This window comes from Anopheles bellator, chromosome X (genome assembly GCF_943735745.2).
Source record: "Anopheles bellator chromosome X, idAnoBellAS_SP24_06.2, whole genome shotgun sequence".
In the NCBI taxonomy this organism is placed as follows: domain Eukaryota; kingdom Metazoa; phylum Arthropoda; class Insecta; order Diptera; family Culicidae; genus Anopheles; species Anopheles bellator.
In genome coordinates, this window is record NC_071287.1 from 8,979,342 (window position 1) to 9,047,140 (window position 67,799).

The window sequence follows — 67,799 nt, forward strand, 5'->3', positions numbered from 1 at the left end:
TTATTTTATCGCACACAGCAAGTAGCTTACAGATTGCAGACCCTTACTGTGAGGATGCTGTTGCTTGCTACATTGTTTACGTTGGGTTACTTTTCATAGGAGTATTTTTCATAATTGTGTTTAGAATTGTTTATTGTCTCTGGTACACGCCAAGGCGGTTGGCAGGGCGTATAAGAAAATCGAAGTTTGTTTTTGAGGTTTTAAATTGGTTCTTTATTAGATATAAATGCTTGATTGCATAAGAGTACAGAGATGTTCCACATTGGGATTGCAGCTACTTAATAAGTCTAATGCATCAACATGGTTGAAATGAAAATGTTTCAATTTTTTCATAATGATAGTCTCACCTGTTTTTTCAGACTGAGGCTAAGGATTCAATGAGAAATCAATTAGTTTTGCCAAAGAAATAATATCCATGGTTTGGTTTTCCGAAAAAAAAAAATCCAAAGGAGCCAAAAAACGACAAAACGGCTGTTTCACAATGATGACCTCACTTGTAAAAATCAGTCCTACTAACAGTAGTTGAATTGACAAGTAAATGAGTTTTTTAATCTCAGTAGTCTTGCATATTTCCTGTAGTCAATTGGCCATTTTGATCAAAAATGGATTGTGGAACTCAATTAGGAGAAGGCGAAAAAGGGAAAATTGAAGCGTACCATAGTGTTGGGAAGTCGAATCGTGAAATAGCCTCATTACTAAAACGATCTCCAAAGGATATCAATAATTACTTGCAAGATCCATCGGAATATGTAACCCTCGTAAAACTACGTAACCCTCGCGATGATCAAAGAGTAGTTGAAGCTGAAATTTAAATTGAACGGCCAAACGAGCCGATATTATTTTTTAATTCGAACTTTATTCGACCATAATGCTTGACTACATCAGAGTACAGAGATCCAGCAAGGTTTAAGACAAAATTCGTTAGCGTTCTCCAGTGTAAAAGAAAATTAAGGTGAACTATTAACTGCGAACGTAAAATACGAGGGGCGTTGAAAAAGTTTTGACAATTTTATATTTACGCGGGCTACGTATATCCGATTTTCGATTTTTCGGTAATCAGGAAATATTCGTTATGGACTGTTCTATCCTTTGGCAACAACTCATGATGCACCACAACCCTGCAATCGAAGAAAACTGTAAGCTAAACTGTTTACATTCGACCAAACATGGCTTTTCGACGTTCGCATCTTCTAGGCCCTCTGAAAAAAGTTTGAACCATTGATAAGTGCTGCTTTTGATCTTAATAGCATCACCATAAGCTACAGTCAACATTTCAATTTCGTCCGAGCTTTTAATTTCGTTTTTTACACACAATTTGATACAAATTCTTTGCCATCAATTTTTCGGAATAGACAAAAATCGCCGATGGGCCAAGATACGCGCACAGTAAAACACTCAAACACTCAAAATGGCCGAAAGTTTCACCATAAATGAGTGACATAAGTAGCAATCTAACGCAAAAAAAAAAACACTTTGAAGATCGAACATACATAGCCCGAATAAATACAAAATTGTCAGAACTTTTTGAACGCACCCCGTACAGCTACACAGGCAGCTTCTAGGATTCTAGTCCCTTAAAAAGAAGGCTAAATGGCCAAATTCGCCCAGATTTTGAGTGGATAACACATTTTAAGCAGGAACGGTTGAATACGTTGAAGATGCACCAGTACTTCAGACGGCCCGTGACTTTAGCAAGAATTTTGAATTTAACTGTGACAGTGACTGAAATAATTCCAAAACTCCATCGCTCAAGTGTTAAGTCCGGTCCACATGTGCGGATGTCCGGATGTGCCGTAGCTATTTATCGTAGCGATCTATGGAGCGTGCACACGATACGATTTTTCATAACGATTTGCAACCGTAGATCTTAGTATTTTCAAAACAGCCATGGAAGAAACACTGTGTGATTTGCCTTGGCATTGTGCGTTTTGGTTAAAAAGCGAAAAATAGAACGTTCCAAGAAAAATCTTTATGAAATGTTAAATAAAATTGTTTTTTAATAAACTTTAAAACAAACTAATAAAATAAACAGATTACATACTCACACATGTCTATCCACCATCAGCACACGCATACTTGTATGCAAATTGGACAGATATTGATGCTCGTTTGCTAAGATTTTCTAGATCTGCGTCGATTATTCAAAAATGGCAAAAATTGGCGCGCAAAACAAGAGCGACCGTGTCCTCCTCCATCAGGACAACGTGTTTTCTCATAGGGGTCACTCTGCCAAGGTCTCTTTAGTCAAAAACCAGGCTACAATTATGGAACACTCGCCCTATTCGCCAGACTTGGCTCCCTGCGATTTCTGCCTATTCAGCGAAATCGAATTGTGCTTGAAAGGAACCTGCGCCACGTATCATTATAGGACGGGAAACAAAAATCGTCGCTCCTACTCAACAGTCTGTTGAAAAATGGCCTGCAGCACTGCTTTGAACAGTGGACCATTCAGAAGAATATGCAGAATGCAGAATAATAATGATACAGTAACACCCCCCTATTACAGGACTCGTACGGTGGATTCGAGTGAACTTCTCGTTCTCGATTGTCGAACTCGATGGTCGGTATCACGGTTTTCGATTCGAGAAGCTCCGAGTGCTAAATGTGCTAAAATGTGCTAAAAAGCTTAAATGTGAAAGCTTGTCAAGCTCTTCGAGTACGAACTGCCCTGCCATCTGCCATTCTGGTAGATTTTTGTAAACATTGCACACACAGATACACATACACAGATAGCAGTCCGGATGGGCGTACGATTCTTGCTATTATATTTCTGAAATTTTAAGATGATTTCCGCGTATTACGTTTTTGACAGCGACAGTGATAGCGAAGAAACTGAAAATATAACGATTCATCACAAAATATTGCGATGTTAATCCGACCAAGTGAATTTTTTATCACCAGGGTAAGTGTGCCCAAAATCGAAAATGATCAATCGATTTTTCTTTCATGTAATAATGTTGTTGCGGGTTCAAGAAAAATTTTCGCATCTCAAGGGAAATGTTTTTGACCCTACTTTCCGAAATAGAAGCAAACTTACCCGAATCTCTTCGCCCTATTTGCAACTGCTGTAGCAACATGATTAAAAAAAAAAATGACCCGTATCTTCCCGGCCTATTCGGGACTGCGGTAACCACAGGAATAGAAAACACTTACCTACTCTTGCCTTTCTTTCTTCCGAACTAATTAGTTTCTTTACGGGGTAATTAACTACCACATGAATGAAAAAAAACCCACTAGTATCCTTTCGGCCTACCTAGCTATCCCTGCAGAGCATAAACAATACAAACTAATTGATAAAATCAAAGACATCCTAACAGAGCTGCTCTTTCCGCAGAAAAAAGTTGGCGGAAGCCGGATTGTCGAATACGACAATCCGTTCGAGTTTCATAATGCGGTGACAAGTCGATCGTTCGACAAAAGAAGTTCATCAAGTTGAAAGCTCCCGTTACGGAAAGAGTCGATCGACTGCCGCGATAGCAAAATGAACTCGGATGAACGTTCGAGTACTCGATTCGAGTTTCATACCCCCTATTATGAAACTCGAATCGAGAACTCGAACGGTCATTTTGGTTCGTTTTGCTTTAGCTTTCTCTTTCTGCCTTCTCTCTTGTTGTATTCTGCTTTCTCTCTTACTGTGTTCACTCGAACGATCGAGTTCTTGATTCGAGTTTCATAATAGGGGGGATAGTCTGATAAATGAATTAAAACACCTCTTTTAATACAGAAAAACAATAAATAGCTAGGGCAGGTAAGGGATGGCATTATTCGTTAGATAAGTTTGAGAAAATTCCTATTAACTGAAAGCTATCCTAGAACAAAGTCGAAGTCTTTGGACTTCGTTGGGAGAAGCCAAATTCATTAAAATTTCTACTAACGATTACTATCTGGGCTACCACACGGGCCGTAAATAAACGACCTGACATTTCAGATAAATGCCAAACTGTTTGCGCTTATGTCAAAACGTTTATGCCTCACCGGACACCTAAACACCGTTAGCAAACGCTTTGTTTACGAACAGAGTATAATGTAAGTTCTTATTTGCTGATATAGCAACAAATTCTGAAAAAAAAACAGAACAAAATATTCAGAAATCAATTTATTTCTCTTCGATTTCTGTTTTCTTGGACCAAAAACACGAATATAAACACTTTTGACATTTCGGTTGTATATTTTAAACCTGCCACACGAAGCGTAAACGATCTGACGTTTTTACGCTCCGAGTTACGGCTCGTGTGGCGGCTCAGCATGAACTGCATCGCGATGTAAACAAATCGTCATCGCCATTGACGTCATCTGACAGCCACCGTTATTAAAAAATCACACAACATTCAGTTGTGTGGGTGATGACGGAAAGTTGCCGTCGGAAGTTTCTTAACGCAGCAGGCACTCGAAAACAAATGAGTCGGACTTCGTTCCACCGACTTCAGTTTGCTCCATACTGGCTTTTTGAGGTTGCCATGGCAGCAACATGTTTGTAAACAAGAGCCCGAACCAAGTGCCTTGAGCCTAGGCACGATTTTTACTGTACGCGTTGGGTAAAGTGAAATTATATTCTAGCGAAATGGACGAACACGATCATCGGAGTGTGATAATTTTTTACACTCGCGACCGGTACTACCACACGATGCAGCGGGCCGTGTTGGATGCAATGGCGAAGTACACGAGCGATGTTAGTTTCCGGTTTTTCAACGGGCTCGCTTTGGTGCTGGATGGCGCCCGCATCCAGGAAGGCATCCGGGAGCTAACGCAACTGCAGAACGAGTACGATTTTGGGATGGCCGTTACACTCGCCTTAATGTATGCGCACAAGCGGTGCCACACAGTCGACAAGGAGGAGCTGATCCGGCTGGATGCCAAATTGAAGGACGAGCGAAAAAAACTGAACGCCAACTCGGCCTACTACTCCGGGTTGTTTCTGTTCATGAGTGGCAAAATCGAGAAGGCTAAGGAGTATGCGGACAAGGCGTTGCGGCTTGCCCCGGAACACGCCGACGCACTTTCGCTGAAGGGTTGGTCGGAGGTGCACCTAGGCAACACGACCAACCATACGCTCGATCTGTTCAACAAAGCGCTTCGCAGTGGAAAACACCTGGACGCCAGCCTAGGCCAGGTTCGGTACCATCAGCTAAACAACGATTTTGATACCGCTATCGGCGTGCTAAATCGATTGGGGCTACGCTATCCGAATCTAATCATTCCGTTGGTGGAAAAGATGAAGACACATCTGTCGAACTGGCACTGGGACAATGCAACGGAAATGGCAAACCGCATACTGAACGCCGAACCCGCCAACCTTGAGGCATTGAAGGTGAAAATTATGGTGCTGATGGTGAAAGACGGTAACTACGCTGCCGGGGCGAACGCCCTGCAGTATCTGTTCAAATCGGCGAAAAAGATCGAACCGTCGAATGGAAAGTTGTTCCTGCAGCTGGGCCAACTCTACTCGACCATCTGCGGCCGTGACGCCCGTGTACTCGATGAAACGTTCCGGTTCGTGGAACATGCAGTCAAAATCAATGCGTCGGATGCGGAGTATCTCACCGAGCTGGGCTACCAGGCTATCCTGCAGTACCGGTACAAGGACGCGGTGGCGTACTTCAAGAGTGCCACCAAAATCAACGATAGCTCCATCAATGCACTGTGCGGGTTAACATTTTGTCACCTGATGGAAAGCGGCGTTTCGGAGCAGGTGGCACAGCAGCTCGAATTCCTGACCGAAATCCAGGGCCCGGTGGCGAATCCCCTGCTGCAGTTCATGAGCGCCAAGCTGCAGGTCGACAATCACTCGAAAGCGATTGCCCTGCTGTCGGCTGCCTCAGAGGCACATTTCAAAAACCTTAAAGCCCTCTCGTACGGACCCGATTATATGCGGCTGTTCAATCCGGACTTTTTGCTCCAGCTCGTCCACGAACTGCTCTCGCACTCGCCGGTGAAGAGCATTGTTTCGGTCGCGATGGGCGGCCTATCGGGCGGGCCGCACTCGCTGCTACTTCAGTGCGCCAACATACTGGACATGGTGGTCAAGGCGTGTCCGGGCCTGGTGGAAGCCGCCTACCAGTTGGCGTTGGTCCAGTATTTGAGCTACGAGAAGGGTGCTGCCACTTTGACGCTGAACCGTATTCTTACGGACCTAGATCCGTCCAACTCCGAGGCACACTTGTTGCTTGCGCAAATTTACATCGAGCAGAAACAGTACCAGCGGGCGGGTCAAAGTTTAGAGATCTGCCTCAGCCACAGCTTCAAAGTGCGGGAAAATCCCATGTACCACCTGCTGCAGGGAATCATTCAGAAAAATCAGCAACAGTACGAGGATGCGATGAAAAGCTTTATGTTGGCTATGAATCTATGCGGTGTCAGTGCTACTAAAGTTGGCGGATCGTTGGCTGGTAGCAAGTCCCAACCGACGGCAGCCAGCGCTAGTCAGCTCACCTTAGCGGATCGGCTGACATTGTACCTGGAGGTGATTGGCACGCATCAGCAGATGAATCAAAACACCGAAGCGTTCAAGTTGCTCGACGCGGTGACATCCGAGTTCGCGGACACTAGCGAAGAGGGTCGGCTCATGATAGCGATGGCCGACCTCTATCTGCAGCAAGGTAACCACGCGAAGGCGATCGAGCTGCTGAAGAAGATGCTCCCTAGCCATTTGTACTACATGCAGGCAAAGATGAAGATGGCGTACATCTATCTCAACCACCGCAAAGATCGGCTAGCGTTTGCGCAGTGCTTTCGCGAGTTGGTGGCCAACTGTTTGAGTGCATCGAGCTACCTGATGCTTGGCGATGCGATGATGTCAATACAGGAACCGGATGATGCTATCGAAGCATATCGGGAAGCACTTCGCCAGAATCCCTGCGATACGTTGCTGTCCAGCAAGCTCGGCCGAGCGTATGTGCGGGCCCACCAGTACCACAAAGCGATCGCCTACTATCAGGAAGCTATCGAGAGCCCGGAAAACTATCCGTTGCAGCTGGATCTGGCCGAGCTGTATCTCAAGCTCAAGCAGTACCAAAATGCAGAGGACACGCTTTCGAAAGATTTAAATCATACAGGGCTGTGAGTGTACTTACTATCCACGATGAAAGTGTTCAAGTTTTATCACAATTTTGTCCCGTTTTTGCAGCGATGGCGACGACGTAGGCGTACTGCAAATGCGAACGAAGAAACTGCTGCTGCTGGCCCGGGTTCGAGAAAAAGCCGGTCAATTGAACTCTTCCCTGCAAACACTGAAACATGCACGCGATAACCAGCTAAAGGTGGAACAGCGCCTCCTGTTGGGTCAGAAAAGCACGTTGAGTGAGCAGAATAAGATGCTTTCAAAGTAGGATTCATACACACATCTGTGCCCGTCGGAAGTAGTCACTATAAAAAAAATGAAATCTTCGTTTATTTTTCTCTCGTAGAATATGTGTCCTAATGGCGGAACAATCGATGGCGATACGTGACAATGAGCAGATGGTTCACCACTACAAGGAGGCCCTCAAGTACGCGCAAGGGGACACAAAGGTGATGGCCTCGCTGGCCCGCATTTACATGCAACTGAACCAGATGAACGAGTGTCAGGCAATGTGTGCCCAGATTTTCCAGCTTGATCCCAACAATGAGACGGCTCTGGTAATGATGGCCGACCTGTCCTTCCGGCGGATAGATTTCGAAAGCGCGGCCTACCATTTCTCGCAGCTGCTGCTCAATCAACCGACCTACTGGACGGCGCTCGCCCGTATGATCGAGGTGATGCGACGCAGCGGAACCCTGACGGATGCGGCCGCCTTTCTGCAGCGAGCGGAAGACGAAGCAAATCGAAACGATGGTGGAGCGGGCCAAAGCTACTGCAAGGGCCTGTACGAGTGGTACCGAGGGAATCCGAACAGTGCACTTCGGCTGTTCAACTACTGTCGCCGAGACGCCGAGTGGGGCCAGCAAGCTATCTATAATATGATCGAAATTTGCCTCAACCCGGACGGCGATTTGCCCAGCGAGTTGGGCGTCATCGACATCGGGGCGGATGATCTGGAGATAAAAGATTCGCGCGTCATGGCACTGCGAACCGCCGAGCGACTGCTAAGCGAACTGCAGCCTCGACCGGGTGTAATGGACAATGAGACACTCAACCACCGGTTGCTGGAGAACTTCTTGTTGCTGGCTTCGCGCCAGAAAAGCAACGTCGAGAAAGCGCTGCAGAACTTCACCGCCATTGCTTCGCAAGACGAATACCGGGAGCATGTCGGTGCGATTTATGGTATGGCGGCAACGTACGTCGTGCTGAAGCAGAACCAGCGGGCGAAAAACCAACTCAAGCGGGTTGCGAAAAACGCATGGGTGTTTGAGGAAGCCGAGTATCTGGAGAAGTGCTGGCTGCTGTTGGCTGATCTCTACATTACGGCCGGCAAGTATGAGCTAGCGATGGAGCTTCTCAAGCGCGTCCTGCAGCACAACAAATCGTGCACCAAAGCGAACGAACTGTGCGGCATTGCGGCGGAAAAGGAGCCAAACTACCGTGCGGCGGCGGCTAGTTACGACAGTGCCTGGCGCTACTGTGGCAAATCGAAGCCCAACATCGGCTACAAGCTGGCTTTCACATATATGAAGAACAAACGGTACGCCGACGCAATCGATGTTTGTCAGCAGGTTCTCAAATTGCACCCCGACTATCCGTCCATCCGAAAGGAAATCCTGGACAAATGCAGAAACAATCTCAAATCGTAGGTCTGAGATTGCTTCTAATGTCCTAGGTCCTAGGTGTAAAGGAAACACGAAGGACAAACTGTTTGCTGCACAGTACAGTAAGTTAATCTTAGAAACAGAGACTCATGGAGCAAGAAATTTTTGCACATTATAACGCAGATTCTCATTATTGGCGCTATCAAAATATCAAAATAAAATTTCGCATCCGTCCACAATCGGGATATCAATACAGCTCCGTTCGTTTCAAGGTGCTAAAGTAGAGCGAAGAGCTTGCACTTAACGCACTGTCATGGTTCGAACTGGCGTCTTTCGTATAAAAAACGTCAGCATTGCGAAGCATGCTGAGATCGCTAATGATAAATATTTGGAAAATAAAAACGACATATACAAAACTCTAGACTGCAGTTCTTATGCGAATTCGCTAGAACAGGAGTATAATCGCTGCCCAGCAAATCACACGGCTGACCAAAAAGTCGTTGAAATGAATCCCTACAATGTGGATTTAATCCGAAAGGACTAGTACTCGATCCAAGGACGATCCATAACTGTCGTAGACTTCTTCATATATCCCTCCGATTTCCGCAATTGCTTGACGTTTTCCAACATCAGTACGGTGTATCCATTCCTTTTTTTGTATCCGGCACGACAGGCTGCAATTGCTCGCTTACCTCCAATCGATGTACGAGAAGGAAATAAAGTAAGGTAAAGATTGTACATATTTTATTATCTTCTCTTTTGGAGCAACAACGCTACCGAAACACTTCCACACAATTAGGCCTAGCACAGTATTTCTTAACTTGTGGCGCGCTCTATGTATATGAATAAAAAATGTTATCGTTTACCCTCAAAATCGTATTTTAAGATAAAGGTCCCCCAACAGTCACGTAGCTCGGAAGAATGAAAAAGAAAACAAATTAAAAACCTTGTACGTAAAAATTTGCAACCTGTTGCGGAAACTTTATACCAGTGTAATAGCGCCGCCGTGAGTCGCTTGGACTTCACCGTTTAAACCATGGCGTGCCCGTGTGCAAGCCAAGAAACTGAAAACAGTATAATATAGGTAGCACAATTACATCCTTATTTGAAGCTCAACGACCAGAAAATAAAAAAAAACAAATTCAAGTTATAAAATGTTCTAAAATGATACACAACAGAAGTAAAAAAATATCGAGACACGTATTATGCCATACAAAACAGTAAAAACTCCTAATAAAATTACCTGAAAACAACTAATATGAACGGAACGAGTAGCATTCTGAAACTAGGGATGTTTGTCAAGGAAGTCTTTTTTTTATGCAGATTAGAAGCATTGGAATTATTTAAGGCCTAGCGATTAGCTCCACACATCCGCAGAATATCGTTTCTGCGCTTCCATTTTTTTGATGTACTGTTGTGCTTCCGATTCGCTCAATCCGCCCTTAGTACGAATAACTTTCAGTAATATATTGCGCACGTCAGTTGCCATGTTTTTCGCATCACTGTAAAAGAAGAAACGAAAACCATATCAGTACGGTAGTAAATTCGGTAGGAAGAATCACACATTGTTTGTGTGTGTGTGTGTGTATGTGTGCGTGTTTGTCACAGGCAACACTTACCCGCAAATATAGAAGTGCCCCTTATTTTCTCCTATTACATTCCAAATGAGATCTGTATCTTGTTCCAGCAAGTGTGTAACGTAAACTTTCTTCTCCTGATCTCGGGAAAATGCAACACGTAACTTGACGATACCACGAGCCTCGTAATCTTCCAATTCCTGTGTAGTGTAGATAAGGTACAATGGAACCATCATAAATATAGATCATAAAGACGAGAGACACCAAACTAGCTTCTAGCCAGCTTCGAGCCAGTTTCGGTACGTACATTTTCATAAATGTAGTCCTCCGAGCGTTTCCTGCAGCCAAAGTATAGTATAGTTTGTCCGATTTCCTTGCCTTCCTGTTTGTTGAAATCGCGCTCTTGGATAAAACCACGGAACGGCGCTATTCCGGTGCCGGGACCAACCATTATTACCGGTGTTTCCGGCTTCGCGGGTAACCGGAACTGGCTTTTACGGATGAAAATTGGCACTCGTGGTGCATTGTCGCCGTCGCCAGCACGCTTCTCCGAAAGGAATGTGGTTGCTACACCCTTATTCACTCGCCCGGTCTTTGTTTCATATTTCACCAACACGGCAGTAACATGAACGGTCGTTGCGTGGATCTTGGACGATGACGAAATGGAATAGTAGCGTGGCTGCAACCTGGGCAGCAACTCGCACACGTGATCGATAGGAGGGTGGCACGACGGAATATCCTCCAGCACGTGCACAACATTTCTACAGCTGTCCTGAATCCACTCCTGGTACATGGCTTTGCCATCCACTGCCGTAGACGACATGAAGCGCAGAAACTCTTTATCCTTTTCTTCACTGCAGTACTCGGCCAGCTCCTTGAGAATGTGGGTTCGCGGGAGAGCGGTTATTTCCAAGTAGTGCGTAAGGGCGGTACGATAAGTGGTTGGGCAAGGGAATGGGTGCTTCTTGCTGCTGTCGGTGTCGGTGTTGATGAGCGAGAATACAGTATCCAAATTTGCGCTGCACAGTTTACCTAACCGTTCCACCAAATCAAGATCATTCACTGGATACATCGCGAGGTGATCACCCGCCTCGTATCGCATTTTAGACCCATCGATATCAAACTCGATGTGCATGCAGGAGCGCCCGCCCGCTTTGTGCAACTCTCGGTTAACTTTGATTGGAGCGAGGAAGGGATTCTTTGCATCGAACGGTGGCCGTTGCGTCTGGAGCGAGTGTAACCTTGCAACCTCGCCGGTGTAAATACGGTCACCGCTCACGTCCGGTTGCTCCAGTAGCCGATACTGTCGCATTAGCACATCCTCCCCGGTGCTTTCGATTCCAAAGTAATCGCAAACGGTTGGCCAAAACTTTTCCTTCCACGTGATGAAATAGTCCTCAATGCTGCGCGGGAATTAATGGGAACATTTGTTATTTGATATTGTTACACCGGCAGCTGCAGTAGTTCAACTTACTTTGCGTCATCATCTCCCAAACCTAGTTCGAAGACTCTCGTGGCTCCAAGTTCTTCCAGCCGCTTGTCCACATATATTCCCACTTTGTTATAATGCTCATAAGTTTTGTTACCAAGACCAAACACCTACGGAAAGATAAACATGCAGAAATATATTACACTGAAGTCAAGTGTGTCAACAATTAGCATTACATCGTAGCGTTGCGTAACAGTGTACAGTATGTACATTTATGGTTTCCGCGGCCTCTCCCTGCCGATTACCTGCTGATATTCGATTCTGTACTTTCGACCGCAACCCATCAAACTTCCGTGCAGCAACCGCTGCACGTTGGACAGTGGGTGCATTATTGTTAACGAATGGAAAAAAACACATTGCTGTGAAATCCATTGCCAACTGCACAGAGTTCGGACAGAAGGGCACGTCATGTAGGTTTCCCCTTGTGTCACTATCGTATCGCGATACGAAAAGGGATGCTTTCACAATATCGCCCTCCCAGAAAAAGGAACGAAAACGAATGAGCGGTAACAAAGCGTTGAGCAAAACCCAAAATCGAAGCAACACACATCTAATCAGGCACCACACACCACCAATGACGGAAGCTGTACGGCAAATGACAGTGAATCCACTTGTCAGTAGGCCGCGCACACACCTCACTATCGCATACACGCGCACATAAACTAACACAGTCGGGACACAGCGAGCTCAGTGTTGCTCGATTCGTGCAGTAACGGTTCGTTGCGTAACGTTGGGCAGCTCGAATAGCTGACTCACGCCGCTCAGTTTGGAAATTCACTTGATTGTCGGATTAGTGAACTCGACGTTCGAACTTAGAAAAGAAAAAAACGCGGCCCGAAGAAGCGACCACACCACACCACCAATAGCGTGAAAAACATTAACTCCATTAGCGCGAGAGGGGAAGTGAACTGAACGGAAACGAAATGTGATTGAACGCCACCAAACGACGCTGCGAAACCGGACGGCGACGAGGTCTAATCGGAACTGCAGCACCGGGCACTTACCGAGTAGTTTAAGCCAGTAAGGTCTAAGTCGTCATTTTGGATCCAATCGTAAAATTCCATGCAATTATCGGTTGGATCGCCTTCGCCGTACGTCGCTAAGCAGAACACGGCCAAAGATTTCTCGATATCTTTCAGCTGCAACAGCTCTTCCTGCGTGTGCGGAGCATCGCACAAAGAGTGGCAAAGAGTGGACGGGGAACATTACAACATTCTGGCCGCCGGCGCCACCGTCCATCTAGGCCCGCTTTCGTTCGCTTACCATATTACACTCCTCTGGATCGGCCACCATGCCCTTCATCTGATACCGTATGCCTTCCTTCGCCAGGCGCCCAGCAAACTCCTCGGCCGTGCCCGTTTGGGAACCGTAGAAAACTACCAGCCGGCGGCCCGACGATTGCAGTTTCTTGATGAACGAATTTTCCGCCACCGTCATCGTGTTTACCGTCGTCGGTCTAGTCGGGATGAGTAGGTTGTAGAGCAATAGAAACCCCAAGCATATGTGCGGCGCGACTGCCAGCTGTACTACTCACTGAATAGAGTACGATTTGAATTGACTAGCTTGGGTATCCTTCTTCTTCGACCTCAGCAGATACCAAGCGGCTCCAGCAACCAGGCTCACCAGCAGGATGATATCTAACGGCCCGAGGAACGGCTCATCTGTCACCGCTGCCGACGGCATTTCAGCCTCCGTTTGCGAGTCCATCGTCGTCACTAAAGGGGACTAGTGTCCGCGCGCAGGATTTAGCTGGTGCTGGTGCTGGTGCTGGTGGTGCAGCAACTAATTAGGGAGATACAAAAACACGTTTCGTTTGGCATTAGACTATTGGTGGGGATTGTCACACAGAGTTCCATTTATCTAAGTCCCACTTCCCACACGGATATCTAATTTTTATCTTGCTCTACTTTGCTTCAAGTACTTTACGACCACCACAGGCGCCGTATCTGAAAACCTGATGTACCGCGGCTGGCGACAACAGGGGGCAGAGTACTACGCCAGCCAGCCAGAGCGGATAAATAAATTAAAATCATTGGCAGACGACGGACAGATACCGGGTGCGTAGCGACACCATCAGCCTCCTAGCCCCTCCCCTGGTCTAGCTATCTTATTTCGTGCAAGCCGTATCAGAGGCTTAACCGAGCACACACGAGTGAGGCAGAAAGTTTCCTTGGCCGCGGTCTCGCGTCGCCGGAGGTTTCGGGGTCGCCGACGACGCGCACACGGCCAAGTGATCATCACCAATTACTTTGACCTTCGGGGCCAAATTCGGAACCTGCCTTGAACGTGTGGTAAGTACGTGTGTGCGTGCGTGCGTGCGTGCGTGTGTAAAAGTTTGTAATCAACCAAACCGGGAACATGGTGCACGGATGACACGCAAAACTTGATAACGGGCAGTGGCCGATAAGAGGTTGAGTGTCGCTTGCGCTGATGGCTGCTGCTGCTGCGGTGGTTCATATTTCACCGAAAAACCTGCTGCTTCCCTTTTCGGCGGTGAACACGGCACCCACACCACCACCAGCAGGTGCTAGTAGTAGTAGTTGCGACTCTCGTATCGAATACTGCTGCTGCGGTGGGTCGTGATTGCGTTGCCGGGGTGTCGGCTCCAAAATTCGTCCAACTCTACGGTGACCGATTTGTTGCAAATCATCGTGCCCCGCGCTCAGCGTGATTGCGCCTGGCACGCGGCCGGATACTCCAGGGAGTAAGTAGTAGTAAAGTACGCGACACGACGGGGGATATTAACGGCGTGTGACGATGACACTGCATGTTGTTACTACTTCCTGCGGGGCGGAGTCGCGGATTTCGCTAAATCAGGAATTGATTGATGAGTTCGGAGATGCGCTCCCGCCCAGTCACATGGCAGTGATTTGATATTAGGCACGATAAACAAAAAAACAACAAATGAATGAATGAAAGGAACGGGTCACATGATTGCGAAGGCGCCCTTTGGGGCGAATGTTAACGCAAACACTCCGCGGGGTTCACGAACTATATTCACTCACTGTGGCGCGAGAGTGAGCGCGAGGAGCGCAGCACGCAGATCAAGGTAAACCCCCCGACTCACGTTTCCAGGTGGCTTCCGAGTGGCTGACCTTGAGCCCCCAGTAACCGGCTTCCTACCTGATGGTAGGATTCCCAGGGCGGCAGCGGCACGCGCGAAACAATGGTTGCGCGCAGATGATGCCCCGATATGGAGAGCCCGATTGCCCAATGTGCCCACCCCACCAGCAACAACAACAACAACCACAACAGCAGGCTCTCACCCCGTCTGCGTCTGTCGGTCTCGTAACACACCCGCGTCCCTCCGTTTGCTATCGCTGCTGCTGCTGCTGTCGCTGCTGATGCGCCTACGTGCTGAGCCTGCGTACTGAGCGCACCCGCGATGGACGAACACACGAATCGTACTAAATGGTGGCGCGCGGTGCGCACCAGTTGGCACCGCCGTTGCGGCCGCGCCGCGCGTTCCAGCGACCGCGCGGAACACTTGAAACTCGCACCCGTGCGTGCGCCCGCCCCTGTCTGTGTGCGTGCGTGTGGTTGTGTACACCATTGAAGAGTTACACACGTTTTGGCGTGATTTTTAATTCGCGCAGTAATTGCGCCAGCCACCATGTGCCGAACCGGGATACACGGAAGCCGAGGGAGTGAGTGGTGCGGGGTGGTGGGTGGTAGTGTTTTGAACTTTGGAGGGCATTCGCGCACACGATGGGCGAGTGTGTGCGGAGGCGAGTCTACGCGGCCGGCCGCGTCGCGCAGAAAGATGGCGCAATGACGCACACGCTTTTTGATTCAAACGCGCGCAGCCGCCCAGCAGCCCACTCTTTGCGCAAAGACGAACGCCCGGCTCGCCCCCCCTTGGTGGTCCACCGAAAATTCCGAGCACAGACCCACAGCTCAGAGGATATCCAAAGCCCGCGGAGCGCCGCTCTCGAGAAAGCCTCGGCAGCGCCCAACACTGGTGCGTCAATTTTTTGGGCCCATTTTGGTGTGACCACGGGTTTTCCTGTTTAGCGCACTGGGCGCACAATATTTGGTGGCGTATTTATCACACATCGCGATCCTGCGTCAAATACAGGGTGGTCTAGCATGATCCAACTATTTAAATGTTGAACAACTCCGCTATTTTGCTCCGCTCCCGATTTTGACATATTAGCCAGATTCTGAAACTTCAGTTCCGGCCCTGCTTAATTATGGATCAATTTATGGTAAAATAGCGGGCAGAAATTGTAGTGCTCTACATTGAAAATAATCGTTCAATTGTGGAAACTGTGAAACTTGTGCGTGCATATTAATGCCGAATTTTTGCTAACTTCTTTCTGTGGAGTTATTTGAAGAGTAAGGTTTATGCCAACCAACTGAAGACAATGGAAGAAGTGGAATCTAACATTACAGCAGGAATTGCTGCTATTACCGACAGGTTGTTAAATACAATGAAAAATGCCCAAAACAGGCCGCTTTTTGTGTGGCTAATGGAGACGGTCATTTGGCCGATATTGTATTTTGGGTGAACTGGTCATAAAGGGGGTTCTATACCCCCAAATAAATCTTGTTCATTTGTCAAAATCGGCTGACAAATTCGCTATGGCCACAGACCACAAAGACCAGACCAGACTACAAAGTGCGCTTGTAACGGCGCAATTGTTAGCGTTACCCACCAAACGTGCCCCATCATTCACACCGTTAGTCATGGGCAAAGACAATCTCTCCATCACACGTTTGGTGTCCTGTACTGGGAATTTCAGGATTGATATCGAGCGATATCGTTTACTGGGGGACCGTGACCGCGACCGGTGTGTATTGCCTTAAATGGATTTCTGAGAAAGAGAGGGATTGATTTTTTGTTTATTTATATTTTGAAAGCTTACGTTATTCTGGTCCACCCATCATCATCTGGACATTCAGAGATGGTAACACCGCGGACGCCACGGTCGTTTCGGGACTGGAATTATTTGTTTGTTTTATACAACAACAAACGTTCAACAGGTACCAATAAATATGTTTACCTGGTGCGACAAAATGTCGTCAGACTCCTCGGTTCTGTTTATTCTGCCCGTACCGTGAGCGTCAACCGGCTGAATCGGCGCCTCAAGAAATTAAGCAAATTTTCCCCCTTTACCCAATGCGGTGCAAATCTTTTCCCACGTTGCGACGAGATTTGTAATGTGCGCTCAGGTTTCGGCCACATTCAATCGAAATTTCTATTCGCATTTGGCAGCCGCGATTTTTTGTGTTGCTCCAAACACGTGTGCCTGCTGCCAACGGCATTTTCTGTTACTGTTACAACATGCAGTTTGATTGAACGATTTGACGTACCATTCGGGGAAATTCTACTGCGGCGAAACAGATGTTTCGGAACACATTTGGGTCCAATAGATTTGGACCTCTACTTTGATATTTTCTTCGAAAGTAGGTACAACTTTTGTAGTCAAAATGATACGAGGTCTGTTCAAAAAGTATTACATCACAAGTAAAGGGTAATTAAAGAGCGTGCCCTTTTTCATTTGGTAAAAAATAAACGGCTGAATATTTTTCAATGCTTGAACTTGCAATGTTAATTCATCTCATTAATGTATAAAATACAATATTGGTTGCAGAAAATTGGGCAATATGAAAAAAACATTTTCATAGTGGTAGGTCGTCAACTCATTCGTCAAAAGCACATTTCATTGAAGCTCATACGGTGGCTATGTTAATAAGCCGAATTGTGGTTCTGAAAACCCCTCGATCGAATGAGCTACTGCCAAGCCAATCGTGGTGAACATTTGAACAAAAATTTTTTCCACAAAACAAATGAGATGAATTAACCTTTCGAATAAATGTTCAAGCATCGAAAACTATTCAGCCGTTTTTGTTTTATATCCAAAAGAAAAAGTGCACACTTTTTTGACCACACAGTATTACTGCTTGCTTTGATTGCAGGTGCGTGGTGCATCATGAGCTCTTGAGCCACACGGTAGAACGGTCAAAAAGGAGTATTACCTGCACGGTATGCGTAAATTGGGGGAGATGAAGACATGCCGTCGAAGGAGGAACGATTTTTTGAAGGGCTTCGAGGGTTGAAAAAAAAACAATTTTCCACAAGTGTGGCGCCCTCGAAAAATTCTATCCAAATTCTGAGCCGCGGGAGTACGATACGCCGATGGACATCAACCGATGCTGATGCTGATTCCCGCCGGCGGAAAGAAGTTCTACAGCAGCAGCAGCCACAGTTTGTTCGTCCGTTCGCCCTGGAATTGATTTCACCGCGAGATCCAATTCACGCCGCCAACATGTGTTTGATGTGTACTCCATACCCCGTATAGTACCCCGCTGATTGACGCACAATGGCCGCGTAGAGCCAGCAGGCAGAGGCAGGAAATGGTCGCCTTTTTTTTTTTGTTTGGTTTGTCTCATCACCCAAACACTTCAAACTCGGCCCACATGCATGCCCAGCGGACTCGAGAGCGCCTTCTCGACCCGAATCGGGTCGGACGGGTCCGGTTTCTTCCGCCGGCACCGGCCGTCCGTGAGTCAGCAGAATCGTTGTGCAAAATATGCCAAGTAACGCCCGTGACAGTGCTGGCGGCGGCGGACGTGCCAGCAGCATGTGACGATGCTGAAGCTGATATCTAATCATCGTGCCGGAGAGCGCAATAAACTCCCCCGACCTCGCCCATGATAAGGTCCGCGCATGGCCCGCGCGCGTCTGTCCGCGGTGTTGCTGGGGGGAATCTTCCTGCCGCATCATGTTCCTGCCGTCCGCAGTAGTGTCCGTGGCCCTGAATCAAGCGCCCTCAGAGTCAAAAGACTAGAACCCTATCCCGGCCTGCATTCAGCCCAGTTCCGCTCGGACTCTGGCTGGCCGGCGGAGTAATGTGGTATGTAGGGTCTTCCGTAGGGCACACACTGTTGCTACTCGCTACCAGCGCCCTGTCCGAGCGCGTGTATGTACACCGTCGTGCTTCACCTTGCACTGCCCAGAGCGGGTGAGGGGATTCGGTTTCCATTGGGTTCGCCCAACGAAGACGTGCAGCAAGCGCAAGTTCTCGGCGCTCGGCGCTGCGCGGACCCTCGCAATTGATTAACATTCGAGAATATTCAATTTGCTGCACGGAGCCCGGCCACGGAGCGGTCGCGTTGCATTCGGTATGTTCTCTCTCTCTCTCTCTCTCTCTCTCTCTGTTTACCCTTTAGTGTGCCGATCGGGGTTGTGTAGCTGGCCACCCCCACCCCCGGCAGGGCGTTTAGCGAAACTGCTGCGCGAATTAGTTTCAATTTCTTATGCATGATGACCACACAGAGAGTCCATTCAAGGAGGAGCGGGGGATGGTGTGGTGAGGTTTGAGGGGTGGGGGCTCCTGTTTTGCATTTGTGTGTTGTGTTGTAGCTTCCGCGTGTGCCGCCGCCAGGTAGCCCAGCCTTCACCGTTGCAGTCACGTCACGCCAAGACACTTCTGTGGCTGTGGCTGCCAAACGCACGTCACGCGAATCTGTGCCAATTCGATACATGCACTGAACAAAGAACCACCGATCATCGGCGGTCGGTCGACTGACAAAAGAGGATGAGTCCAAAATCATCCCCGACGAACCCCAGACGGACAGACAGGGCACCTCCGAGGTTCGCGTATCCCCCGGAAGGGACACTTGTCCCCGGGGGGGCGCCTGGACAGGCGCTAACAGCCAGTGGGCAGAGCCAGCTCGTGGATCCGCGGCCCAGAAAGAGAGGAGTTTAATGTTGCTGCAGCATTCGTTGCCCCCACACATACAACTGCTGCTGCTGCTGCTGCGGTGAGAGCGTTCTGCCAAGGGCCTGCAAATAAAAAAAGGAAAACATAACCGGCACGCAAGGCACTGGAAACTTTCGTCATCCACGCTGTGCTCCTTGACTTTCGAATGCCTCGCGCCTCTTACGAACCGCGCGCCGCGATTGGTGGCGAAATCGCGAAATAAGAGGACCACCAGGAGAAAGACCTGTAGATAGTGAGAAACAGAGAAAGAAAGAAAGAAAGAGAGAGAGAGAGAGAGAGAGAGAGAGAGAGAGAGAGAGGTGGGGGGGAGTCGCACGCACTCTGGCGGCGACTTGTGTTCAATTCTAAGCCGAACCGGAATCGTGTATGAAGCAACACTCGGCTCGAGATTACGGCGCCACGTGACGTAACGTTTCGAGCACGGTGCAATTCCGTTAACTGTTGCACGGTTGCCTACGTGATTCATGCACGGTGCGTATGCGTGTATGTGTCGCGCGTGTCACACATTTCGCCACTCGCAATGCTGTGGGGAGCCATGGTGGACGGAGCGAGCACCAGCCGCAGGCAGATTTTTACTGGATCAACGCGATTCGATTCGATGGCACCGTTCGCACCGGGCGGCCTTATGATCGTGTGCCAACATGTTCCGGGACGGACCAGCCGGATGCGGTTTTATAGCCCCAGCACCGTGTAGCGTCACGGCCGGGGCGCGACGGCGGCAATGGAAGGTCAAGGGCGATCCTACGCACTACCGCACACCGAGCGCAGAGTATCTCAGTGATACTTTTTCTGGCGCTTTCTACAATACCACTGTTGGTACCGTGGTTGGGTACAGCAACAAGGCTGCGCAGGCTCAAGGTCCACCCCTACCCCAGACCTGCGATCCAAGCCACCCCAGACCATCCCGTTCTCGGCTGAGTCGAAATTCTTCTGGATAGTGTTCCGGTTTGAGGAATACCAGAAGCTTCACTGCCAGCAGCATCAGTCAGCGGTACAGTTTTGCTTTGAATAAGAGCCAACGAAGATTGCCAAATTGCCAAGCACATGGAACGCTCCGCTGCGCAGTAAAAGGAAGTCTAATCAAACGAGTGAGTGACCCACATACTGCGCTGGAGACACAACATGCGTAACGCTGATGACACCGTCCGACTTATGGTTTTGCTGCTTTACATCGACAACATGGGCTGGCTGCTGCGGCTTGTGGAGCTCCCGCTCTCAACGGTTAATCTGCTGCTACTTTCTGCGCCTGCCTTTTTATACGCACCCCATCCATTAAAGCCTTCCGCTCTGCCCGCGGCACCTGAGAGAATGGTACGACATTGCACGGAATAGTTCTTGCACAACACACACGGGGTTGATCACGGTTGGTGGTGCAATTGGAACTTTAGCTTAGCGTTTAAGACAGTACAGCCAACCATTCATTCGATTTGTTTCATTAAAACCTAAATTTAACTACGTAATGGTTACCGTTTAGCTTAGAATCGTATGGTTGTATGGTCGTAATCGTATGGTGAAAATGGTTGGATACCAGTAACATACCGAGGACATCAGCAAATGACAGATTTCAGCAGGGAAAAATGATCAGCAAACGAGGACAGACGAACATTCCCATTGTCCAGTAATCGAATCAGAACGAAACTGACGAGTAACCTGTTGCGCCCCAGTGGAGCGAATTCTAAGGATGCTGCGTCTAAGGTTGAAGGGGAAAAAAAGGATTTCCTAATGTACAGTTGTTCGTGTTATACTACTACATCTCGCATCCGTAGTTCGCTGAATTTGTTGTATCTTTCACATATAACGTTATTAGCGTGCTCCTGGTCCCAAGAACGTCCAAGGATTGTGGATTGTACGTGTGCCAATGTGAATGGACGGTCTACTTCCCCCACTACTTTTAGCCGTATCTACCATTTTCCCAATCATTTGCATCCCAAGCTATGCTTTCCTCGCAGCATACTGAGGTGCGACGTTCGATCAAGGTTCAAGAGATTGTTAATAGACAACCATCACGAGCGTCCGGCAGCAAATGGTATTCATCTCTATCAGCGAAAATGTAAATAGCAGTAGTAGCAGTAGTAGCAGTAGTAGTTGTTGTTGTTATGGCGCTAACTGGTCTGGCTTAAAAGTTAGAAAAAAATGCCCTCACGTTCAATTTGGGTAATATTGATCCGACATACAGGTCATCGGTTCCTAGCATCGAAGTAATAGATTCCTGGTATGGTATGTTCAAGTTTCGGACTTACCTGTTGCAGCGGCAAAATCTGGAGATAAGACTCGAGATCTGTTAACAGCAGTCAACACCGAATTGTGGAGTATCTAGAAGAGTGGCGCAACAAATGAATCACATGCGCAAGATTACTCGCGACTATTGGAGAGGAAAAATTAACATAGTATGGTAGAAATGGTGCGTAGCAAATGGATTTAGCTACTCCGGTCCACTGTATAAAGTTGATTGAAGTAAGAGGCATATAAAACTAGTGAATAATGGTTGAAACATTACAACACTCGAACGAAACTTTCAACGTAAACTCTAGCAGCAAATGAGCCCAACATAAGCCGATTGCACTTACACTAATACAATGGTGGTCATGCAAACCTTCCGCAATATTCCGTACACCAAAGACGGAAGGCGACAATAATCAACACACAATCAGAGCTTTCAACAACTGGCAATGGGGTTAAAACAATTATTTGAACTTCGAAGGACCAACAAAAGCCGAGGCAGACACGCTATCACACAGCCTTAAATACTCTCGGCACACTAGAACTACATTTAAACCAGTGACGAACGCAACATATCACTTTTTGCTGATGTCAAACGCAAAAAATCACCCAACATAGAGATTCCGAGCTAAAGAAGCGTGAACAGGTTCTCTTGTTTTGTGTCTTCTTATTCATTGCCTCTATTTCATGCTCTCTCAACATTGCTCGATTAAATAAAACAAATGGCGCATGATGAAGATGAATAAAATAATTACAGTTGGAAAAATCTCAAATATTAAATCAATTCCGTTTCACCATCAATATAGAAACAATGAGAAACGCTTGATATGACTAAGTGACATGTGAAATAATTGAATAACGATACAACTTGATGTCGTTTTCAAATAGAATTTCATTTCAAGTTTTCAATTTCAAATAGAAATCTTTCGATCGATCACACTTTCGAAAGTAAAAAGGAAGACAAAATTGAATGCAAATTGTCTTTGCTCAATTTTGGCATTCAATTGATGACGCATTCCTTCATCAGACCGTTGAGCTAGTTACAACTTCAACTTGTACACATAAACGCAACGAAGAAGGGTCAATAGCAACCATTAACGACAGTAAACCCTGCCCAACTTATTGACAGTCCAGAGCGTGTACACACAAAATAAAAAGATGGCCACAAGCCACAATCTTAAATTGTCTTCTGAAACAGTAAACAAACCTTCTTTGCCGTTTGGGGTCCGCGTTCTTTGATTCGTTACAGTGAAACGTAAACATCTAAGAAGAGCATACATAACATGTACGAAAAGATGCACAACAAGGAGAAGTCCAAGTTTGTCTAGCTTTCGTAATTTTATCTTCGAGCATCTTCCAAATTTTATTTAACAAAATATTTGCGAGAATGAAATGTTGTCTTACTAGTAACTGTGCGTGCTATATTTAAACATTTCTCAGGTTATTTGCTGTTTAAACTTAATATTCAGGGATAATAAGTTTCACGATGGAGAAAGCTTCTTCAAAAGTTGTGTAGCAGTCCTGTGAAACTAGGACCGTGTTTGACTACAATATTTTAGTAATAAGAATGTACAAAAGAAAGGTTGCTATATACTGTGCGTTGGCATACATTATATGTATGCTGATAATTACCACGAACTCGCGGACCTCTACCCTATGGAAATTAAACTCGGACGAAGGCAAAATCGTCAGCGTGTATGCAAGTCTAGATCGCACCGCAAAGGTACTTGCGCTTTTTTCTGTTAATGATTATATTCATAGATTCTCTCGTTTTGCAGACCATCACCTCCAACCTATATAAAGTACAGTATGCGGAAAGCGAAAACGATTCCGAGGTACACTATGGGTCCTTACAGAAACAATTGCCAACCTACCTGCTTGATGAGGATGAAGAGTCCACATTTCACATAATAACAACGACCGCAAACAATTTTCATCATAATAGATGGAGTCGCCAATCAACCGATAGCTTGCTTGTAGATGTTGCGAAAAAGTACGCAAAACTACTGTCAGATTCATGGATTCAAACGTTTTTAGTAAAACGTTTCTCCATTTTAGTACGGTCATAGTTGAAGAGCATCCTCAATTAAAAACTAGAGCTGCTATGGGAAGCAATATTCTCGATTGTGGTAAACCGGTAAACTTTACCTATTACGACGATATGATTGGTATAGCGCAACGGCATAATCATCCGATCATCCCAGAGCCAGAGGTAGCATGCCTGTTTCTGAAAAAGAAAGGGCCCAAGTCATTCGAAAACTTCAACATCGACGCTTTAGAGCGACAGTTGCGGAAAGCGAAGAAGAGGAAGCCACACTCGGTGAAGTTGTACAGCCAGATCGGTAATTTCTGGCGAATAAAGGGTGACGCTCGTCTTTCGATTGAGTGTTTCCGTTCAGCGTTGGCCATTGATCCAACTAATGCAGAAGTTTTGTTCAATCTCGCAAGAGTTTTGTACAATCTCCAGTATTTAGACGATGCAATTCACCTAACAAAACGGTAAGCATGCCAAGGACGTTTTTGCTACATGATTTTGCTAACGAAAAACATTAAAAACGTTATTATAAAAAACAGGTCGTTGGAGGTGCAGCCCAAAGATCGCAGCGCTTGGCAGCAGTACTTTACGTTGGGGGAAATTTTCAAAGCTTACGGACACTTTCAAGAGTCGGTGAACCATTTACGTCAAGCACTAGAGCTCTACCCGCAGTACGAGCCAATTAAAAGAGCAATAGCAGATGTTGAGAATATCTCGAGATCTTCGCTACATATCTTTACAATCATCATCATTGCTTTCTTGGTAAATAATTAGTTCAATAACAATCATAGCTATATATTTACTCCGTTGACCCATTCTTTGTATATAGGTTCTGTCCGTATTGTACGTGATCATTTCTTCAAATGACAGTAGTCAAAACAACCCGGAATCGGGTCAAAAAAAAAAGCGTCACTTCAATCGCGCAATGGCCATGCGTTCGCTGAAAGGTTACACCCAACGTTCTTCGCAAAATCGCAAGAAAAATATCTGATAATTTTATGAAAATGCTACTGAATAAGTTGACTAGAAACTAATTTTCGTGAAGATCTTCCTGAATGCCACACTACAAGGGGCTTACTTTCTTATGTGTTCCAAAATTTTTTCAACGAAACACTAGCCAAGCAGAGCATTCATGCTGCATGCATCTCTTGGCTCGACCCTAACAAATTGTAATAAGTATATATGTAATTTATGATAATACAAGTTAACAACGTAGAAAGCGATTCAATGTATTTCGTTCGGCATAAAAGCAATACAATCAGTTTCTCTAGTGAAAAATGGCATTGCTTAAGAAATACATAACATACAATTGTGTTATGATTAGGGAAGGACATTTAAAAAATGATCATTAGTCACTATTGTATAAAGAAACCGTGAATCTATGGCAGTAAGGCTGCTACATACGAAAAGACAAACAAACAAGTGATCCGCGTTCATTTGCAACGCGAAATTTTTTAGTGGAATAACTTCAATTACCTGCATTCAATTCTCAGTTTTCCTTTTTTCCAGGGACGGGTTATGCCGTGTTTATTTCATAGTTAGTTGTATTAAACCATTTGCCCAAACCACCATAATGTGATATTGAAATATACCGTTTCAAACAGATTTTCTTGTTTTGTACAATTTCTAACACAACATATTTCATAAGGTTTTCGTTCGTATTCCAGCCCAACCCAATTTTTGGGTGGAATGGGTGGAATGTGCAAAAGCATTAAAAGCGGGGTGGCTTGCAAGTCGAAGCAGACTATCGACTACTCGGGCCCACGGAAGACGCGACAGTCCTGCGGGCATCGGCGGTCGGACTTGGGAGCATCGAGTGATAAATGAAAGCTGCTTGTGCTGCTCCAGCCTTCAGGTTCACAGAAAACGATAGCGCTTGACCGGGTGCAGCATTATCGGGCTGAAAGCATGGCAAGGACTCTCCTGAAGACATCATCAGCGCTTAAGCAGCATCTGTCGTTCCGTAACGCTACAGCAACAGCAGCAAGCTGAAGCTGAAGCTGAGGCCGAATAACTGAATGCGTGTCGGGGACAACAGAACAACCGACATCGCAGGGATCACCTAAGGGCCCAGCATCGGCTCTCTAGGTGCCCTACGACACCTAGCGAGCGGACCAACGTCGAGCGGCTTACCAGCAGTCGCGGATCCGGAACATCGAAGACGGTGGGAGATACACCGTACAATCGCACGGCTGGCCGAGGCAACCAGGCCTAGTGCTGGTCCGTACAAGGAGGTCTGACGGTGTTAGGCCCTCGCCCATCGCCAAGAAGACGTGCGTTCCGCAAGGAAAGTACGCCGTAACGAGAAGCAAAGGATGTGATGAAAGGACGCTGAACAAACGCATTCCTGCCCCTCTGGCCTCACCTCACACACGCGGCGTGTGGCGGTGGCGGTGGCGGTTTGGGACAACAACAGGAGTATATTTCTGTATCGAGAACAACTTAAAAATGAAAAGGCATTTAAAAAATATATATAGAAATCAAATCGCATTACTACTAGTATTCGTTTTCCAAATACTGTTACGCTAGGTTTCATCCCACCTTTGCGCACTTCAGAAGGATTGATCCATGATTCAATTCTATCAACTGAGAATTAAAAATTCATCAATAATTGACAGCGATTTGATTTGAGAATAATTTGTTTTAAATACGATAACCATTTTTTTTTCTTCTGCTTCGAGTTCGAGATTAGGCAATTTTATTCCATTTGCATTGAAAATTCTAATATTAGAAATGAAGTTGCTACTTTGGCATAATTAAATTTTTCTTTAGATGATGACTCTGGCATAAAAGTAGTAAACAAAAATATTTTTTCACAATCGTTAATATTTAAGCATAATTTATTTTATCGACAAGCCAAACACGCAATTATTATCGATAGCGATGATTGGCCTGTTACGTTGTGCCACGTACACACAATTCTGTGTAAAAGAGGTTATACCGAATAGGTTGAACTATTCGCCATGTCGCCGGTCTATGGTCTATACTTCTAATGGTTTTGAAGTCATCCGCACACATTTTCCTTCGGCTAATTCGATTGTGCATATAAAATATTTGGCTCATACCACGATTGACGAGTCCTCTCTTTAGCTGTTTTCTGCAAATTGTCATACTCTTTTGACATAAAAAAACTAGCCTGCATTCTATTTATATCTTGCAGCATTTTACAATAGTAACTAAATGTGTAATGAATCAATTATCCATTTAACACCAAATTCAACATACGCTGCGTGTTGGCGAAGATTGTTGCCTTTATGCCAAGTGCTCGAAATAAGATAAACGAACACTTAGTTTGTAAAATGACAATGTTTACAAAACAAAATAAGACAATGTCTGCGATTCTTTTGGAAAACGAAAATCATGGGAACATACCCGCGAAAAGAAGCGTTTTTTTCAATTGATATACGTGTTTTTATCAAATTTGTGTTTAGTCAAGAATTCACTATTGGAGGCCAACAATAGAGACTAATGCAAATCGAATTCAGAATTGACTCAAATATAAAATGGTACTTTCCTTTCGAGATTTTAACTGGCGTATAAGACGGGTTGCAGAAGCTATGAATTAAGCATTTATACCGACTATCATACCATGTCGTCACAAAAGGTTTCCATACTTAAGAAATGTTCGAGGGAAATGAATAAATGTCGCGTACCGTCTGATTTGGGAATATTTTTTGTCTGTGCGGAAGGCATAAACATTTTATGCTGAGTTATGAATGTTAAGGCGGAAAATGTCATGAGCGCAATAGAAGGACGTTCCGATAGGTTTCAACACGAATGTCTGCGAGTACGCGTGCGGTGGGTCATCGTCACACTGAAAAGTAAAGTTGAAGAAAAAAAAACGTTATGACAATAAAATAGAATCTAAAATTTTTCTGTTTTGGAAAATTAGGTTCTTTAACCATGAAATCGTTTAATCATGAAATGCTTTGTGCTGCTCGAATACGAATGAAAGGTGTACACGTCCTTTTAAAAAGAGGACAGAATAAAATAGTTATTGATGAACAATTAAAATCTTTGTATTGTTTGTATCATTCATTTCTTTGTATCACGCCTGTCGAAATTAAACTACATATGAAACATGACTGTGACTTACTTGTAGTCTTCCTAGAACACTGATCAGCACGCCACCGTCGAACATTGGTTGGGAATCGACGGCTGTCAGCACACGGTTTATGTTTTGGAAGGCGAGACTCTTAAAATAGATACCAACAACATGTGAATCATTCTCCGAAGCGTATGTGCATTATACGAACAGCGTGGCTGAATCTAACGATAGTCGTATTTACCTGTAGTTTTTCTAGAATTTTAGCAGCACCTTGTATTTGTTGCCCTTCAAATGTCATAAAGGACAGTTCTGTCTACAAAGGAAAAGAAAATATTGTAAAGTATTGAAAAGTCTACGTATATGCCCAGTTTATTTCATATGACGTCTGCTACAGTGTAACCAACTATTGCAACTTTTTGAGGTTATAACTGCAGCGGCACCATAATACAGAAACTAACCAACAAGCTTCAATGCATTTCAATAACGCCCGGGGCTGCGACATTTTCGAAACTGATACACTTAATAAAAATAAATGAAAATCAAGAAGCTTCGCGAAACAGTTGAGTGTTTGGTAGGAGGTGCGAGATTCAATAAGCTTAGGCCAAATCAAAATGTGTTTATGTTGTTCGTCACATTCACGTCGTTGGGCACAAATTGCCGAAACCAACATCAATGCGAGATGCTTCAGGTCTTGTGGAATATTAGTCGGACCATACTTACGTTGTACAGATTAACCAAGCTGGATCGGCGAGTTGAGTCATCAAACAAGGCATAGTACTGGGTTACAAATCCTTTACCGATTTCTTCGTATTGTGGATTTAATGCCATTATGATAAAATACCTAAACAAACTATATAACGTCGTACACTTATATACACTGCCCAATTATAGACTTAACGTCAACCAACACCGCTAGTGTTGGCAAATTTGCTTTTCCTGTGCGGTTACCTAGAACAGTAATACCACAGATACATTTAGTCGGAACACAGAGATAAGAGAAAAAGAAGAAAGCCTTCCTAAAATTGCATTCATGCAATGCCAGAGCGATTGTCAAACCCACTGTACGAAAGCCCTCGGTACTAAAGTAAGTTGCTAGCACCGCCGCGCCTTGCCTGCATAAAATCCGGGTGAAATTTACACCTGGCCACCTAGATCGTAAAATCATAAACGTAAACAACACAATATAACCTCACTCGGCTCGGTGTGTTGTATACACACTGTCATTTTGTGGAGTTTTATTAATTTTATAAAAGATGATGATGACAATAATTGCCTTACGTTTGTGATGGCGATGCAAGTTGCTTACATTCTTAACTATTCTATGATTGTTTAGTAACCTTTCTTCAGTGTTGCCAGTACTTTATGTAGCTAAGATGTGGCGGTGCTAGCAACGAACTGTATTCGGTATAAGTCATTGATCGCTTCAAGCATCTCGTTGAAGCATCTGTAATATCCCCATGAAAATTCCACAAACAGCTTGATTTGACTTTCTGTTGATAGAAGCCGTTTAATTGACCACACCCTGGCAAGAGAAAGTCTATGCAATACCTTTTATGGGTTTGCTTCAAGTTTTAAATATTATTTGAAGATGTAGACGCTTGCCTTCTAACATAACTGCATGGCGATGGCTGTCAGCATCAACTTTTATAAAAATAACGGAAGCTCCCCAAATCGACCGTGCGTGTATAACACACCATGCAATTGTGTTGGTGACGGCGAAAGCATTTTTCTACATCTTTAATTATTATTTAATGAATGAAACACTCCAATGCATGGCGTGCCTACATTTTCTGTAGCAAAGGTGCAGTGATGCTAGTAACCAACTGACTTTAATGTTGACAGCTCAGATTGTCATCATGGATCGCTTTGGATGTGAAAATATTCATTGGTTTAGCCTCGTCTGTGAATAAAACTGGGTAAAACAACTCGGACGTGAACTATCTGTCTTTGGTTATTATTACAGCGAAGCTTCTTTGCAGAAATGAATATCCAACAAGTAAAAGAAACAAAGAATTCATCCGGAGCCCGTGCACTTCTGCCACATATTCTATGGATACGTCCGAACACGACGCAGTGAACAATCGCTTCATTAAAAAAGTCCTTGGAACGGCATACTGTTTATCGTGTCATTCTTCGTTTGTAGCATCAATGCCTAATGATATTATTCAACACTACATGGAAACACGACATGAACCGTGTTGCCGCTGCTTGTATTGCAATGGGCCTATGTATCGATACAAGGACTGTAAAAACAATCTGCAGTTTTACCATGACTGCCAACGAACAAAATATCTTTTGGACAATCAATGAAGCTTGTAAAGTTTAATTTACTTTTACCATCTCCAAAGAAACAATAAAGCATCATATCGTTTGCATATTACATTACATACTAGGTAAATTTGATTAAAGATAAAAAAAACTATGCATTCTCACAGCGCAAATATTCGACGAAAACTTTGTCGATTTGCGCGAGAACCGTGCGACAAGCGGCAGTTGTGTTGCGGCCAAAACCGACAGTCATTCTCTTTGGCCTTCATTCGCCGATCAGTCGCTGCTAAATAAATTCGAACAAATGGTGAGAAACTTACAGCTAATAGCAATAACTTAGCTAAGTGCATGCACAAGGACCTACAGCTTGTGGTGATAACGCTTCAGTTAGATCGTTTTTCGATTTCGATCGATTGGTGGCAATCTATAGAAGGCAAAGCGGCCTCTGCCTCTTTCATTTATAGTGTATGTATAAACGATTTCACGAATTGAAGAATATGTTTGATTTCGGCACGAAATTTATTATGAAAACATGCAGTTTATGACACTAGCAAAAGCTATGTTTTTCTTCGCTTCTGAATTGAACTTTTCTGTATGTACAAATGTTGCAGGCACATTTACGCCCGTCGAACAATAACATGAATGCCCGTAGAATATTTATGTTAATGCCTTTGTATTATTGTGGTGTTCTGGCAAGGGCCAGTGCCCGCACTCGCCTTTCATATTCCTGAATATTTGAGCTGAAAATGGAAAAAAATACATTAAAATTATTGCTACAGTGTTCTATGATTGTTAATGCAACAATCCTCATGATGGTACTTTGCATCTTACCAATAAACGTTATATGCTTCAGCTTGAGCAGGGTCATTTATATTAGGGTTGTTCAGCAAATGCTGTATGGCGACCAAAATTTGTTTTATAGTTATGGATGGAGTGTAATCCTTTTTATTGTCCAGAAGTGAGAGGCAAATCGTACCGGATGGGAACACATTTGGGTGAAACAAAGCCGGCTGAAATCTGCACAAAGGGGGGACTGTCGGATAATCGGCACTAAAAAACATAATTAGTTTATACACGCCTCCTTCCCATGGTGTCTGAAATCACAAAACAATTCACAAATTTGTATCAGAAGAGTTAAATTGAATAAAGAAAACTAAGACAAAGAGTAACCCTCTTTTTTTATGGCTTTTATCTACAACTTACGTTCTTTTTCCCTGGGATAGCACATTCCCATTGCAGAAGGTTTAAACTTCCATCACTATTTTTTACCGGCTTGGCTATGAATCCCTTTCGATGAATAAGAGTTACACATTAAAATAGCACGAAATATATGGTTGTCCGTCGCCATTAGCTAATTGCGCACTTACAAATTGTGGGTTAGAGCGCCAAGCTTTACGCTCCATCATCAAGCGTGTAATTGAAGATGAAGACACTATATTATAGATACATGTGTATAAAAGTACAATTTTAAGTTAGAAAAGTAATCAATTTTGCACAATAGTAATATTTTACACACTGTTTCACTTTTGTAGCTTCAAGCAGTGCAGGAACGATCCTGTCTCTTCAGCAGCGGCGTAGCAGAGTTTTTTTTCTTTTGTATTATAGATCCCTTGAGCTGTATCGCTTAACATTCGGCTCTTAAGCATGAAGTGTTGAGATGAAACCGTTAAGAATCCGTTCGTTGCGTTCTGACAGATTAACTACTGAAGATTCAAAACGAACGTTAAAGATGCGAAAATTCTGAAAAACATTTTATTTACATGATGGTTAAGGCAATGGTTTACATCGTGGAAGCCTTCATTGAACTTCATAATGAACGTGGAACCCAAAATAAATTATTTCCTCCAATTTCTCTCGCAAGATGCGACCAATTGACTTTAGTAAAAATAGTTTGGAGTTTTTCTTCAGGGTAGCATTTTATTTGACCAATCAGGGAGTTGAATTTTTGACACATAAGGAACTCAAAATGCATTTTCAACCAATCAGGTTTGATGTTGAAAGCAATCTTTCAGATCGCCCCTTATTATAACGTTGTTGTATAGGATTTTTGTAAAACAATTCTAGATTTGTTTGTTTTGATTAAAATGTTGTTTCGTTCAGCTATGCTCTTGTGGAGTAACGCTGCGCAATTAGAGATAGGCACATTTCAATTATTTAAGGTAGTTTTGAAATGATTCAAGTCTTGCTTCCTCCATATATCTTAAGAATTTACGGTGTAATACGATATGTATAATTTTTACTTCAAAATGGTAAGACGCGCATGATTGTTCCTGAGTTTTGTCGTGTACAGTTCTGTAGCAATCGATTAAACGTAGCATTGTCGCCTAGGTTTTGCCAATGGTATTGTTGTTTTAACATATAGCAAGGCCTTATCCAAGATGGTTGGTTTCAATTTCGCGATAAATACCTAGAGCGAGTTCATTCATCCTATTCTAACTTTGATGCTCAGCATCCGATATCATTCTATGATCACTGTGTTTAATGTTTTTACTTAAGCTCGCGTTTTGCCGCTGTGACACAGACACGGGATAGAAATAAACAACACAAAACACTTTGGGCAAAATGGTTAATAGTTTTGTAACTTTTTTTACTCTTGCACTTACTGACTATTCCGTGTTGGAAATTATATTAGGTAAAAGCGATTGATCATTTCGTTTATCCATTTCGTACAGGCTATGCTTGATGACACAAATGGTAATACGCTGAACATTAACAACTCCCCTGGGGAACTGGTAGGCGATGGAACTGCACCACGCGTGGAAGATTCGTCGATCGCTATGCTACAGTCATCATCTACTGACGACTTGAGTCAAAGTTTGTCTGAATACACCGACGCAGATGAAAGCATATCAGCACCCACAGAATTGTTGGCGGAAGTATGTGTAACTACGATTACAGACCTTGCTCGGAAGATTGGTTGATCAGAAATTGATTTGATTGAACCTTCCAACGACATTTATTGTTTCTCTGTTTACAGTTTTTGTCCGCTGTTATGATACGCGACTACGTTAACGCGCTGCGATACTGCAAGCAAAGTAAGAGTAGCAACGGGACACATACATGCTTCTTGTTAACCCATCACATCACTTTTTACCAATCGGTTTCAGTTTTAGAATACGAACCCAACAATTCGACAGCACGTGATTTTTATCCGCATATCTTGTCGAAAATCGACGCAATGCAGACTGGTGAGCAACTGTCTGGTGAAAGCGACGAAAATTATAACATGCAGTGCAGGTCACCGCTGGCTTCATCCTCTTCGTCACCGGTGGTGAGCCGTTCGCCGTGCTCATCCAATCGATCCAATTACACCTCGTCAGTTTCCATTGTTTCCTCTTCCGCAACATCAGCTTCTGGCTTCGCTATTGAAAACATCGACCAAGACGAAGTCAGTATGATGTGTAGTGACGATGAAAGTGACGAATCATCACAACTGTGCGGCGCTTTCTCAGATTCCGGTTCAACTAGTGGTGGTCGGTGTCAAGAAAAGGCTGATTGGCGCGTTCCTGTTTCCTTACGCATAAACAGCGATTCTTGCCAGCATATAAGTACTTCACCACGCAGGTACAGACTAGGGCGAACCTCATCAAGGTCGTGTCGCAGCGTAGAAGAGGAAAGCATCCGGCCCCAAGCTTCATTAAGTGAAAACAACACTTCCCAATCATATTCGAGCCTTTTACTGGAAGACGACGAAAAAGATCTCACTCTGTCCGATATTTCTAATCTTAATATCGAAGAAGAGGAGACCTCTATTGGTAGGGCGCAAGAGACTAGATACACACCACCAAATCGTCCAGAGAAGCTTGCGAAGAATACGGCTGGCACTCTGATCTCCCACAACCTGCGACCAGCGTCCATTTTTGCTTCTAGATTGGTGGCAATATTGCGCTCTAAGATAACAAGTCCCACGAAACGAGAATCCTTCACAAAGGGAGAAGCAAACCCAAACGTTGGGAGCAAGAAAGTTGACGAAAAAATTACAACGTAGAGTAGGGTAAAGGAAACATTGCGTTATTTATCAAAAAAGTTTCCTAGCCAAAAACATATTTTGTTCGTTTAAATAGTTGATTCGGCCAAGAACTTATGTTGCGTTAGTACATTATGTTGTTTTTCCTTTTATAGTAACGAAATAATTTATAAGCAAAACGAAGAAGCCGTTACTGTTGTGCAGCGTATACGTCTCGCCAGACGCCGCTGGGCTGATTATGCCATGAGAATGGTTCCGTGGCACTCGGAATGGTGGCACAACAATGCTGCCGGATAAACGTGGCGTACTATACCCCTTTTGATATGGTGCCACTACATCGATAGCGATTAGGAACGGCCGGGAAATGGAAAATGGAAACATGGAATGAGGCGACAACATCTTGCTAAATGAAGAAGGGAAATACATGAGAGTAAAACGACTGTCAAAAACAGATTCACGTTGAACATTATAGTCTTATTCTTATTTCGTATAGTCTTATACCATACTTCAGATATTTCAGCAATCGACAGTTCTTTTCCAAACTGTCTATGAAGCCTATGCCAGAGGCAACCATTTAAAATGTTGCTGATACTGATTGTGTACTATACCAATCGCTGTGTGGAAGACCTGTATAATCTAGTATAAAGTAATTAGACTGTAACAGTTAGAACGAGAGCGTGGTGATTACTTTTTGTGTTTTTGCTAGTATGAGAATGTTTTTGTGTGCAAACAATTACTTTAATGGAGTAATTTCTGAGATGTAAGGATATGGAGAAATAAAATCTGAAAACTATCATTTCCTAAATTAAGAAATTAAAAAAAGCGTAGACTTAGGAGTTTGTGAATGGTGGAGTCAGCGGGAATTTAGTGTAGAGCAGGTGTAGCTTACTTTTAATCATAGTTTTATTTCCGTAATAGTTATTTAACATTTAACATTCAACTCCCGTGTAAAATTAACAAAATTTAAGAGAGTGGAATTCTTCTTGTAATCTCTAACAATTAAGTTTATGTATGAAGATGTGAGAGTGCTCATGGCGTATTTTTTAATCTTTAATATATACACTAATTACGGAAATTTAATTTAATTTTATTTAAATAGAGACAGCTATTGTACGTCCGTGAAACTTCACAGACTTTATAAATATTACATCTATTCATCTAGATACTATTTAGGCAGCATATACTATGAATAAATGTTTTCAAAAGGCAGAACACGAATAATAAAACTCAAATAATCTTTCCGAACATGGTTTGTTCGTTAGGACACAAATTCGGTCGAAAAACGATGTTCTGAGAAAATATATGAATATATGATAACAATTTCTTTCCTATTGTTTCTCTTCGAGAATCATTGCATAATGTAACGAATGAACGGTGAATGTACCATTTACTTTTCAAATTAATTTAATTTTTTTTCGTAGAAGAGCAGGAGTCCGTTGTTCTAAGTCTGCGCATTGTTCGCGCCCGCTGTACTGGGGTTAGTTATTTTACATAAAATCACCAGAATCGCCAACGAGGTAATGATTTGAGTCGATGTTGGTCCCTCTATAGGTCCTGACGTTGCGCAGACTCGGTTGATGTCGACGCTCGATCTATTTGAAGTAGCTCCATCCGGGGACATCCACGTGGTTTTGTGGGTGACCTGTCTGGCAGATTGGCAGAGTGACCAATCTGCATCCATTGTCGTTATTTAGCTCGCGTAGACTATGAAAAACAATATCGTTTACCAAAAATAAAAAATGAAAAAACAACATTTTGTTTTGTGTGTTGAAAAGTTTTTTTTTATATTTCTTTTTAAATAAATTAAAAAGAAATGCTCAACAGTGGTACAACTGTTCTGGAATAGTTGAGAAAAAGATAACACAGTAAAATCTCCAGTTAAAAAAGCCAACCAACCTCGAGGTAGTTCGGTGTCTCTAAGGGTTTTTTCGCAATATCTTGTACGTATCCTTGTTGGTGAGGTAGCTCACAGCTGCGGCAACTGTGGTGAATCCCGTTAGGTACCATAGCCCGTGCAGATATGCGTGATCGATGTAACTGAAGATCGGAGCACCAAGCGTAGCGGCCACCATGACTAGTTGCACGGCAGTGTTCAGTTTGCTAATGAAGGTGGGCGCTAGTTGAGCCGTAGCATGCGTTACATCGAAGTACCGGGACAAGGTGCGCTAGCGAAAAGAGATATTAAAAAAATAATCGACAAATTACGGTAGAGCGTGTTGCTTACTGGTTGCGGGAGACTAATGTAGCGGATGACGAACCCAGCTCCGATGAGAAACACGTCGCGAAAGAGTACCATGACCGTTAGCCAGATGGGCAAGTGGCCAATGTACGACATTGCCGCAACCATTACACCAACTAGGATTTTGTCTGCCATCGGATCGAGAAATGAGCCAAGCCGAGAAGCCTGATTTGGCCATTGACGCGCTATCCAGCCATCTGCCAGATCAGTGAGCCCCGCCACAACCAAAATTGCCATAGCGAACCGAAAATCGCCCTGCACAATCTGGTAGCCGAGGTAGGGCGAAGCAATAATACGACCTATGCAGAGTAGATTCGGTAGGGTGGCCACGTTCTCTCGTTCAATCACCTCCTCTACGCGCTCCTTTACCTTTTCCTTCCGTTCTCGGATGTCGCGCACTAGAACGTCGCGTTTTTCTTGCAGCAATCTTTTGTTTTTCAACAGGACAGTCTGTAACAGCTCAGCTCTTTCCACCGATTTTACAGCTATCTCATACCGGTGGTTCTCCTTCTTTGGGTCAGAGGAATAACAGCGGTAGAAAGGGGAGCCAGCGTTCCAGCGATCGGTACAAGTCGGTGAAAGGTCGAAATATGGTTCGTTGCCATCGTAGATGCTGCCCCGCACGTTCGGTTGGTGTAACCGGTACGCGGTACCGCGGAACCGCGCCAGTTGTCGACCGGAGAAGTATTGCGATTCTTGTCGACAGAAACATACAGTACAGCCGAGCGCCCAATGTTGGTAGTGCCGCGATAATCTCATCAGGAATCGCGAACTGGATTGCGCAAGCAGCGAATGTGCAGCTACATTCAACATCATTCTATTGCAAATGTTGAGGGAAAAAAATTGCTCCACTACACGGCATACACCGGCTGCTACAATAAGTTTTGTGATTGCGTACTAGATTCGCAGAAGTCGCAGTTCCCGATCTCGGGCGTAGTGGGACACGTTCAAAGCGAACGACACGCTTTCCATACCATTCTGTTATGCTTTCATCAACCCACGTACGATCGAACAGAAACGCACGAAAATCACAAAAAGTGTGGTGTTTGCGTATTGCAGATTACTTCGTGGTCCAAATTGTACACTATGGGGTTTACATAATTTTGTAAGCCATGAAAGTTGTATAACTCACACAATCTTAAAAGGTTCATTCTCTACATCGTTTCGCTTTGTGTTTTTGTTCATTCCTTGACGTTATTTCACCCATCATTTCGCCGCATTCATCGATGAATATAGCGAATATGACTTTCCTCATACTGTGCCGCTACACGAGCCGTAATTCGGAGCGTAAGAACGTCAGATCCTTTACGCTTCGTGTGGCAGCAAAAATACAGGGTGTTTCATTAACGATGCTTGATTTGGTTATAAGAAAAACGGCTGAATATTTTTCAGTGGTTAAACATTTGTTTGGAAGGTTCATTCATGACATTTATGTATAAAATATAATTCTGGTTGCAGAAATTGGAAAATAATAAAATTTTATTTCCGAAGTGGCAAATCGCCAAATTATTCGCCAAAAGCACATCTCATTGAAGATCATTTACATCTACGTGGCTATGTTAATTAGCAGTATTGTGGTTCGGGAAGCCCACACATTGTGCAAGAGAAGCCAATGTACCCACAACAACTGACTGTTTGGTGCGGATTGTGGCTGTTTGGTTTCCGGCGAAATTGTGGCTGAGAACATGCCCCCCCTATTACAGAACTCGTACGGTGGAATCGAGTGAACTTCTCGTTCTCGTTTGTCGAACTCGATTGTCGGGATCACGGTTTTCAATTAGAGAAGCTGCGAGCGCCAAATGTGCTAAAATGTGCTAAAAAGCTTAAATATGAATGCTTGTCAAGCTCTTCGAGTACGAACTGCCATTCTGGTGCATTTTTGTAAACATTTCACACACAGATACACATACACAGATAGCAGTCCAGATGGGCGTACGATTCTTGCTATTATATTTCTGAAATTTTAAGATGATTTCCGCGTATTACGTTTTCGACAGCGACAGTGATAGCGAAGAAACTGAAAATATAACGATTCATCACAAAATATTGCGATGTTAATCCGACCAAGTGAATTTTTTATCACCAGGGTAAGTGTGCCCAAAATCGAAAATGATCAATCGATTTTTCTTTCATGTAATAATGTTGTTGCGGGTTCAAGAAAAATTTTCGCATCTCAAGGGAAATGTTTTTGACCCTACTTTCCGAAATAGAAACAAACTTACCCGAATCTCTTCGCCCTATTTGCAACTGCTGTAGCAACATGATTAAAAAAAAAAATGACCCGTATCTTCCCGGCCTATTCGGGACTGCGGTAACCACAGGAATAGAAAACACTTACCTACTCTTGCCTTTCTTTCTTCCGAACTAATTAGTTTCTTTACGGGGTAATTAACTACCACATGAATGAAAAAAACCCACTAGTATCCTTTCGGCCTACCTAGCTATCCCTGCAGAGCATAAACAATACAAACAAATTGATAAAATCAAAGACATCCTAACAGAGCTGCTCTTTCCGCAGAAAAAAGTTGGCAGAAGCCGGATTGTCGAATACGACAATCCGTTCGAGTTTCATAATGCGGTGACAAGTCGATCGTTCGACAAAAGAAGTTCATCAAGTTGAAAGCTCCCGTTACGGAAAGTTCATCCTTTCCGTACGGAAAGTCGATCGACTGCCGCGATAGCAAAATGAACTCGGATGACCGTTCGAGTTCTCGATTCGAGTTTCGTAATTGGGCCCATTGGCCGTGATCAGTTGTCTATGTTTAGGAGCTGGAGTGGGTTCATCCCCAGCCGTCGACAGCAAATCGTTTTCATTGCTGGTTGTAATTGTGTCTCCCCACGTTGATCCCCCTGTGGTCGAGGTCTCCAGCGGCTTGTACTGTGTCTCCAGCGGCTTGTGCTTGTGACTTTCTTTTCCTCTTTGGTGCCATTTTGCTGACACCTATAAACCTTTCACTCACTGATTGCCTACCGATCTGCCTACTGGACTCCATGGGCAAACTTCTTGAGCGGCTCACTCTCAACAGACTGACGCCTCACACGGAGGGAGCTCGAGGGCTATCAGATAGGCAGTACGGCTTCCGTACAGGGAGGTCTACGACTGATGCTATCCGTATGGTGGTGGAGACTGCTAGGGACCGAGGAAGGGACAAGTACTGTGCGATTGTCACAATAGACGTTAAGAACGCACTCAATAATGCTAGCTGGCTGGGGATCGCAAGGTCGCTGCACAGCATGTGGATACCTAAGTACTTGTGCCACATGCTCCAAAGCTACTTCGATGACCGTGTTCTAATTTACGATACTGACTCAGGCCAACAGGAAGTGCCTCTTACGGCAGGAGTACCACAGGGCTCCGTTCTGGGGCCTACACTATGGAACATGATGTTCGACGGGGTCCTGCGGCTGAGGCTGCCTGTTGGGACTTTGGTTGTCGGCTTTGCTGACGATATGGTCCTGACGGTCTGCGAGCAGTCCTTGAGGGAAGTAGAAGTTAACACGGAGCGGTCGGTAGAGGTGGTGGAATCGTGGATGAGGGGTCGTGGCCTGGTCGTGGCACGTCACAAAACCGAGATGATACTTATCGGTAATCCCGTCCAAGAGGCATCGGTTAAGATCGGTGACCTAGTGGTTCGGTCTAAGAGAACCATGAGATACCTTGAAGTGATTTTGGACGATAGGCTTACCTTCAGTAACCACGTGGAGCATGCAGCCAGCATGGCGAGGAATGCACTTGGTGCGCTGGGGGGCATGATGCGTAGGAGTGGGCCGCTCAGTAGCTCAAAGAAGCGAATACTTGCTACTGTGGCTACGTCGATACTGCGGTACACGTGCCCGGCATGGGTTAATGCATTGAGACTGGGTAAAAACTGCGAGGTCTTTAACAGGGTGCACCGGCTAGCTGCCATCAGAGTTACATGCACTTTCCGCACAATCTCCACATCAGCAGTCGGCGTGATAGCATCTATTATGCCTATCATAACCCTAAAAAGGCAAGACAGCGAATGCTATGCCAGGCACGGCGATTCGGGTATTCGCACGGAGGCAAGGCGCAGGTCCTTAGCAAACTGGCAGTGGGATTGGGACAGGGAAACAAATGGCAGATGGACACACCGTCTCATCCCCAATATAGAGCGATGGGTGGCTAGAGCACACGGTGAAGTTAGCTTTCACCTAACTCAGCTTCTTTTCGGGCATGGGTACTAAAAAAAAAAAAATTTTTTTTAAAGATTTTTTGGATCTTTATTGTACATAAATGCTTGGTTACATAAGAGTACAGAGATATTCCACTTTGGGATTGCAGCTATTTAATAATTGTTAGGTATCAAAATGATTTAAATGAAAATATTTCGATTAAAATCATTTAAATTACATGTTATGCCACGTGGCATTGAGTCATTTTATCATACTTATAATTTATAACTAATAACTAAAAACATCTTACAACTAGTTAACTTTGAAAACTTTAGATAATTAGGTCTTGTATTGTAGGGTGGATAGAATTATTGCATCTATTGATTGGGCTTTCTTTTAGTTTGTTAATTTCAAACGATAGTCTTTGCGTGCCAGCGAGGCTTAGGACGAGATTTGTTGGTGTTCTCCAGTATAAATTGAGGATCATTTTGAGAAAGCAAGGAAACACATGAACCTCGTGCTAGGTGCAGAAGTTGCAGCAGAAAGCGTTGTGGCGCTAATGTGCGAGACCCCTGCTGCTTTCGATGCAGTCAGTAGGTTTGCGAAAACAACGATGACAAGCGCTTGCTCTGAGTAGCAGGAGGAGCAAAGGAGGAAACCACGACAGCAAACCTCGAATGAGTAGCCTTACTAAGTCGTGAGCGCGATATTTTAGCGAGCGTACCTATGGGGGTACGAGTGGGACAAACTTGTCCAGCCTCCCCTTCGAAGATAATACCGAGCAGGTGATCCGAAGGGGTCTCAAGGCATTGGTAGGGGGGGTTTTAGTGGGTAGGTCCGGACTCCTCAGAGACCGGAAATCCCACACTACCGACTAGGAGGTCTCGCCCTCCTAACGGTGTCTATGAAGGTTTCCCGCCCAGCATAAAAAAAAGTGTAAAGTATCAGCTTTAAGAAGAGCCTAAACATGAAACTGTACGATCGATACTTCATGAGATATCGAACACTAAAGGCATCTATCGTGAAAAACGTCCGTGACTTTTTCCCCAACCTAATAGATTAGGTCATAGACTTGTCCTACAGGCCGATCTGCCTGCTGGACAGCATGGGCAAACTCCTGGAAAAGTTGATCCTCAACAGGTTGACTGAGTACGCGGAAGGAGCACATAGCCTTTCCGGTAGGCAGTTCGGCTTCCGAAAGGGGAGATCGGATTGGTGGTCGATACCTTTAGCATGGCCAAGGCCAAACAAGCGGATGCAACCGGCTATGTGCGATTGTCACGGTTGACGTGAAGAATGCCTTTAACAGCGCTAGCTGGCTGGCTATTGCACAGTTACTGCACAGTACAAGGGTTCCCGATTACTTGTGTCGTATACTGGGTAGCTATTTCGATGGCCGGGTCTTGCTTTACGACACTGACTCAGATCCACAGGAAGTGCAGCTTACGACTGGCGTTCGGGTCTCTGTTCTAGGGCCTACGCTCTGGAACATGATGTATGATGGTGCTCTCTGATTGAAGCTGCCAGTCGGGACTTTGGTTGTCGTCTTCTCCGATGATATTGTCCTGACGGTCTGTGGCCAGTGCCTGACGGAGGTGAAAGTGAACGCGGAGCGGTCAATTGAAGTGGTGGATGCATGGATGAATGGACTAGGCCTGTTCGTCGCTCGACACAAAACTGAGGTGGTTGTGGTCTGCAATCTGAGGTCCGTCCAAGAGGGTGTCGATCGCGGTCGACGACCTCGTGATTCGTTCCCGGAGAGCGATACGATACCTCGGTGTGATGATCGATTACAGGCTTAGCTTCAGGACTCACGCTGAGCAGGCTTCCAGCAGGGCGATGAGGGTGCTCGACGTTCTCTCTGGCATGATGCGCAGAACTGGCGGCCTCGGCAGCACCAAAAAACGGTTGGCGGCGAGTGTCGTCACCTCAGTACTACGATACGCGGGTCCTGCCTGGAGGGAAGCACTGTCGTCGAAGCGGAATGTGGGGACTCTCAATCGAGTCCACCGGTTGGCTGCGATACGGGTCTGAGGCGCCTTCCACACTGTATCCCTGGCGGCCGTAAGCGTGGTTGCTGGAATGATCCCCGTGGGGATCCTCATCGAGGAAGACAGCAACTGCTATGAGAGCCGATCCCCGGGCACGGCACGACGTGCACGGACGATGGACGTACCGCCTAATCCCAGACCTCGAATACGGGCTGCACCGGAAGCATGGGGCCACCAACCCCTCCCTAACGCAGTTCCTGACTGGGCACGGCTACTTCCGGGAGTATCTCCATAGGATAGGGAGAGCTCGGTCGTCGCAATGTCCGACTTGTAAGGGTGTTGTGGAGTCGCCGGTGCACGTCCGGTTTGCGTGCCCTCGGTTCGACGATGCTCGCGAGCAAATGCAGCAGAGGGTTGGAAGTGGACTCGCGGTGGAGAACATCGTCCAGCGCATGTGTGCGAATGAGGAAGCGTTCGACGGCAGCCATCACAACAAAACTGTTCGGTGAATGGCGACGAGAGCAACAACAGCCGGTGGCGCAGGCGTTGGCGGCGTCCACCGCACCTGCCGACCGGGAGTGAGGGCAAACAGCACAGGAGTGCTCCTTTTTGTTAAATTACAGACAAGGACAAGCCCTAGTCGCCCCTTTCGAAGTAAAGCCTGTAACGGTAATCCCGGAAGGGGTAGGATGGAGAACCAAGGTGGGGTTTAGTGGGCAGCGAGGGTGAGTCCCACACGGCGTGCGTAAATGCATTCCCCTACTTGCAAAATACAAAAAAAAAATCATAGATAAAGTCCCAAGCTCCTGACCGCGCTCTTGCAACCGCGTTTCGTTTCCGACGCAGATATCGGCTGGATACTGCCCCCCACCTTCACGCACTCAAGATTGGACATTTCATTGTAAAGTTATAGTATAGTATACAGTATATAGCTCGAACGTAGCCTGCGTAAATACAAAATTACTGTCAATACGCATCTAACGCAGTGTAGATTTTTTATGAATTTTTTTTTATGAATGTTTTTTATGAACCTTTTAAAAGTATCTTAAACTGTCGAGTTTTTTCCTAATAAAGTGTTTTTCCGGGGAATACTTCTTTATTATTGCTTGCGCGGCAGAAAAAAGAGATTGTTGTACCGAATTGTCACAGGTGATGAAACAGGGGTTTATTACAAGAATCCTAAACGCAAAAGCCCTGGATACAGCCTAGTGAACCAGGTCCATCACAACCAAAGCAAAATATTCCCTGCGCAAAGGTACGCTGTGCATATGGTGGGATACGAAAAGTGTGATGTACGATGAGCTTTTCAAATCTAATGAAATTGTTGATGGACAATCCCATCTACAACAATTAAGCCATTTGAAGCAAACCTTTGGCCATTAAACGGCGAGAATAGGATAAAAGATGTGATAAACGCTGATTGATATTATGAAACGCTGATGAAAACGACGACCCCACATCGCAAAACTGGTCAAAACCTATTCCGAACATGTCGGATAGGAAGTGTAAATCCCCCCACTGTATTCACCAGATGCTGCTCCTTCGGACTAGTATTTGTTCCGTTGCATGAGTAACGATTTGGCAGCACAGCGGTTCACTTCTTAGGAAAGTATTGAAAAATGAGTCTCTGCGTTGATCGCTAAAAAAAAGAAGTTCTATCGACACGGAATCGAAGAATTACCTGAAAGATGTAAGAAACTAGTAGCTAACGACGGAAAATACTTTCATAAAGGTAGTTATACGTTCTATAGTTGTAGGTCATAGCCGTTCTCGATTTATAATTCACTCTTAGATGTTTTATCGTGACTCTCATTCGCTTCGGCAGTTGCGTTGGGAGTTAATTGTCCCGTCGTTAGGTTGCACTACGCTGTTCTAGTGTTGGCGATCAGCTCCCGTAGTTTTTCAAACACCCACGTGAATCCGCACCCGAATCTAAACCAAGAAAAGCAACCAGGGAAGTGCCATGCGCGTCAACCACCAGGCGTCGCCAGCAGACGAATCACTAGGCGCGTCCATCGCCCAACTACCAGGCGCCTCCATCGCCGAACAACTCAGCACCACTCACCATGGGGCTGAAAGTATCCTCCGGCGTCCCGTAAAAGCGGTCTACACTTTTTGACCAACAGGGCGATGTGGTCCAAAGTTTGTTGTCTCGAGGAGCTAATGTCGGGAAAAATACACCACTCGGTTTTGCTGGTTCGTTGGAAGAAAACTGTTACTGCGGGGCCACACCAAGCGCAAATCAAACCGCAAAAATTTAATTTGGTTTGCGCTTCTTGTGGCAGCAAAAATATAAAAACGAAATGTCAAACGTGTTTACATTCGTGTTTTTGGTCTGGGAAAACAGAAATAGAAGAGAAATAAATTGATTTCTGAATATTTTTTTCTGTTTTTTTTCAATTTTGTTGCTATACCCGCAAATATGTTAAGAACTTATTGATCGGTTTTGCGGTCGGCCGACCATAAACGTTTTTGACAGAGGCGCAACAGTTTGGCATTCATCGGAAATGCCAAAATCGTTACGCTCGTTCGTCTGGCGCTGCAGTTATAGTTTGCTTCGGGTTTGAAAGAAAGCTAGAAAAGGCTGGTTGTGTGGGGCCGCAGAGAAGCGTTCGGCTGCTTCGTTTGAATAGCCAGCGTTTCTACTAATCGTATCGAGCGTCGAACTATCATATCTAGAGTTTGACTCGATAGCTCGGTGGCACTGACAGCCACTGTTCTGCGCCATAGTAAACTCGTACTCCGTGGATTAAGATTCACAATAGCCAAACATTAAATTGGCTGTTTTGTATATATTATTGCTTTATTTCAATGGAAGTTTTTCTATAGTGGTTGTTTTCCGATTTTTTTCTTTTTCTTTAACTCACTAAAAGTCCATCAGTTACAAACTGAACGCATTCTATAGAGCAATTAATAATTTGAGAAAATTGTTTTGGTCAATTCACGATCACTCGTTTAATGCATTGAGCGTGTGCGTTGCTTTGAATTTGCCAATATGGTGTGTTGCTTTGTCACGCATGTTCCGCTCTTTCGATTCATTTCCAATTAAAGAAGCGAATAGTATTGCACTTGCAGAATGATACATTTCACTTTTCGCGAATGCGAGACGAGCCCGCAGACGACCGTGCCGATCCACAATCGTAAATCTATATCCCCTTACAAAAGATAGAAAGAGATAGAGATAGATAGAGTGTGTGCGAAAGAGAGAGAGAGAGAGAGAGAGAGAGAGAGAGAGAGAGAGAGAGAGATAGAGATAGATGGAGAGAGATAGAACGAGCCATGTGATCTCAACGATAAACATCTGCCCCTACTTTTTGGACGTATTTGTTGATCGCAAAATTCAGCTTAATAATTTGGTACTTTTGGTGATATTTTACACTCACTGGTAAGTAAGCTTTTTACAGCTGAGTATGTTGGTAATTTTTGTTTTCTGTGTCCTTCCGCCTTAATTGGTTGCTTTGTTTGGATTAGTGGAATTTTTTGCTGTTTCTTGTCTGCCAAACGTAGCGCACATCTCGCCAAGTATTCGCACATACTGGAACATATTTGCCCTTCGCTGGTGGCGAGGGCATGGGGATCATGTCGCAGCCCGCGCCTCAGGGCGTATTCATACACAAGTACGCTCTCGGTACTTTCAGATGCATGCACCCGGCCAACCCGGCCATGTCCAAGTACAAGACTTCTTCACAGTGTGCAAATAATATGCTATATATCTTGCGTATATCCAGAATTGGTACACTTCCATGCGCAAAAATATCATATCACATTGCACAATAGTGTTAAGGATTTCGCTTCTGAAGTGTCTGAGAGTTTGCTTGGGTTCTAGAGAAGCGTGAAAAGAGTAGTATTTTCATCAATTCAAATATTTTACACTAACTTTAATTAATCGTCAAACAAAATTGCACAGAGAGCGACACACGCAACATTCAGCCACCGTCTAGGCTACCCATACGTTGCTACTGCGTGGATTGTTTTTTTTTGTTTTTCAATACATAACATGTTACTTGAACGAAAGGATAATGTCAGCTTCGTTGACCGTGTGTGCTCCTGTGAAGCGAGCATTCCCGAAGATGTGTCATAGCATGACGGTGACCCATGGTGTGACTACTCGATATAAAATCAGTATTATGTCGCCAGAAAAGTTACTTTCGCACTTCACGCATAAGTTGTGAAACGCAATCCCGGCCCCAGAAGGGCGGCCTGAGTTCACGGTGCAAGTTTGACAGTTCTGACGTGTCACTAGTTTTAGACAGGGACTCATTGTAGTATTTACTAGTTTGTCCGTGCGCTCAGATTCACCTACTAGATTGACCGTTCTATTGGGTTAGTATCTGCTGGAAGCATAGGCTTTCTAATAGCTTTAGAGTGGGTCTCAGTGTGTGTGTGTGTCTTGAACAAAAGTAGCAGCTTTTCAAGGTCCGCAACGAATCGATACTTCAAAGAATGGTACTTGTTAAGTTTATTAACAAAATCAAGTGAGCCGCGAATGGGGGTTTCCGCGATATCGTACGAACTTCAACCGATATGTAAGATAGACCGCCGTTAGGTAGTCAAGCTTTTGTTATTGCTTTTACCTAACCTCAACTCAAATTGGCCCACACCGTTTCGCTTACGTAACTAAAGACACATTTTAAACGTTAGTAACAATGTGTTGTATGTTAAATTTAACGATCACAGACGCTATTTTGCAAAGTTTGGTGGATCATGAATGTAACCAACGCGGAGGGAGAGGAAAGCCACGGTTAAGCGGACGACGCACGCGCACACGCACAGTCCGGCTAAGGTAGAGGGGAACTGCTACTCAGCTCAGCGTGTGTTGCGGCGTACAGAGCTTGCACTTTTCGATTTCCAACAACCATCTCTTATTTCTACCTTTGCCCATTCTCCAGTATGTTCACAGCAGTAGGAAAATTATTACTTAAACAGCCTTTCGTAATTGTTTTGTAATTAGGGTGCTACGGTATGTTAGGTTCTATAAGGTATTCGACACGTTAGTATAGTAATCGTCTAGCTAGAGTCACTTCCGGGCAAATCGAAGAGCGCCACGCAGTTTGCTAAGTTGCAGGGAAGAAGGACGAAGCAACCGCTACGTCAGCGTGCTACGTGTCGGATGACCGTGTTTGACGTTGCCTCTACGCGAAAGCCTTGGTAATTGGTTCGCTATGTTTCCTCCAATCTGACTCTGACTGGCTCAACTGGAGGACGTTAAGCACTGTGTGTAGGCCGGCTCCGCGCTGCGCGGAAACAGGAACTAGTTTGGTCTTTTAACGAGCAAGGCTAGGCTAGGGGGATCCTAGGACAAAACGTCGAGCTAGTAGCTAGCGGCGACGGCGACTACCATTTAGGCCCGAAGAGTTTGAAACATTTTGCCTTCGCTCACGTGCCAAGTGCTAAGTATCGACGACGTCTACAGCATCCATGATATGGTTCTAGGTGCGAATCTGCCGATGTGCAATGGTCTCCTATTTCATGGTGTGTGTTGTGGTCGCTATGTACGCGTAACCGCTACCGGTTCGTGAGTGCTAGCCACCGTTCTGACCGTTCCCCACGTCGATATTGATCATTCTAAGCTATGCCATTCGCACACCCTCTACGCGTACGACAAGTGAGGGACGGCAGGCTAGATTCGCTAGCTGAGCAGTTCGAGAACAGATGTCGTCGGCGGCGGTGGCGTCGGTGGTGTTAGTGGTGGGGCATTGCTTCTTCTGCTGGCCGCTGGCCGATGTCGCCCGTGCTACAGCGCTAGGTTGGCGTCTTGACGCAAGTCATAGTTCCAGGCGCGATCCACTGACGGTATCTATGTCCAGCGTGGCGTTACTGTTGAGCCCGTAGCAGTCGGACCGCTGCATCCACTCAATGTCCCGTATAGTAGCCTTTGGAACAGGTGGAAGGGTAGGCACAGTGAACAGAGTAGCCCCTCGCTGTAGCGGTCTTTCGCTTACCAAAGCCGTTCCGGCGAGTGGCACTTACCTGGTGCATCGAGTAGACGGCGACCACCACCAGCACGTGCATGATGTTGTGTGAGTTCAGGTAGATGTCTACGCTGCCGGGAAACCATTTCTCGGGGATATGCATTGCTCCGATGATTCCGCCTAGCGCTGATACAGCGTCCTAGCATCAGAGAAAAAAGAATTACCCAAATCATTTGTCACCCATATAAGACATTACAACGCTACGAGTTTGCGTACGATACGTTATCGTCGAGGGTTTGGGTGTAGGATTTTGATCGATGCATTTTGTTCTGTTCTATTGGGTGTTGCACTCTTCGGGTCTGGGGCCATCTGTGGCATCGAGCATCTCCATGATGCTATGGGCCGATTAGGACGAGGACGGTTGGAAAACGTTCCAGATCCAGCTCTTAGGAGTCATCTGGGTCACCGAATTGAGTCAGGTGCACCCTCAGACCACGGTTGAAGAACACCTGACTGAGCTTATGAGTGACTAGTTCTGCTGAAACGTCCCATGTCTGGCATGGCACAATGCAGCACAGATTTCACAGTTTACACTTTTTTACATGCTTCTCATATCCATCCATATCTATCTTCCAAACCCAAGTTCACGGGATTCGGGTTGCTCATTCGGGCGATGGACCATTTACCCAAATGGACCTCGACTGGAATCTTCAAAAGCGGATGTAGAGGCCGTTCTTGTGGCAAACTGACAGTCAAAGTCGTTAATTAAAACCCGGTAGAGAGCCACCAAAAAAACCCTTTTCTTGAGAAAAAAAAATCACGAAGGGCGTGTTTCGGTTTTCCGTGTTTTGGGTTTGGGTGTTTTGTTTTGCGAGGCACTCGATGGTCGGCATACACTATCGTGCGTGGTGCCTCGCGGTCTGTGTGTGTGACACTGGTGCTATATGAGGTAGGGGTGGCGCTCTATCATTACCATCCATTATTCACGGCCCCACACCAACTGCTGCGTGTGTGTAATTGTGCAACCGATGGGTGTGTGGAGTTGCTGGGCTAGGCTGGACTGACAGGACTGTTTTCGGTGTTCGATACAGCCGGGATGGCCAGAGTGGGCCGACCAGAGGGTGCCGAGAACACGCTAACCTTTAGGTGGTAATCGGTAATGACCGGCTTTGTGTTGCCGGTGCAATGAATGATTGATGGCCGAATGTCAGCGCACCATCACCGACACCTGGCGGCTCATCATGGTGCTCAAATTGGTGAATAATCAATTGAGGGGCGATTCCGACCCCGGTTCCGGTGCACAACCGTCATAAAAATAAGTTCACATGCACGCGGTCCATCGCGATGTGTGTGTTTTGTTGTGGGGGATGGGGAGGCTTATCCTGCCGCCTACCTGAAGGAATACGTGGGTGAGTGAGGTAGGGTTGCCACCGCCCAGATTGGAAATTCGCAGCAACGTCAGCACGATCCGCATGCTGAACGGCAGCAGGAAGCAGAGCCGCCGCTGCCATGGTGATGAAGCCGTCATAGCCTGTGCGGGCGGAAGTGAGAGAGAAGCAGAGAGAGCGAGAATTAGAGCGAATAAAGGTTTGGGAGGCCACACGCCAAGGTCACGGCCATTCGCCACGGACGTACCTTAAAGAGTCCCCAAATGCACAGCAGCGAGTAGGAAATGATGAGCAGCCACTTCAACGGGGTATTGAGGCAGTACACCGTTGCCGTCACCATCGGTAACGCTCCTGTGGAAGCAAAACGGAGAACCAGTTCACTGACTAGCGGCCACTTTCCGGACGCCAAAACCCGGACAAACTCTGCGACCTCGTGGCCGTGGCCTATCAAATTGTAAACGTAAAGCCTACACAGCGCCCGTCCGAGAATATGTGACAGATGGACGAGCTCTGGACCTGGGTCTGGGTCACACGTCATCCGCGGGAGTGTTCCATCTGTCACACACTCTGCCATCAGGTCCCAGAGTCCCAGTGTCAATGATTACACACAACACCAGTGACTAGTCTAGTGTCTCAGCAGCAGCAGCAGCAGCAACAGCAGTCTTGTCTTGTAGTGACTGTTGGAAACGTTTAGACAGTGAGACAGTCCGGTAGCGCCACGATGTCTGAGCGGCTTGCGTGCAGGCTCGCACAGATTACAGGCTCGCTCCAAAACCCTGGCCAGACCCCGCTGCTCTAGGGCGGTGGCTAGGGTTTTGCAACGGATCCGGCCGACTTGTCCGGCGGCTTGTCTTACCGAAGCTCTGGCTGATCCAGATGCCGAGCATGTCCAGCTGCAGCAACCGGTAGTAGACGCCCTCGCCGCACTCCAGGTTCATGAACAGGTGGTAGACGAAGCTACCGCACCACGGTGCAACGGAGCCGACCAGATGACACCACGACAGAAAGCGGTACTCTTTCTCCCATGGCATCATTGCCGGCACGGTTGCCAGAATGTAAACGATCGGAATGCCTGCCGTCGAGCGTGTCGTGCATGGAAGAAAAAGAGACGAAAACAAGAAAATGCATGCGCAGGTGAGGTTCAAGTTTTTTGGACTTTGGTTAAGGTGTAGGTGTCACTACGGCGATGATGATCGTGCTAGTGCTATTGGTTGATGAGGTTGATGGATTGATGGGGGGAACTGTCCCCCGTTTGAGCGCTGTTGCTGTTGACGTGTGGACACTCGGTGTTTGATCGGTGATGAGCTGTTGAAGCTTGAAAGTCGTGGTTGCTTGCTGGTCTGGTACGGCCTGCTACGAACTGTAACGCTACCGGTGCACTTACCGTGTGTAAGGATGTTGATGGTTTCGTTGTGCACGTAGAAGAGGCTGCTCAGGCAGCCCTTGACGCCCTGCAGGGGACGGTAGCCGGTCAGCACGTACGGGTTGAACTGCAGATGCTGGGGCATATCTTTCCACTCGAGCAGATCGGACGGCGGTGTCAGCAGGCGGTGCACCTGCTTCAGGACCGCCGAGCTACCGCCGTCAGTGGTTGGCCCGACGCCGGTGGTCGTCGCCGCCGGCGTCAGCACGCCCGTGTTGCCGGGACCGAGTGCCGGGTGTTCCAGTACCCCCGCCGGGGGGTCCAGCACCGACGGTTTCAAGGCCGTGGACTCCATCGTCGTATGCCCTGCGACGATGCCGGTCCAGCCCGGAATGTTGGTACACTGCGGTGGGCTACGTCCTGTCCCACCTGATGTCCGGACGGGTAGCGTCGGTAGTGCGCGGTGCTGGCGTTACCAAATATTCCTGTCTTTCTGTTTGGACGGCCAGAGATAGCGAGCAGATATCGGGGGTCGGATGGGGATCAGATCAGTGACTCCAGGTCAGGATTAGAAGCCGGTGGCCCGTCCAGTGAGCAGGAGCAGAGAGCTCCAGAGTCCTGTATACCTTGCTCAACCTGGTCAGTGTCCTAGGAACAACCGTACCGCACACGCTGCAAAAGGTAGAATGAAGAATAGAATGTAACCGTCCGAAAAGAGGAGGAGCCGCAGTAAAGGTGTTCCGTCGATCACCGACCGCCGATCGATCGAAGGTACAACCCCCGCCCTCTCCGGGACTAAATGCCACGGGTTTTTCGAGCCTTTCCCAACAACACGAGAGTAACACCAGCAGCAAAGCTTAGCGCACACGAGCGTGCCAGAGCGAGAGAGAGAGAGGGGGAGAGAGGGTAATAGAGCTGCCACCCCCCGCAGCACCGGATGGAATGGATCGTTTAAAATAGAACAACCGCGCTCCGTGCGGTGGTGTAACGTGACTGGCACTAGGTCGTGTATCGGTCGGTTGGTCGCGCTGATGCTCCAAATTGGCCGTGGGGGAAAACTGGCAAAAGTAGTACCCGGGTCCGCACCACGTGTGCACACGTGTCACACTTCCGGCCACGTCGTCCGGAGATACCACCGTCACCGCCGGGAGGACTTCCTTTAATGGGATTACTCTACGCGGCATCGGCGGCGGCGGCGGTGGTGGTGCTTTCAAGGGTAACGAGTGTGCGCGTTCCCTCGACTTGGAAGAGCGGGTGGCTTTCGGTGTACTTTTTACATAACAAACACCACACGACATATACCCACACACATACACACGCGGGTGCGCACAAGTTACATAAAATGTGCCAATTTTCAGGTCAACCTGGGACTGTTCCGGTTGCTCTGGTTGGTCCTCGTGGAAACGCCGCGAAACGCGCCAGAAACCCACCGATCCGGGTCGGTGAGATGCGGTTTCGACGAGGGGGACGACCCTGCAATACACCCACTCCCAGGCCCCGATGTAGGTCCCCAGGATGGAAGGGAGCTGGAGCTGGAGTTGTTTAGTAGACCATCTCAACGTCTAGGAGTCGGAGTTGGCGGATGGCGTTTATCGCGGGCTAATCACCGACCGGAACCACTGGCCGCCCATTGTTCCTGGGGGGACCGGGGATCGTGCCACTACTGCTGGGCCACCCTCGAATGTCGGAAAGGTGACTACCGGGACTACTACCGGTAGTGTCGGCGGCAACCGGCAACTGTGCAGCTTCCGAAGTGCATCACCGTGGCCTCCGGGGTCTCAGGTTCGCCGGCCTGGCTCAGACTGGGTCGGGGCACGGTCGAGCATTCGCTCCGTTTGAAATGGATGGACCGCGGTGTGCCGTTTTGGCAAAGGTCTTCCTGCGGTCTCCCGAATTCCGCAAATATGACCACCACCGCCAGGAAGGCGTGGGGTGAGTTCACTATGCACACACACATTCACACACGCGTGCGTTCCCGTGTGTGTGTGTGTTTGTGTGGATGCGTGCGCACGTGCAAAACATGGGCGACTGTTTTGGGCGGCGAGCGCTAAATCTTGACAGTCTTGACTGCTGTTGCTGCTGCTGCTGCTACTTCGAAGTGATGGGCTGGGAAAAATGGATTTCGCCCCCCCCACACACACACACACACACACACACAGATGCGCGCATCTATGGTGTACACCAATGCCCGGGTGGATGGGATTTCCCTCGACCCTCACGTTCCTAGTACCTCTGGGGGTCCGTGCTTATGTATGTGGACACGCGCTGTATGTATAGAATGGGGTTGATATTAGGCATACGGAAACACACCCACACATACACACACACACACACACACACATACACACACGCACGTGGTTACTAACGCAAAACAGGGACCCAGCGAGCCAAGAACGGGAAAACACTACGGTCCCCCGGGGACGTGTGCTCCACTATGCGGTGCGCGCTGCTGGCATAGTCCTACACTAGACACGTCTATGGCCCACTGCTATGGTGACCCACCGTACCGTGCACAGCCTGAGAGAAATTGTTTGCTCCACCTCGCACACCCACACACACACTGGCCCTTTCTCTATCCTCTCTGTACTTTCTAGTAGTCACTCTCTCGCTCTCTCTCTCTCTCCGTCGATCTTTCTCGAGCTATCTCTCGCGCTGCGTAGCGCGTCTCGAAGTCGGAACCGAGAATCGTGCCAAAGAATCCGACAGGATCTCGCGAGTCGCCCATCTCGTAACGCCCGCCAGCCCACCCACGTTCGGTCTATTTACCGCCAGCGAACCGTGTTCCGGTCCGGCAATGAAGCGTGGCTGTGGCTAGCGGCCGTGGTTGCTGGAGCACAGTGGTTGCTGGAGCACAGTGGTAGCTGGAGCACAGTGGTTGCTGGACTGCGGTCGAGTGTCCTTTTCGTGCCGAGAGAGAGAGAGACGGGACGAGGGTTGGGTAGGGGGGCGGAGGTGTTGTTCCCACGATGACGCCACGGACAGCACGGACAGCACCGGAATCGGAATCACGGAGCACGGAACCGCAGGCTCCTGAGAACGGGCTCGGAACGGCCGACACGTGAGCGGTACCAAAGCCTACTCATCATCCGCCGCACTGACGACGACGATGACGACGGCTGCAGCAGAAACTCTCTTCTGGGCAACCGACGGTGCCATGTGTACGGAGGGCAGTCTGCATTATGCATATGCGCATGACCGCGTCGAGATTTGCTGAGTACCTGAGAGATGCCAGGCCAGCCGGCCAGGTGTGGCTCCGTGGTCTCCGTTCTTGCCCTACGAGCATACGCAGTGTCGAACGTATCGGTCGATGTCTCGGCTGGCAGAGAAACTGGCATGCGCGCCCACACTCTCACCGCACGCTCTCTCTCTCTCGGTGCTCGGGTTATGTGACCTGGGGTTGCAGAACACCCACTGGCGGGGCATGGCGGCGGTGCAAAGCGTGCGCAGAGTCCACGTGTTCGGGGTTCGGCGAGCGAACTGTAATGTATTTTATTTATTCAATTGTTTTGTTAATTTTGCTTGTTTTTTTTTCTGTAGCTCAATTAGGTGTTCAATTATGCATCTTACAATGTTTACATACTTACATAGCGTGAGGAATGAATCGAGAGTCCGCTTCACAAAGTCCGCTCCTGAAATGGTAGAATGAGTGGTCTTTCAAACTATCTTAAAACAAACCGGTTGTGGTTCAGTTACACCCAAAATAGAGCCCTGTTGCACTAAACGAATCGTCGCTCGGTTTTGTAAGAACGAAGCACACAGCTTTTTAAAACTACTTATTTTATGCGGAAACAATTACTTAATTCACTCGGTCCAATCAGGAACATTAGGAAACTATCAGGAAAATCGGTTCGGTGGACATGGTCTCTGGTTTAACGTACTTAATAATATAGTTGCGTCAAGCGTCCTGGTGGGCTGATGCTATGATGAACTGTAACCTACAGTCGAGTACGTCTGACGTCACTGTTCGAATAAGCGAACTAGGACTCCAGATTGGCGATTGAACGGACGGATGACTGCAGCTTGATTTCCCTTACCCACTGCATCACGCATACGCGGGTATCCGGTACGCGTTATAGCCCCGGACCAAACTGGTTTGCAGAATTGACCGGCCAGTGTACATCCTAGGTGTGATTCTGCGCCGCAGTGGCGGCCTTGGCTCTGGGGCCGCAAGGCGTTAGCCTTGCGTTGCGCCAGACATTCACCAGCATTAAACAGTCGCCAAGGTTTTGACGCCACAGTTTGTCGATGGCCGATGCAGCCACACTTTTACACTGCCTCCGGTATACTGCAGGTGACCTGCGTTATCGCAGAGTGGGTTTATTACCACTCGCACAGTCGGGGATGTGCCGGAACACGGGAACTGATAGATTAACACCAATTGAAGCGACCTGCACGAACGTTGGCCTTTTTGCGCGATCCTAATAGACGCTGTCTGCCAACCATTTCCGACCATTACCCGCTAGCGAGCGCACGCGTACGCACGTTAACCTTGGCCGGTGTAATAGATTGTCCGTTTCCGCAAATAATACGCTACATGGCGCGGAGCGTGCCAGCGTTTTGTTGTCTTACTTTACAATCCTTCAAATGTAGCTTTGTTCGCAGCTTTACTGACCATTGTAACATTCTTTTGCTCCGTGTTCACAGTCCGCAAACATCTAGCTAGCTTGGCGTACTCTCTATGTAAAACAAGCCACTTTGGGTCCTGTCGTTTCCGGTTCGTTCAGAATGACATCTGATTTGGATAGCAGCATCACAGCATGTCCACAGATCACACAGATCTGATAGAGCCCATCCGCCAGGCTTCGATGCCGGGGCCAAGTCAACTGTACCTCCGAGAGGGGCTGGCGCTTTTTTTTAAATCATTTTCAGCCCAACAGAGCTGACCGCTCTGCTTTGCTAGTTTGTGATAAAAAGGTTCGGCAACCGGTGCAAGGTTCGGATGGTGTCGACGTTGAACTTTATCCGAAAACACCCACTTCCGGGTTGCTGGACCGCAAGCTAAGGGGGGTATAAATGAACGAGTTAGAACGAATTGGTTGGGCGAGATGTTTGGAAGGTGGGCATACCTTTTGCTTCATCCACCGCGTACGGCTGCCGCGATGCTGTACAAAGCAGCGATCGGAGCCTCCTTCGTCGCGCAGTCTTGCGTTCGCACCGCCGTAGCGCCTTTTTAAGGCGCTCGGTACACGAGGCCCCCGCGTGTGCGAGAGTGTGCGAGTGTGCGAGAGGCCGCGAAAAGCCTTCAAAGGCGCCTTCAGATGGCGAAAGCGGTCGTGCCCACAAACCGCCAGTTACAGCCGCTGGAGCAGCGAATCAGTGACACTTCGTCCAGTTTCGATCCGTTCGCGTCGTTCTCCAGTCGTCTACCGTGTTCGTTGGCGATCGCACGCTCCGCGCCGCACTGCTCCGAAGTTCGGCAGCACGCTGCCGCCGCCTAGCGATACGACCCCACCAGCGATCGTCGTTCGGGTGGTCATCGGTCGGGCTGTGGATGCATTCGACGTTGCCGTCTTTTCGGTGTGGCCGCGGCGGTCGCTGCCGTAGTGCGCGGGTGGAGGCACCACACGGGGTAGTAAGCGTCGCGGTCGCGCTAGTGCCGACATGAACAGTAGAAATCGAGGGGCATCGCGCGAGAGGATCGCCCTTGAACCTCGTGTTGTCGCAACGCGGTGGGCTGCCTCGGTTTCGCCACCACTGCCGCCGCCGACGGCATCAGTGTAGTGTTTGCGTTATCGCCGTAGTCCTGTCCGTGTCTCACAGCACGGCTTTTGATGAGTTAGATTCGTTTGATGAGTAGCTTCCGGTGTGCGAATTACTACTCTGTGTACGTATGGGGTTTTGAGGCCCCCTCGCCGATTGTAGTGTAGCTCCGGCCGGCATCCGTGTTTGGACGTAGTTCGGAGCCCGCCCCAAGCCAGCCTCGGTAGCCTTCTGAACGCGGATCCCGGATGCTCCAGCAATCAATTCCAGCCGCTATCAATCCTACTCCAAGCCAGAACAATCAGTCCGTTAGAGTGTCGTTAAAGCATCAGTTCCATCGGGAAACAAATTGCCACAGGCACCGAAGATCCGGCCAAGAGTGTCCGTACTTCCGCAGTGTCTGGTTTGGCTCTCTTTCTGTGCGTCTCGTCTTTGTGGCCGGCCAGGTATCTCGCCGATGGGATGAACGCTAGTCGGTTGAGAAGAGAAGCAGAGCCGCTGGGCTGAGCCGCACCAGGTCGTTCGGCAGCAGCAGCGGTCAGATTAGTGTTAGATCTTTGCATCCGCGGTTCGCGAGAGCCCAGCGGGTTTCCCCTGGTGGGTTCAAGGTCGACTGCGACAGTCCGTCGGTATGCTGCTTCCTGCCCCCTGCTTGCGGCCGTCCAGACGGTACCAGACAGAGCGTGTTCGGTCTCACCCGGTGACATTCGATCTATAAGTTAACGACCGCGCCGCAATGCCGTTCCTACAGAAGCGTGGGTTGCGCGGCTAATTGGAGCCAAGGTCGTCGCTGTTCGCATCTCTGCAGCAAGACGCTGCTGCACCGCTGCATCGGTAGCCGCGAAGGTGCGACGCGACGCGAATGAGCACGGTTGCGAAACGGTTCGGGACGGTCCGGATCAGCATCATGTCCGATGTGCGCGCATCGCTCCGTTCTACAAAATTGGCACACAGCCACACACAGGCGGGCAGACGGACGTTTGAGCATAATTTTGCGCGTCCGTCCGTCCACCGTAGGTTGTTTTGTTTTGTTGCCATTTTATCAGCTGAACCAAATGCGTCATCAGCGCACGGTCCGCGGCTTCGGTCTGCACAGCCACCGTGTTTCGTTTCGTTGGCCAGTTTCTCCAACCGGTTTGTGTTTGTGCGGGACGGACGCAGGACGGTTTTGCTTGAACCTGCCTTATTTGGCTGGTCCGCTCAGGTCGCGAGTGCAGCGCCGGAATCGAAGCCGCCGGTGAGTCGGGGCGCGCCCTCGGGAACGCTCGATGCTCGACCTTAAGATAGGAGACACAACAGTTAAACACCACCGAACGTTAGCCGTTTTTGTACAGCCGTTCAAACTTGACATCTATCGCTCGACTGACAAGTCCAAGTCCCGGCCGTCCCGTTGATAGCGCCGAGGCTCGCCTTTAAGCCACTCACGCATTCCCGCATGGAGCAACTTATTGTTCCAATTGGCCCTTGCCCGGAACGGCCGGCTCGAACACATGGTCGCCAGTTGTCAAAAAACGCACGGCTTCTTGCCTATGCCCCCGAGTACTGGTGTGCCAATTTCGTTCCCGTATCTGTGTCGTATCTGCTTTCATCTATTAATTGGTGTATGGTGGCGAACGGGTGTGTGCTGTCGGTCCACCACCACATGGTATCAAGGCAACCATCTCGGACTCGGCATCGCTGGACACATCTGAGCCGAGTATGGGTGCGGTGGTTTCGGTGCGACAGTTTCAGTGCACCGCGCAGCTCAGTCAGCCCGGATGGACGCCCGAAAGAGAGCGGAGATAAGCTTGCCATTTCGTAACAGATAACAAGCGAAGCGCCCGAGTGGAGATAGCAGCGCCCTGGACGCACACATTTATATTCGCCATTTTCGGTTTCGCTTTTGTTATTGTCTCGCCAGTGGATGCGGCGCTCTTGCCGGAACGGAAGACTCTTGGAGCGGCGGAATTAATGAAACGTATCCGTGGCGTTCGCTGACCACGGTCCCGGGGCGGTGTGTTTCTGGTAGTGTGAAATGTCGTGCGTATCTCGGTATCGCGTTAGTAGTGGCTTAGATCAACGTTCGGCGCACCGCGGATTGTCCGATAACGGAGGCGGAGGCCTGAACCCGGTGCCTGTTACGATGCCGACCAGCGCGCTACCCTGGCGTTCGTTTTCGACCTTCGGACCGTTCGGATCGAGTCCAGTTTCACCGATCCGGAGCAGCTTCCGGCGCAGTGGTCTCATCGCTGGTCCGTCCAGGCTGGCGATGCCACCGGCATCATCGGAGTGTCGCGGGCGCCATCCGTGCACCGGTCACGACCGTCCGCAGTTGGTAGTGGGTCGGCGCGACTCACCACCACCACCACTTCCCTCGCCCCGCACCGGACAGCGGAAGATCCCGCCGTCCGCGGCACGACGTAAGTCACCCGTCAGTTCCGGTACGTCGGTTGAATCGATTGTACCCAAGTACGGTGCCGGTGCTGGTACCAGCAACGTTGGCGGGGGCGGGGGCGGGGGCGAAGCAGTCCCGGCCGGATCACAGAAACGTGCGTATAATGCGTGCCGGTCCCAGGTACGGGTCGTATCGAGTCGGACCGCGGGCAACACTAGTGGCCGCGTTAGTGGCATCTTGACGGCGTCTCACCATCACCGTGCAGCAACAGGGGATGGCAACAGCAAGCGGTATGCCCGGGCCGCGGGACCGCCGACGAGAGCTGCCGAGCCGCCAGAGGTTCCGGTAGGTCGGGCATGGGAGCCGGTGCAGCAACGGCGGGAGAACAACGAGAATCGCCAGCCCCTAGGTCGGCCACTGATGCCCGTGAGCCATCTGATGCAACAGGTGCGCAAATCGAAAAGACTGCTGGACTTGGGAACGTCGGCTCCTGTGGCCGGCTCCGGTACGGCTCCGGAGGCACCGACCGAACCGCGTACTGTGCCGCGAGTGTTCTCCACCAAGTTCCCGGACGGGTTGCCATTCGAGCGAGAGTTCTATCAACGGCCGACACCACCGGCTACCGGCACCACCACCGCCGCAGCAGCAGTGGATGGTCCCGCTGGCGGAAGGCGAGCTCCAGAGTCGCCCGGGAGTTGGCCCCAAAGTCCGACCATCGGAATAAAACCGACCGGTGGCAGCAGACGCTGGCCAAGGCAGTTGCCGCAGCTGAACCCAGCTAAACCGACGGCCAACGCGAAGCCTGTCCGAGCAGGGGGGCACATCCATCTCAAAGGTCACGGGCAAGCCAAACCAAACTCGGTTGCATTGAGCGAGCAGCTACAAGGCAACTACTTTTACAAGTTCGAGAGCATCAGCCAGCGGCACCAGCGCTGGCAGCCGTTGTGTCATGGTCTTCCGCGATTTGGTGCCGAGAATGATGGCTGCACCACCCAGACCCATCCCTACCGTAGGCGGTTGCTTGGAGCGCGTGGCACTACTTCCTCCGCTGACAACGATAACGAGCTGGAAGAGGAAAAGGTGGTGAGGGGAGTGAACGACTACGATCGCGTGAAACCCGCCGATGATGAAGCACTGGACAGTGCGGACGCAGGTGAAGAGGAAGACGGTGAACAAGTGACAGTTTACGTTGCCGTTGCGACGTGGTTTCCGAAGTGCAATCGTTTCCCGTCCGGCAACGGTGACAACTATTTGGCGGACACTAGCAGAGCCGGGCCCGTCGCGGATGGTGCTGCTCCATCGACGCACGCGTAAGTAGTCCTGCGACACCGAACCATATTAAGTGTGCGGCCCTGCTTTCAGCTTACGTCCAGACATCCAGCCTGTCCAAACACGGATCAAACCGAACCTGCCAAGAACGCTGATGTGGGGGGGCGGCTTTTCCAGACTTGCTGGCTGTAGCACGTACCGATGCTGTCATAATCTCCACGGTCCATTGACCGTAACCTGCTCCACATGATCGCGACCCTGCGCCGCATAGTGGACGATAGTACAGCGAACGAATTGGCAAAAATTACCGTTTTTCTAACATTTTTAAAAGGGAGCCAGGACCTATTCGGTACATTGTTTGCCTGCACCCGTTTCCTTCGATGAGACACTGAATGCCGAAGTGGCACTGTGTCGTACTAAGTACAGACAATTTGAACTGTTTCGATAGATTCCATTTAGAAGCCGCAGAAGCGAAGAATCATAACCCCACATAATCATTTGCATAAAACTCCTATAATTTCACTCAAACTGTACTTAGTGCTTGTGAGTTCACAATGAAATGGTCCTAAACGTATTGTACAAACTCTTTTGTTAGCTAGTTTTGCCCACTATGAATTAATTGCTTTCTCTCGGTCGTGTCGGTCGAATACGCGCATGACTATCGAGTGAATCACCGCGCGACGTACGACAAAATCCTGCTCCCGATGCCAATCTCGTCAGGCGTGGGGTGGCATTTGCGCACCGTGCAGGTGTAACGTTCTTACAGTAATCTGTAGAACTGTTCCGACCTCCTTCTCAGACAACCGCGCTGATGAAATGGATCGAAAAAAAAAACCAAACGGATAATGGTAATGGCCGAAAGTCTTGTTTTGGTTACGAATGGAGACTGAAGCGGGTTGTGACAAGGTGGACGCAATGCTAATGGACGAGAACCGGTGTTTTCAACATGATATGCTCGTTGTCACTGTGTGGGCTGACTAGTGACGTGTCCCCTTGGACGGCGGAGTGCTGCTGTTGAAGCCACGCAGCAGCAGGCGAGCAGGAATGGAAGAGATGGTATAGCTGCCGAACTGCCCCAAACGTATACAGAGATCAGCTGCTTGGCTGCTTGTTATTACGATGTTCTGCATCTCATCATCTAACGATCCTTGCGGGAACCATTTAGCATTTATTCGTGGGGCTGTTGCGTACATAACTGCACGGTGTGCTTGTTCTCTTTTTTTTTATTTGTGACCAGTCGACGCTGACAATGGACGGTTCAGCGGTTCGTACAACCTACGCGGCACCGGTTTGTTGGTGCTTTTCTCTCGACAACGGTGACTTTCATTTATGCGCGTGTGTTTTCTGTTGTGCAGATTTCACTTTCTTGTTTGGGCTTACAGACCTTGGATGCGTGGACCATCACCAGTGTGTGCTGGACGCTTCCGTACGCAGCGTGGCAATGCAAAGAAGCTCCACGAGAGTGTCCCGGGGCGGTGTCGCGTTCCTTCGCTTCTCGTACCACGAAGGTCAAGGTTGTGGCGTTCGGTCCTGCTCGAGCGTGAAGGTGGAACGCAGACGGCCGCGACGGACGTAACGATCGTATCCTCGTGCGAACCGAAGTCGGACGACCCGGTCAAGTTTGCCGACGTATATGTGATCTTGCATCACTCCAGGCTGAAGACGGAAGCGTGTCTGTAGTCCATTGCTCGAATGCGGCGAACGATGGCTGAACGGTGCCTGCCAAACGGCCGTCTCAATTTGGAAAAGACTTCAGCCACAACTTCAGCCGGTGACCTTAACCTCCGGTGCTGGTCTGAGGACCAATGCCTCCAATGCTCTGGACCTCATCCCTCTCAATCTCTCTCTCCTATTGCCTGCCTATTGGCATCACCGCCCGCACCCTGATCATCCGGTGCGTGGAGGGAATACCGTGAGGCGAATTGGACGACGGCTATTGGGGAACTTGGACGGGACTATGTAGGTCGGAGAAGCCTGAGTCAAGCCGTCGCAAGGTCGTGGCGCTCGCGTTACTCACTGCCTCCTTCATCTGCTACTTGACGGTCTTGCTACTTACACCCCTGTCCTCACCGATTTCTGTATTCGATTCCACGTAGTGGTAAAAAGCATTACAAAAAGTTGTCCTGGTGGTGCAGATTGTTGTGGAGGCGTTTCGCAATTAATTAGCAAAATAGATAAACAAATACAAAATTAACAAATACAAAATATTTAATTTGTATATAAATAATTTGTATACATATTAGGTTGGGGAAAAAGAAATGGTCGTTTTTTGCGTGAATTTCAAAAGTGTATTTAAGATATTTCCAATGATCCGATTTACGTCAAACATGCATCGTTATGTTGGAAAGTTTTTGTCTTTTCAAATGTAGCTTTACCATGCCTCTCTCATAGAAGACTTGATCGTTATTGGTGAAAAACTCGAGTAATCCATTTTCGCAATCCTTTCTTGGTCTCAGTTTTTCATCCCTCAGGAAATTTTGTAATGCGCGAAAAAGGTATCAATCGCTTGGTGCAAGGTCCGGACTATACGGTGGATGCATTAACACTTTCCAACCAAGCTGCTAGACTTTCTGGCGAGTCACCAAAGTCGTGGGTGACATTTCGTTGTCTTGGTGGAACACAAAACATCTTCCTTTAGCCGGTTCTGGTCTTTTCTGGTAGCTTCGACCGGTGCAGTCATTGACAGTAGAGATCTGAATTTAGTATTTAGCCACACGGAAGCCACATATTATTATGAGATACTACTCACATTATTTGTTTATACAACTCCTTTCAAGTCTCACCATATACCCAGTAGAACCTTCCTTGCCGTTAGTCCTGGTTTGGTCTGCGTTTGAGCTGCTTCATCAAGTTATGGCCATAATCTTTATAGCACAACATTGTCGTATGTATCCCTTTTCTCATCCCCAGTACACATACGTTTAAGAAATGGTCGATTTCATTCCATTTGGCCAAAACTTCGCAGATTGAAATTCGATCCATCACACTTTTTTTGTATTAATTAGTGTGGCAGCCAAACATCGAGCTTCTTTGTGAAACTGGATTTGCGCAAATGGCTTTAAGCTGTTCGATGATTGATCTTTAGCTTCTGGCTGATGCTCTAATTACTAACATGCCGATGTACTTTGATTATTTCTGTGATTTTATCGATATTTTCGATGACGTGTTTGCGTAGGCTTTAATATAAAAAATAACTGAAACGGGTAAACGAAACCAACATTTATCGCCACTAGCTGTTAGAGTATCGGCACCATAAGCACCATGTAAAATTGGAGCGCGCTAGCTTGAATTTTCGCCTTTTTCAAAGAAAAACTGTAATATGTACCCAATTTTCGCTTTAGTGACTTCCATCGTCAGCACGTAGCGATTGACAACTGAGTGGAGTAAGTTTGCATGTTTGAAGTGTGAAGTGTCATCTTGATAACAAGCCTAGACTGTACGATCGATACTTCACGAGATATTAGTCACTAAAAGCATCTATCGTGAAAAAGGACCATTTCTTTTTCCCCAACCTGATATTTTGCATATGTATATAAGTAGCAATAGGTTATATATGCACAACACTTGCGAGCGTTATGCGGCTACTCCATCAACGGGGGCTTATTTATTCACTGTTTAATGATAAAACGTCTTCACAACAGTCTGATGAAAATTGCTGGACAACTTTTTGGGTTTTTTCAACAAACGATTATCTGATTTAGCTTATCGACGGGCATACGAATCTGGCCACATACGAATGGTTCTTTATTGCTCTTTTCCGTGTTTCACACATGGTTTCTGTATTTCTTTCGTATTTCTTTGCAGTTCCGATGACTGCGGCAATGCGGACGGCGACGAGGGCCGGTGGAAACACGAGCACGACGAATCACATGCCTGGTGCGGTTCAGAAGACGAGCGACGCCGAGCGCGTTTACCATATGAGGTAGGATTTGCATGCTGCATGCTTACGAGGAATTACAGACATTTTTCGTTTCGTTATATTTTGCATCGTACCATGTGTCGAACATGTGAGTTACTACCTAGAATGCCCAACCGTATAACGCGTGTAATGTTGCACTGATACATAAGCCCGCGGACCGCATGTGAACGCAAATATAATATTTAATTGTTATTATTTATGTAATCATTACACTGTCACCACAACGTTGGGAAGGATCGCAAACTGTGCGACTGTTCGCCATATTTACGTTTCCACTCCTTCAAAATGAACGTCGTTTTAGTCGGAAAAGTTCTACTTCATTCCACAGATAAAGTCATATACGCGCCAGCTGCAAGTCTCGTCTAGCCAATGTGTTTCTTCGACAGATTAGATCATGGAACAGAAAAGATCATGTAAATAAAACGGAAACGCTATATTTGGAAAAATGATTTGTTGACAGTTTGTTTACAGTAGCATTTTGGCTTAACGGCTTTTGGCGTACTCGATTGCGGCGGCGTGTCAGAGACATTCGAAATTTAGTGCAGCACTTAAACCAAACGTATGAATTTGAATTTGATCGCCGGCAAGAAATAAAACCGGAAACCCACAATGCAATCTTGGATAAGTGAGCGCCTCCGGTGATGGTTATTTTTAACTATTTTCCAACACTCTTTGCGCCCGGGCGCGCAGTGATGCAGTTAATGCACAAAACATGACGCGTGGGTTGCAGTGAGAAATGCAAAAAATTTAATCTATTTTCATAAACAACCGATCGCCTGAGAAGCGTGGAGCAAACGGTCTAAAAGCCTTCGCCTACAGTTGAACAAGTCTGGCTCGAACTCGGACATATCCTGGGCGTGGGCAAACTCGATTCATCAGTTAGTTATCGGAATGGCACATATCGTAATTTGCGACATTCGAAATCGAAAAAAAGAAATACGCATAGCACATATCGTTTGGTTTAGAGATCTAGGATTTTCCGATGGTCTAAAGCCGATGCATTTGGCAATTGAGTGGAAACTATTGAATAATTCCGAAATACAGTCAATCGTTCATCAAATGTCTATGACGAAAATAATCATTGCACCAGACCGAATCGAATTTTTCAACACGAACGCTATCTGGTAATTTATGAACAGGGAAGCGGTGACATTTACGCTTTTGGAGGCATCCGCCCCACCGTCAGTTAGGAGTGCTCGCTTCGATATTTGCCCATGCAACCGCGTCTGTGGCTACGCTTCGAATTTCAATTCCGCCAATTCCTTCGGCAAGATCCGTGGGCTTTTCGCCTTGACACCGGTCTTGGTCACTTTGACCGGAGTCCACAGCGTTTCAGTGATCACCACCACACGAGTGGCACCATCTGCGGCTAGCAACGGCGAACACGCCTCCTAGCGGCCACTAGGAGGAGCATAACATTGTTCTCGCGGATCTCGCGGTTGAAGCTTCAGTGCCACGTGAGCAGCGAACGCCTCCTGGCTAACGCTAGCCGAAGCTTGTGTTCGGGGCTGCAACGAACGAGCCACATTTGCCGCACTGACAAAAACGCCTTTTGATGCTGTAGCGGTTTTGCTCACTGTAGCGGAGGCCGAAGACCTCCACAAGACGCGCATTAGTCGCGTTCGGAACAGTATGCTCCATTTCTCTAACATTTTTCTCAAATGTTCATACCTCATGGAGAGGATAGCGAAAAGAAGCTGCTGCAACTTCACATATGACTAATATGTTACAAAATATGAGTATATCTTCTTTTGGAATCACTCCTTTAAGGCGTTGACATTTATGTCGAGGTTCGAAGTGCAAAGTTATGACGATTAAGAGACAATTAGATTTAATCTCGTGGACGGACCATTTGGAGCCATAGGTTTGATTTGAGTGACGCAAAAACCAGTTAGGTTAAAGTTTGGATCTTGAAATTATCAGTTTCAGACATCGTTTTCCTTCGTTTTTTTAGCCGCTTAAAGTATTCAACAGAATCTAAAACCGAAGAGTATGTTTATTTTAAGCTTACGAACATTAGTAAGCTAACTTGAAAAAAAGGATGTTATTTTACCATCGAGATGCTTTGAAACCACTCTAACTCTGGACAACGGCGCTCTGCGGTTGATGACTGACTGAACTACACTTATGAGGAGTTGAACTTTTCTCCTACATGGGATCTAAATCAACATTTAAAAGTAAATACCAAAGGAATTATGGTCCAGGGATGCATTGTTTTCGTAAAACTTACAAGTTACTGACAAGTCCTGGTCGTGGTGACCCAATCTATTGTTCATTTATTACCAAAACAAAGAAACTTTCCATGTCGTAAAACTAATTAACTAATCAGCTCTGTTCATTGATAAATGTTTACTATTAAATGCTGTAGATTCATCCTTTTGAAGCCCAATGAAACCCACACCAATGGCAAAGGGTCAGTTTTAATGATTATGTATCTCGTATATTTTGAAACTATTTCGGCTTTATTGCTGCGAATTTGTAATACTTCGACTCAAAAAGCAAATGCATCGGCTTTATGAAGTTGAAGTTCTCCCACAATCCTCTGCCCGATGTGCGTTGTAATACATGAGTAAATTGAATTGTGTTTTCTTTCCTTAAATTATGTTATATGCGGTTCCAATGACAAACCGATGAACTGATCTTTCATCAACGCTACGTCCTTGTTGTTGCTTAGGTTAGATGGACAATAGTGGGCGATGTTTCTACACCCTTTTGTTTGGCGATAATTTTTCGCACATGTTGTTAGTCGATCGGTTGTTAAAAATAGGCTATGCATTTCTCGGTACTTGTTGCAACCTACGCGTCATTTTTTGCGCATTAACTGCACTATCGTGTCCAGAGTAAAGGGTTTTCAGTTCGTTCAAAAATAGCCATCAACCGAGCAGCCGATTGTGCCGAAGTTTGCTTTGTTGATTTTCTGGTGTTGTTGTTTGATTTCGATTCGGTCCGGCGGGACAAACAAATTCGAATTTTAGCGTTTGATCTGAAATGCTGGTGCAATCCGGTATTATCGCGCAGTCGTAAAACGTATCCATACACCATATGTTTCACTCACGTGTCTTAATCAACACTATAACACAAATGTAGACAAATAATCTCTGAAAGTAAAGATAGTTCGTGAACTTTTCTCAGGCACTGTATGAATTTATCGCACCAAATGAAGCTTTAGTTTTTTTAGATAGGGTTTTTCATAGAAAAACCCTGTTGCTGAAGTGGCTTTTTCATATGTTTGATGCTTTTTTAATCTTAGAAGAACGGACCGGGCTGTTTTTATGTGTTTGATGCTTGTTACAGGTTCGGTTCCTTTTGTGGCTATAGGTGAATTCGAGCACCGCGAAAACAAGGTTCAGTTAAAATTGGAACCTCCAAATTTGAGGCTAAAGTTGTAACCTTGGAGGGTTTTCCGTTTTCACATCCATGTCCTTCGTTTTGCTCGGTAATAAAAGAACAAAAACCATTTTTTTTCATTTATACCATACCAGTCAATATGACTGGTTCATATTTCCATGGAGAAA

At 46.9% G+C, this 67,799-nt stretch overlaps 9 protein-coding genes across 23 annotated transcripts in view; 4 read left to right on the plus strand and 5 right to left on the minus strand.

Annotated features, from left to right (window-relative positions):
* Nucleotides 1-4,561: 4,561 nt before the first annotated feature.
* On the plus strand, nt 4,562-8,888 carry LOC131213713 (tetratricopeptide repeat protein 21B-like). The gene is made up of 3 exons (XM_058207827.1): nt 4,562-7,056; nt 7,124-7,321; nt 7,404-8,888. Exons 1-3 carry the CDS (start codon nt 4,562-4,564, stop codon nt 8,704-8,706), a joined length of 3,996 nt encoding a protein of 1,331 aa, XP_058063810.1. The 3' UTR covers nt 8,707-8,888.
* Nucleotides 8,889-9,383: 495 nt separating this feature from the next.
* Nucleotides 9,384-22,232, minus strand: LOC131213237 (NADPH--cytochrome P450 reductase). Of its 9 annotated transcripts, none has more exons than XR_009156953.1 (9): nt 14,994-15,122; nt 13,262-13,509; nt 12,991-13,183; nt 12,732-12,881; nt 11,713-11,837; nt 10,546-11,641; nt 10,281-10,438; nt 9,905-10,163; nt 9,384-9,725 (listed from the first exon to the last, which is right to left on the minus strand). XR_009156953.1 is itself a non-coding variant. In XM_058207239.1 (9 exons), the coding sequence occupies exons 3-9, from the start codon at nt 13,432-13,434 to the stop codon at nt 10,019-10,021; spliced, it is 2,040 nt and encodes a 679-aa protein (XP_058063222.1). In that variant the 5' UTR covers nt 13,435-13,509; nt 21,698-21,770; nt 22,025-22,232; the 3' UTR covers nt 9,384-10,018. The 9 variants fall into 9 exon arrangements, 8 of the variants coding, with proteins under 8 accessions (XP_058063222.1, XP_058063224.1, XP_058063221.1 ...); XM_058207239.1 differs by lacking the exon at nt 14,994-15,122 and adding exons at nt 21,698-21,770; nt 22,025-22,232 and having other exon boundaries at nt 9,384-10,163; XM_058207241.1 differs by lacking the exon at nt 14,994-15,122 and adding an exon at nt 22,025-22,232 and having other exon boundaries at nt 9,384-10,163.
* A 595-nt stretch (nt 22,233-22,827) lies between these two features.
* LOC131213592 (uncharacterized) lies at nt 22,828-25,287 on the plus strand. The gene is made up of 5 exons (XM_058207662.1): nt 22,828-23,400; nt 23,456-23,670; nt 23,736-24,176; nt 24,252-24,474; nt 24,542-25,287. The coding sequence occupies exons 1-5, from the start codon at nt 23,245-23,247 to the stop codon at nt 24,701-24,703; spliced, it is 1,197 nt and encodes a 398-aa protein (XP_058063645.1). The 5' UTR covers nt 22,828-23,244; the 3' UTR covers nt 24,704-25,287.
* Nucleotides 25,288-26,242: 955 nt separating this feature from the next.
* On the minus strand, nt 26,243-28,804 carry LOC131213159 (probable nuclear transport factor 2). 2 transcript variants are annotated; one of them, XM_058207138.1, is made up of 4 exons: nt 28,481-28,562; nt 28,002-28,069; nt 27,809-27,907; nt 26,243-27,526 (listed from the first exon to the last, which is right to left on the minus strand). In XM_058207138.1, the coding sequence occupies exons 2-4, from the start codon at nt 28,056-28,058 to the stop codon at nt 27,413-27,415; spliced, it is 270 nt and encodes an 89-aa protein (XP_058063121.1). In that variant the 5' UTR covers nt 28,059-28,069; nt 28,481-28,562; the 3' UTR covers nt 26,243-27,412. The 2 variants fall into 2 exon arrangements, with proteins under 2 accessions (XP_058063121.1, XP_058063120.1); XM_058207137.1 differs by having other exon boundaries at nt 26,244-27,526; nt 28,002-28,073; nt 28,481-28,804.
* A 1,872-nt stretch (nt 28,805-30,676) lies between these two features.
* LOC131213488 (SUMO-conjugating enzyme UBC9-B-like) lies at nt 30,677-31,839 on the minus strand. Its single transcript, XM_058207534.1, has 6 exons — nt 31,789-31,839; nt 31,722-31,728; nt 31,396-31,460; nt 31,232-31,315; nt 30,860-31,122; nt 30,677-30,768 (listed from the first exon to the last, which is right to left on the minus strand). The coding sequence occupies exons 1-6, from the start codon at nt 31,837-31,839 to the stop codon at nt 30,705-30,707; spliced, it is 534 nt and encodes a 177-aa protein (XP_058063517.1). The 3' UTR covers nt 30,677-30,704.
* A 290-nt stretch (nt 31,840-32,129) lies between these two features.
* On the plus strand, nt 32,130-35,266 carry LOC131213934 (uncharacterized). 3 transcript variants are annotated; one of them, XM_058208167.1, is made up of 4 exons: nt 32,130-32,277; nt 32,701-32,904; nt 33,006-33,063; nt 33,136-35,266. In XM_058208167.1, the coding sequence occupies exons 1-4, from the start codon at nt 32,254-32,256 to the stop codon at nt 34,014-34,016; spliced, it is 1,167 nt and encodes a 388-aa protein (XP_058064150.1). In that variant the 5' UTR covers nt 32,130-32,253; the 3' UTR covers nt 34,017-35,266. The 3 variants fall into 3 exon arrangements, with proteins under 3 accessions (XP_058064150.1, XP_058064151.1, XP_058064152.1); XM_058208168.1 differs by having other exon boundaries at nt 33,142-35,266; XM_058208169.1 differs by lacking the exon at nt 32,130-32,277 and adding an exon at nt 32,328-32,368.
* LOC131213935 (probable cardiolipin synthase (CMP-forming)) lies at nt 34,886-37,330 on the minus strand. Its single transcript, XM_058208170.1, has 3 exons — nt 36,220-37,330; nt 35,892-36,160; nt 34,886-35,699 (listed from the first exon to the last, which is right to left on the minus strand). The coding sequence occupies exons 1-2, from the start codon at nt 37,048-37,050 to the stop codon at nt 35,912-35,914; spliced, it is 1,080 nt and encodes a 359-aa protein (XP_058064153.1). The 5' UTR covers nt 37,051-37,330; the 3' UTR covers nt 34,886-35,699; nt 35,892-35,911.
* Nucleotides 37,331-45,196: 7,866 nt separating this feature from the next.
* Nucleotides 45,197-51,377, minus strand: LOC131213489 (progestin and adipoQ receptor family member 4). Its single transcript, XM_058207535.1, has 6 exons — nt 51,044-51,377; nt 50,516-50,731; nt 49,907-50,010; nt 49,665-49,802; nt 48,330-48,470; nt 45,197-48,232 (listed from the first exon to the last, which is right to left on the minus strand). Exons 1-6 carry the CDS (start codon nt 51,375-51,377, stop codon nt 48,125-48,127), a joined length of 1,041 nt encoding a protein of 346 aa, XP_058063518.1. The 3' UTR covers nt 45,197-48,124.
* Nucleotides 51,378-56,529: 5,152 nt separating this feature from the next.
* The window catches only part of LOC131213705 (dual specificity protein kinase CLK2-like), a 54,564-nt gene continuing 43,294 nt past the window's right edge, over nt 56,530-67,799 (plus strand). For 2 of the 4 annotated variants that reach the window (XM_058207816.1, XM_058207819.1), the window contains exons 1-3: nt 56,919-57,026; nt 58,623-60,406; nt 64,170-64,287. In XM_058207816.1, coding sequence (XP_058063799.1) covers nt 58,737-60,406; nt 64,170-64,287 — 1,788 coding nt within the window. In that variant the 5' untranslated portion in view covers nt 56,919-57,026; nt 58,623-58,736. Of the gene's footprint in view, nt 56,592-56,833; nt 56,847-56,918; nt 57,027-58,622; nt 60,407-64,169; nt 64,288-67,799 lie in introns of those variants that run through there. The other 2 variants (XM_058207817.1, XM_058207818.1) reach the window with 2 other exon arrangements.

Excerpts from the sequence above, each read along its gene's own strand:
- LOC131213713 (XM_058207827.1), top strand. The coding sequence starts at position 4,562 with ATGGACGAACACGATCATCGGAGTGTGATAATTTTTTACACTCGCGAC. Across the intron at positions 7,057-7,123 it reads GATTTAAATCATACAGGGCT|CGATGGCGACGACGTAGGCG; the intron begins GTGAGTGTACTT and ends CCGTTTTTGCAG. Across the intron at positions 7,322-7,403 it reads CAGAATAAGATGCTTTCAAA|AATATGTGTCCTAATGGCGG; the intron begins GTAGGATTCATA and ends TTTCTCTCGTAG.
- LOC131213488 (XM_058207534.1), bottom strand. The coding sequence starts at position 31,839 with ATGAAGTTCAATGAAGGCTTCCACGATGTAAACCATTGCCTTAACCAT. Across the intron at positions 31,316-31,395 it reads GGCGCTCTAACCCACAATTT|GGATTCATAGCCAAGCCGGT; the intron begins GTAAGTGCGCAA and ends ATTCATCGAAAG. Across the intron at positions 30,769-30,859 it reads GAAGCATATAACGTTTATTG|CTCAAATATTCAGGAATATG; the intron begins GTAAGATGCAAA and ends TTCCATTTTCAG.
- LOC131213934 (XM_058208167.1), top strand. The coding sequence starts at position 32,254 with ATGTATAATTTTTACTTCAAAATG. Across the intron at positions 32,278-32,700 it reads ATAATTTTTACTTCAAAATG|GCTATGCTTGATGACACAAA; the intron begins GTAAGACGCGCA and ends CATTTCGTACAG. Across the intron at positions 32,905-33,005 it reads CCACAGAATTGTTGGCGGAA|TTTTTGTCCGCTGTTATGAT; the intron begins GTATGTGTAACT and ends CTCTGTTTACAG.
- LOC131213592 (XM_058207662.1), top strand. The coding sequence starts at position 23,245 with ATGTACAAAAGAAAGGTTGCTATATACTGTGCGTTGGCATACATTATA. Across the intron at positions 23,401-23,455 it reads GTCTAGATCGCACCGCAAAG|ACCATCACCTCCAACCTATA; the intron begins GTACTTGCGCTT and ends CTCGTTTTGCAG. Across the intron at positions 24,475-24,541 it reads TCATCATCATTGCTTTCTTG|GTTCTGTCCGTATTGTACGT; the intron begins GTAAATAATTAG and ends CTTTGTATATAG.
- LOC131213159 (XM_058207137.1), bottom strand. The coding sequence starts at position 28,588 with ATGGCATTAAATCCACAATACGAAGAAATCGGTAAAGGATTTGTAACC. Across the intron at positions 27,908-28,001 it reads AAATTCTAGAAAAACTACAG|AGTCTCGCCTTCCAAAACAT; the intron begins GTAAATACGACT and ends ATCTATTTTAAG. Across the intron at positions 27,527-27,808 it reads GTGTTCTAGGAAGACTACAA|TGTGACGATGACCCACCGCA; the intron begins GTAAGTCACAGT and ends TTTACTTTTCAG.
- LOC131213935 (XM_058208170.1), bottom strand. The coding sequence starts at position 37,050 with ATGATGTTGAATGTAGCTGCACATTCGCTGCTTGCGCAATCCAGTTCG. Across the intron at positions 36,161-36,219 it reads ACATTAGTCTCCCGCAACCA|CGCACCTTGTCCCGGTACTT; the intron begins GTAAGCAACACG and ends TCTTTTCGCTAG.
- LOC131213237 (XM_058207241.1), bottom strand. The coding sequence starts at position 13,434 with ATGGACTCGCAAACGGAGGCTGAAATGCCGTCGGCAGCGGTGACAGAT. Across the intron at positions 13,184-13,261 it reads TTCAAATCGTACTCTATTCA|ACCGACGACGGTAAACACGA; the intron begins GTGAGTAGTACA and ends CATCCCGACTAG. Across the intron at positions 10,164-10,280 it reads GGGCACTTCTATATTTGCGG|TGATGCGAAAAACATGGCAA; the intron begins GTAAGTGTTGCC and ends CTTCTTTTACAG.
- LOC131213489 (XM_058207535.1), bottom strand. The coding sequence starts at position 51,377 with ATGGAGTCCACGGCCTTGAAACCGTCGGTGCTGGACCCCCCGGCGGGG. Across the intron at positions 49,803-49,906 it reads GCATTTGGGGACTCTTTAAG|GCTATGACGGCTTCATCACC; the intron begins GTACGTCCGTGG and ends CCGCCCGCACAG. Across the intron at positions 48,233-48,329 it reads CCGTCTACTCGATGCACCAG|GCTACTATACGGGACATTGA; the intron begins GTAAGTGCCACT and ends CCTGTTCCAAAG.